At 36.8% G+C, this 72089-nt stretch overlaps 3 protein-coding genes across 3 annotated transcripts in view; 2 read left to right on the forward strand and 1 right to left on the reverse strand.

Annotated features, from left to right (window-relative positions):
• Window positions 1-959: 959 nt before the first annotated feature.
• Window positions 960-2468, reverse strand: LOC110440271 (zinc finger MYM-type protein 2-like). The gene has a single exon (XM_021483245.1). It carries the CDS (start codon window positions 2466-2468, stop codon window positions 960-962), a length of 1509 nt encoding a protein of 502 aa, XP_021338920.1.
• A 21260-nt stretch (window positions 2469-23728) lies between these two features.
• LOC110440273 (arylsulfatase B-like) lies at window positions 23729-49041 on the forward strand. Its single transcript, XM_021483246.1, has 14 exons — window positions 23729-23831; window positions 29655-29766; window positions 30496-30547; window positions 31532-31635; window positions 33328-33434; window positions 34582-34646; window positions 35926-36030; window positions 37919-37982; window positions 39174-39271; window positions 39937-40076; window positions 40861-40919; window positions 42923-43034; window positions 44976-45103; window positions 48845-49041. Exons 1-14 carry the CDS (start codon window positions 23729-23731, stop codon window positions 49012-49014), a joined length of 1419 nt encoding a protein of 472 aa, XP_021338921.1. The 3' UTR covers window positions 49015-49041.
• Window positions 49042-68530: 19489 nt separating this feature from the next.
• Window positions 68531-72089, forward strand: part of LOC110440289 (SCY1-like protein 2) — a 34131-nt gene continuing 30572 nt past the window's right edge. Inside the window, exons 1-3 of the mRNA XM_021483261.1 lie at window positions 68531-68600; window positions 70941-71122; window positions 71667-71824. Of these exons, the coding sequence (XP_021338936.1) occupies window positions 70970-71122; window positions 71667-71824 (311 nt within the window). The 5' untranslated portion in view covers window positions 68531-68600; window positions 70941-70969. The remainder of the gene's footprint in view (window positions 68601-70940; window positions 71123-71666; window positions 71825-72089) is intronic.

Genomic DNA, 72089 nt, shown 5'->3' on the forward strand with positions numbered 1-72089 from the left:
GAAACCTAATAACATCTATCAATTTATAGAATAACGCAAGCTGATAAATTAATCACATTATCAAAATATATGCATTAATACATTTTGTAGAAAACATTCACTAACAATCATGTTGCCAAACTATATTGAGTTGTTTTCACGGCTCTAGTAGTGCTTTGTGAACGGCGTATGTCTTTGTTATGTCGTTATTCAAATTCTTTATTTCATCTTGAGCATATACATCTCATCGATTCAAAGGAAAATTTCATAATGTACATTCAAAATCAGCACAGGCTGTAAGATACAATCAACATATGGAATTTATAATTTAAATACGGGTGTTTTTGTGAACTAAGAGCTTGCAAATCAAACTAGTTAGAAGCCAACAGAGTAGAACGTAGTAAACATGATATATGAACTTACACAGGTTAGTTAATTCTTTGATATTACCGGTTGATAATAATTTGATTAGTTTATAGACAGAGGGATTAACACTATAATATATAGAGGATCTAGCACGAGTGTTCATGTTATATTGAATTTATTGAACGAGTATATTAATTTCATATGAAATTAATATACGAGTTCAATAAATTCAATATAACATGAACACGAGTGTTAGATTCTATTTATTATATAATTCGAGAAACCTACCTACATAAGTGGTTTCAATACTAACGTCTCTATATGCAATGACGACGAGAAAGGACGCATCACATATACTAATTTGAGAGCATGTTCCGCTAACAAAAGTAGTCCGCAGAATTTTATCAGAATAATAAATGGCCAACAGTTTTACTTTTAACGATCATTTTAATTGTGATAACAATTGAAATAATAAAAGTTTACAAAATATGACTTCTTTTTTTTCGCTTCGGAAAAAAACTGTTTTTTTTCATCGGTGACGTCATGAACAGTGTAAGAGCGCGCGCACTGTGAAGGTCGTCGGAAACCGAAAACACATGTGTTGGATATTAGGCCTACTGAGAATCACTGTCACTTTCTATAACACGGGCGCGTTTTTTCAGAGGAGGTCCTTGGTAAACATGAACTTGTATGTTTCCTCCTGTGACAGCACCTGAAAAGATACTTTGGAAACCGCCCTGGACCCTGACAACAGAGGAAGTTGACTGGTTACACGCCATTGATTGTTGTGTCAGTGATGTTGTGTTGCATCCGGTCTCAGGTGCTGTTGGATTTCCGTGCAGTATTTTGGAGATTTCTTTGTGTTGATTCGTGTTGATGTGTGAATAATTATTAATAGAAGAAATGTTTCGGTGACCAGAAATTTGCATTATATGGTTAGCGGGGATGTTATTATCGTTCAATTTCTGGACAAGATATTTCCTCGCACTGTGATTTGACAAGTGTTTGTCAGTTTGGATTCCTGCTCCCTTTATGGCACGTTGCATCATGGATTTTAGCTTGTTGATACCAACGGGTTGGCGCTTGAACCAAGTCTCATGACTTCCAGGTGAGCTTTTTGTTGTAGTAGCTATATAAAATGGATCTGATCCTTTACAGTAAGTCGTAGGTCTCATATCTGCATAGCATTTGTAAACATGAACAGGACACCTTTCGGGATTTTCAGTGTTTGCCCACAATTTTGGTTTTACTTTGCGTACATCACGGGTGTTCTCCCCTGTCCTGGTTTTTGTTTGTCTTTCCGTAAACTCTAGATATTCATGTCCGTCAGTGTGGTTTTGTAGTGTAACGTCCCCCCAGCACATATCGCGATGCTCCGCTGATCCCCGTAAACCAAAATGTACTGTATTGAAAAACCAAAGTGTCTGTAAAATAGCGTCAGGGTTTTGAGTTCCAAATTGACCTTTTCTCCACAAAACGTCGATCTCCTCGTCGCTGATAGCATCACTACGGTTGTCAAGGTTACCTTTTCCATCGCGTTTTAACTGTTTTTGTTTACTTTTCAACACTTCTCTAACCTGGGCAAACAGGGGACTAGTAATAATAGCATGACCATAATTAAATCGGCGTAGCTGGCGATCAAAGCTTGACATCATAGATCTGAGACTGTTTGGTTCATATTCAGAACCGTCCACTTTTCGGACACTCATGAAAAATTGGGAAAGCAACGGAGATAATTCGGGAGGGGGTATGTTTTGAATACTTCGGGATTCGTTGATTTCTGGAGTTTCGAAAAAGGCTTTCAATACTTTCATGTCATTCCACGTTTTCAGTAGAGTGTTCTTATTTGATTGTTGTTCAATGAATGACCCAATTTCCGTTTGTTGGACCGGAACAAACCTTTGAGTTTGGTTGGGTGTCGTCTGCTTTTGTGGTAGCGAGGACGACTGAGTCATAGTCTGGGGTATTGGCTCTAACCGATCACCTGGCAAGTCAACCTCAATATCACTTCCCTCGATTAAAACTCTATAAAATGTTGCAAATCCCATTGGAACAAGTTCTTGTACTGTGCCCCTACCTTTGCCGTCAATTCGAACAGAATCCCCAATGTTTACGTCAGCCATGTTGTAGTAGGCCTATACTATAGAAGTAGTAGTAGTGCGTATGACTACGACCTAGTTCCCACGGTGTCGCGCGCTCATTTGCATCTTTATTGCACACGTTCAATATCAATTTTATTGCACCCCTTTATTGCACTGCAGAAGCCTTATATTATATAATAAAATGTGATATTTTTACTTCTTAGTTCGCTGAAGGAGTGGCATTTTATAATGAAGTGGAATTTGTCTTCTATATCATTTTTACAGAAAGGACAAAGTCTTAAATCATGAGGATTTTTTACTATGCCTTCCAGTTTCTAGTAAAAGATTGTGTGAAGACAGTCGTATTTTGACAATTGCTTTTTGGTACTTTACAGAAATAGGTTTCCTTAAGTAAGATTGAAGGCAGGCATGATCAATAATATGTTGATACACCCTGCACTTAGACGAGGTGTTTTAAAATATCTAAGAATCTAACAATTATGATGTGTATTGAAGCTACCCTGTGCTAGCCAGTACTCCGTCATACCAGTAGAACAGAGTTCTTGTTCAACAGAAGCCACCCAATTTTTACAATGTGAGTTCGATTCTCACTCACTGTACATATCTTGATAACATGCATTTAAAATACAGTTGCTAGAAGTCAATAGTTTACACCAATACTTCAAAATTCTTATTTTCCTCGAAATGATAAGAGGATATCTACCCAGTTCGAAATAGATCATTGAGTTTGAGTTATATAGAGCAATTGACATCAACCTTGGTTACGTAGTATAGAAAAAGGTGTTTTACCAAAGATAATAAATTATCACCCTTATTACCGTATATATGAACCGAAAATCTGACAGGATTTTTTTGTTCGCTCTGTCGCTATTGGTTATCTGCTAATAATGATAATATACTTTATTTAAATTTGATATAACAGTAAGTCAAGGACTCATCTGACTTATGGTCAACATAAAGGTTACAATATTTACAATACATATATATATCTAGTGTAAGTCTGATCCAGGATCTGTATTGGACCAAAATGTTGCACGTACTTATGAAACATACTCATATCACTTTCTAAATATAAACTGGTATTTATCGTTTGCAACATGACCAGTAAAAGAAATGCATTTCCCTGTTTTGAATAAACATATTCAATAAAGGGATATAAAACCTACAAAAGGCTCTTATTCACTTAAATCGTGTGACACGGTCAAAACGTCAGGTGTTAACATTGTCCGTTTTCTGTTTCTCAAATTCTTCTTCCTAATCACGGACAACAAAGTACTTTATCAACGGAAGAAAAAAATGGGCTAGAGCATAGAATCCAGGATTGAGCATGAGAACCATGTTTGTTGGTAGATAAACACTTTCAGTCAAATGCGCTATCGAAACATTACATCAAACTGTTATCGCGTCACGAAATTCGTACAAGCAACCCATGGCATGTTAGCGCTTTAGTACATGGATAAAGAGATACAATTATCATGACGATAAATATTTCAGTAATTATAATTGTAACATTTTCAGTGACTTGCGATTAATTCATTGTTATCAACACGGATGAATTTCATAGGTATTCCTAATGTGCAGTTTATTCGTATCATAGAAAATAGATGTGTTTTTTCTGTTTAAAAGGAAAAATGAAAAGAAAAAAACAACATTTTTTAAGTTGGTATATTGGAGAGGAGGACAATCCGTTTTTGAATGAATGATTAGCGAAATTTTAACTTCTTATCCAATTTAAATAAATCATAGGCCGTAATATATAAATCTTTTGTGTCGGTCCCCTATTTTACAATGGCGGTATAGTAGCAGCCTCAGATAATTAGGGACGATTAAACTGCTGATCAGTCACTTCTCATTTATTAAATAAAGCAACTGTACCATTGTGATTCCAGAAATTACAAAATACACCTAACCTAGGCCTGTCATATATATATTTCTAACTCTATTTAATTGTATATAGCTGCAAACTCAATGAATTAGAGATACTCACCAAAAGTCCGATCGTAATCGCATAGAATAATTCCGTATGTGTTTCGCTGGGAGATACCAACGTAGTTAGGTTCATGCCAACACTAGGATTATATTAGCGATTTTTCTTCGTTACATCACACGAGCAGTACAGACAATGTATTGACCTTTGAATGGTGGACCATGATTGGCCTTCTTGGTCTGTCATTCGATGTATTGATATTCATTTATAAATTCCTACCAAGTACAAGTGAAGCCAATTGGTTTCTCATCTCGCATACATACAAACAAACGTATATCACAGTGGAAGGGGGGGATTGGTTAAACACTTAGATTAGACAAAACACTGTAAAGCAAAATGCGATCAAAGATGAAATCATCAAAAATACAAAAACAAAACAAAACAAAACATATTAATTTTTTTTTTTTTTTAAAGAAATAAAATTAAAAACAAAGGCAAACACCTTTCGTGATTTCAACGATTATAAAAAATACAAAACCCCATGGGCAATAATCCTTGGGAGAAATAAATAAACACGGACTGTTATTTCGGCAAGTTCACACACTTTAATAATCAATTACTAGCTGTTAATGACACGAATCCCATTCCTAAACATTTACAGTTTGAGATGATCTTTTTAACATTTGTGGTGGTATGCAAAACAATTCCTTTCAAACATATTTCATGATGCGTGGTATAATGTGTTAAAAAGATACATTTATATCCTTTTATTTACGTTAAAAACAGCAAAGTCGATATTAGTTATCGTCCCTTGTTGGATCTTTACTTTTTAATGGACACTTTAATGGACACTTTCATCAGGAATAACACGATTTTTAATAAATTCATTACCTACGTATCCACTAAAGAGAAATATATATCGTGTGTGTTTACTTATATGGCAATTAAATGATTCAGCTTCGCGAATAAGTGTGTCTTTTCAAACAAATATAAAACCAAGCCAATACAAAGTTTATTTTCGTCGTACAGAGGACAGAAATGTGTGTGCTTACGATTAATCATCAGAAAATGCGTTCTTATAAGTTTTTTTTTATCTAGTACCTCGAGGGTAACCAACGAGTGAAGGCTGGTCATCATGATTATCTAATTCGAGTTATGGATCACGATGTCACAATGGAAGCAATGTTACGTGACGTCATTATTCAAAGATGGACAAATTATTTCATTTCCAGGGTGTTATCCGTTAGTGGGTGATTACCAAGTCCTGGCAGGTGATGCAATGAGTCGTGAGTGAAGAAAACTTACACTGATACATGTATTTAGAACGATGCAAAGTCTGTAAAACTTCAGCAGGCCTCATCTCCATGAAGAGAATTAGAGTTGTTGTCTTCATGATCCGTGTCATTTTAAATATACATGTACCTGCGCGTGCTTGCATATGTATTTGGAATCTAGACTGATCATCAAAGACAGGCGCTAGTATTTAAGTGTGCATAAAACTGGTAGATATTCATCAATTTTCGTCAAAATATATCTATAAAGCTGTAACATAGGAAAATAGGCATTTTATACCGTATATGGTTTAAGATATAAGTGTGCATAGACCTTCTCCTACGAGTGATGGATGGTTTCCTGATGTTGTATGTGTAAGTGTATTAACCAAATGTCTTTTTGTTTAATTTCAATATCTAAATAAATTTAGATAAGCATACTAAGAAGCCATCTCGAGTTTCGTTTCTTCCAAAGTGTTTTATCAAACATTGAAAACAAATATTTCTCTTTGAATACACGATTACGTCATTCGATTGGGTGAACAATTGACATAGAGCATGACGTCATTAGAAGTATTTATACGTAACGTTATAATAAAAAAATTGGCCAATGATATGACATCCACTCCAAATTTTTCCTCACACGTGGGGTTGAAATAAAACGAAAGTGACGATATCTATTTGAATACGATATCGACGAATTCCACGGAAGTGACGACATTACCGTTGACAATAGCCATTGTTATGTGTGTCGACGTCATAGCATCCAATCTGTTAGTGCTGCGTGTCTTATTCTACAAGCCACAGATATGACAGAACCATATAATCGAGTTTATTTTATTGGCTGTGCGAGAAAACTAGAAAAAACGAAGTACGTCAACGAGACTTTGGAGGATTGTGTTGGTTTTTTTGGCGTGTTTACTTTGATGTAATTGTTACTCTTAAAATGTCGCTAAAAACAAAACTTTTCAGAGAAAATATTGATAAATATCACGTTTGTTATACAGTCAGAAGAAAATATATAAATCAAACCAATAAGGGTAGCGTGACGTTACCATTTTCCGACCGTGTACCAATAAGGGAAGCGTGACGTTACCATTTTCCGACCGTGTACCAATAAGGGTAGCGTGACGTTACCATTTTCCGACCGTGTACCTATAAGGGTAGCGTGACGTTACCATCTCCCGACCGTGTACCTATAAGGGTAGCGTGACGTTACAATTTTCCGAACGTGTACCTATAAGGGTAGCGTGACGTTACCATTTCTCGACCGTGTACCAATAAGGGTAGCGTGACGTTACCATCTCCCGACCGTGTACCTATAAGGGTAGCTTGACGTTACCATTTCCCGACCGTGTACCTATAAGGGTAGCGTGACGTTACCATTTCACGACCGTGTACCAATAAGGGTAACGTGACCTTACCATTTTCCGACCGTGTACCAATAAGGGTAGCGTGACGTTACCATTTCGCGACCGTGTACCAATAAGTGTAGCGTGACGTTACCATTTCACGACCGTGTACCAATAAGGGTAGCGTGACGTTACAATTTCCCGACCGTGTACCTATAAGGGAAGCGTGACGTTCCCATTTCCCGACCGTGTACCAATGAAGGAAGCGAGACGTTAACATTTCACGACCGTGTACCTATAAGGGTAGCGTGACGTTACCATTTCCCGACCATTTCCCGACCGTGTACCTATAAGGGAAGTGTGACGTTACCATTTCCCGACCGTGTACCAATGAAGGTAGCGAGACGTTAACATTTCACGACCGTGTACCTATAAGGGTAGCGTGACGTTACCATTTCCCGACCGTGTACCAATAAGGGTAACGTGAGGTTACCATTTCCCGACCGTGTACCAATAAGGGTAGCGTGAGGTAACCATTTCCCGACCGTGTACCAATAAGGGTAACGTGACGTTACCATTTCTCGACCGTGTACCTATAAGGGTACCATTTACCGACCGTGTAGCAATTACTATTTCAATCTTTTTGTTTACCTATCTTATAATTTCCTGAAATAACAAATGTGTTATAAATTTAAAAAATAATGAATAATTACTAACGTGACGTAATCAATACCTTTACAAACAATCATTTACATTCATTCATATTTGTTTTATTGTTCATTCGTTCATTAATTCAACGTTTTTAAACAAGAATATATATATTAGTTGTCCAATCTACTCACATTTATTCTTGTTGAGAAAATTTCTAAATCACCATTTTCCCCATGTAAATGAACAAAAATCCGTCTAACGTAACATCGTTTATTAAACTTCTTAAACACGAATTCTTGGTGGAAGGAGGCTAACCACTTCTTTTTAAAGCATTTATTTAGAAAGAGTCTTTTATTCTAAACAAATGCTTTAAAATGAAGTGGTTAGCCTTCTTCAATGTAATCTATATACATTCTCACGAATATTCATGTGAAACATTGATCTTGAATTCATATCAATTGAATTTAGTTGAATATTGAATTCATTGTAATTTACTCGCGTACAAGCATAAGAAGGTAAGGTAAAGACAATTTAGTAAGCGGAATACATACATGTATACAGTGATCAATTGATGGGATTCCTCTTTTATCGCTTGATTAGATATTTTTCAACTGCAATTGTATTAACATGGAAAATATTTATTGAATTGAACCTAATTTAAAACATGTAAAATAGTTATTGAATTGAACTGAGTCTGCAGCGCGTTAATAATTATTGTTATGAATATTCTGGTCAATCTGTTGACTGCAACGATATCACCTCCAGCTAGAAATAAAACGACCATGATGAATGGCAAAAGCAACGTTTCCACAACCGGTTGGACCGATTTTGGAAGATAATCATAGTTGAAATGTATAAGCAGGGAATGATTATTAAAAGTGGAAGGTACAGGACATTGGCCCCAGCCAAAAAGCTGTTATGGTTGGGAAACGAGTCAAGAGAACAATAAGTGATATAATCCACGCGCATCCAAACAACCACCAGCGTTCCTACATATGCATGTATGAAATACCATGTTCCAAATATGACAATGTATCGGTATTACGTTGGGAAACATTTAATACCCATGTATCGATCATGGCAAATAAGGAAAGTGTGCGCGAGGGATTGTCCAATGCCGGATATGATGAAGTGATACATCAGGCTGTTTGTGAATATATTCTAAGTGGATTTTCAACTTTTTTTCTTTCTATTTTGTTTTTATTTATTTATTTTTAAAATTTAATCATAGGTCATTATGTAGGAATCTGCTCTATCGGTCCCTTATTTAACAACGGCGGTATAGTAGCAGCCTCAGATTATTAGGCACGATTCAACTGCTGATCAGTCACTTCTCATTTATGAAAATAAAGCAAACTGTACCATTTTGATTCCAGAAATTTCAAGATACATCTAGTCTGCAAATTTGAAGATAGACATATACATGTAAACAAATATAGGTAATGTTTGATTACTGCAAACTCATCGAATAAGAAATACTCACCAAAATTTCAAATCGTGATCGTCTTCGAATAATTCCGTATGTGTTTCGCTGGGAGATACCAAGGTTGTAAGCTTCACGTCAAGAATATAATTGTATTAGCGAATTCTCTGTGTTACATTACACAAACAGTATAACAATGTGCTCAATTAGAAAGGATGGACCGAGATTTGCCTTACGAGGTTGACACTTATTTGTCCGCCATTCGATTATCAATTATCATGAATCTACCAGGTACAGGTGTAGCATATTGTTTTGTCATCTCGCCTGCTGTCGTAATAACTTGGTTAGGGGACTGCTTTAGCAATTTTCAAGGATTAGGCAAAACTGACGCATTCAATAATCATTGTAGAAATTGCGACTAGATCAGTGAAATCATTGATAAAAATGACCCCCCCCCCTCCACCTTTTGTAGTGCGAATAACTATAAAAAATGCATAACACCATGGACAAAAACTTGGGTAGCAAACACGAGCATGGACCCTTATTTCGGTAAGTGTCCAAGTTCATAAAATTAAATAATCACGAACTAGTTGCAAATACAAATTTTAGTTTTGAAAAGTGTCCCTTGACATTTGTGATTGTACATGTATGCAAAACAGTTTCGTTCTAACAAAGTCCATGATACACGGTATCCTATGTCAAAAAAGATGCATTTAAATCATTGTATTTACTTCCAAAGACGTTATTATTTAATCGTTCTTTGTGAGCTCATTAAGCAATTTGTTATCTTTTTTTTTTTTTACCTAATGGCGAACAGACATTATTGCGGGAACAAAAACATACCAGATCCGTCAGCCGGTGACCTTCAACCGGAAAACTATTTAATTGTAATGCCATGTCACGTCATGATTGGTTCGCGATAATTGAATTAGTTTAATGCCAATTGTGTAATGAACCACAATTACGGTTATTAAAGGAAACACAACAATTTGGTGTTGTGAACCCTGAAAATTTAATTCCGGAATCAACAATGGATATCTCCCCTAGGGGCATATCCATCTGTTTCCGGTTGTGCAGAGGTGATCACATTAGAATCAACGCATCAAGATTGTCGCAGCATATAAGGTATCTGAAAATGCTTTTGAAGCAAAATATTCATAAACCCACCCATTCCCAACCCTTTATTGTGGTATACTGCTGGTGTGCTTTTTATTCTAAATTTCTGTTTCTGCGTCAACAAACTTAAGAGTGGACATGGGATTTGGGGTGATCTAGACAACGGCTGTTGTGACTTGTATGTTAAGCGAAAGAATGGAACAAGGACAATCAACTGTTTCCGATGAAAAATGTGTATTCGTGCTGCATATTTCGCAGATAGGTTATTTTAAGCAGGTTTCAAGCTATTTAGTGTAGCTGGTAAGTATTATTCTATACCTCAGTTATTGAACTTTTATCATAATTTACGGGAGAGCTGTTTTCCAGAATCCTGTAGGTTATAATTTAGTGTTAGGTGTCTATTTGACAGTATTATGGACATTTCATTTATAGTGATTTATATATGAACATTGATCTGTGTTATATTGAATACATGTGCAGCTTGATATTTAATAACTAATTTTGAATTTGCTTGATAATTAACAGGAAGCTGATACCCAGCAACTGTTAATTATTGATTAACGGGGACTTGGTCCCCCTTAAACCGTTAATCTATTGATTTGCACAATAATTAGCGGTGAGCTGATACCCAGAAACCGCTGATTAGTGATTATTGAATTGTTTGTTTGTTGATTGTGGTCTGTCAAATTACACCCATATTGACTGATTGGGTCGACGGCCGTTTAGAAAGTTGTGACCAATACATCCGATCAAACTTATGTTTGTTACGTGTGTATCTTTAATAACGGGAATAAACACAAAACGTCCTCCAGTTGGTAAAACTGAGTGTTTGCAAATTTATTTTGAACCAAATGCAAACACAAGGAATTGTCATTGTTTTTAATGTGATTTCATGGATTCAAAAAAATTACAATATTTAATGGTACATTTGTATGCAACAGCGTTCAAACATGTTTTCGTAGATGCGCTACCACGCATCAGCGAATATGATTGAATGAACTGAGTGACATACCTTTAAAAAGATTCCTTTCAATTTTTAATAACAACTTCATGTTTCAACAACTTTTGTGCATTTTCAATGAACCATAAAAAATGTACACGCGTTCTGTTTGAACTGCAGCTGTAATCTGTTTTAAAATGGATGGTATGTGCTAGAAACAATATACTCTTTAACTGTTGTTCAGATGCGTTTGAACATTATGTATCCTTCAAAACAAAATCAAATTAAGATATACATTGTAAGGGTACGTTTATTCACTCTTTCGGACAACAATTTTTATATCCAACGGAGAGTTGCTTATCGAATGCTCTGGGAAAGATTTTTGAAAACAATGCGTTAGACAAAAGTGATCTGACGCACAGGGTCATGAGTACGGGAGTAAAAGAATAAAAGCCAGACAAATAATACAAAAGTCACCAGCGGGAATTCTCAAGGAGTGACTGCTTCTATTTGACCAAAATGTTGCAATAAATTTTGAACAACATTTCGCGTTTCACGCTTGATATTTCGCCTAAAATGAAATTGAATTAAGATATAAGTGAATAAAAAACCCTTCTAAGGTGAACACAAATGTACAGTAGGTTTATCAGTATACACGACAAACCAGGATTAAGCCCTTTGTCTTGACAGATAGCACAAGTTGTTCTGCAAATAACACAATCGAAATAGTAAACCTAACTTAACACTGCCTTGAAGTACATGTGTGGGAAAAGGCAGAAAAGCAATAATAATGATAATTTGAATAAATTTTAAATATATAAAAGTAAATAAATATTTTGTATGGCTCAAATATCTCGAAACTGCACTCGACATGTGCAATTTTAAATGAGGTGCTACTTAAACGAAAAAACCAAAAGAATACCAAAGTTCCAACAACAAAACTGCAATTTAAAGTCTCGACCGGTGGAACTAGGGTCAAACGATCACGTTTTACTCAGAAAAAAGGACAAGGAAAATAAAACCAGGTGTCCAGGAAGAATAACTCCAAATAATGTCACGACCTCAATTCGAGAACCAAGTCAGTAATGAAGGAATAACAAAGTACACTAATGACAAACATCAACCTTCATACCACACAAAGAAATATCATACCTCCATGGAGATCATGGTGGCGGCATTGACACTTAACCATTGTATGAATCAACTTGTATTTCTAGAAAACTCTGTGTCATTTTTCCGTCAGCAGTCGACATCCATTACGGAAAGCTCCTGAATCAACCGCTGATGTGAAAGAGGATGATGTGTTTTCGAGTTAAAGTTCAGTTCATGGTCATGGATGTAAATATTAATAAAAATATTAATTGTAACATGGATATAGTGACATCGTCGATAAATCTGAAGTTGAAATTGAAACAAGTAAGAAAGGTTGTTGTTACCAGCCATGACATTCTCATCAATGAAATTAGTTTTTAAGCTCTGTATGGTTTTTCGAAATTAATTTGAAGATAATACGATTCCGCCAGTTTCATGTACCAGCAACCTCAATTATGATTTCATAGTCTAGTTCTAAATGTTTATTCGAGACAGAGATATCAATTTCGTTTTTAGATATCATTTGTTATATGCTTATTAAGGAGCCCTTTACCAATATTAAAAATTCAACTTTACCAAGTTTGTCCCGCATGACCTTAACATTGATGAATATTTCTGAAGAGAAAAACATTACATTACATTTTTTGTTTTCAACAAATATTTTTTTTTTATATATAATATTAACTCCATATAAAAGGATTCAAACTGACCATTGCAATGTTATTCTCACTGTCGACTGCACCGTCAGGGAAACGACAGTGCCCTGGACCATTCGTGCTACAGTTATATGAAAAAATGAAATTAAGGGGAAGTTGTACAGGGGGTCTCAAAACAAGATCTTAAGATGTCGACAAGCTTGATATTATTTATAATAGTGAGATTTTAATCCCCATCAATCTGTATCATAAGTCTCTTTCGAATGTTGGGTTGCATTCATTTCCGATCCTCGGATGATTTACGGTTTGTCCATACCGCAATACCTCTTAACGGTTATATATATATATTGTCTCTAGATACACTGGAGCAGGGTATATAAACGCTGTTCATGAGTAGGTTTCGAACGATTTTAACGGCAATATTGATCTTTGCAGTCGATGGATAATTTTCATCTCTAATAATATTATCACAGTTTTCTTCATTGCTGATGATTTAATCCGAACACGCGTATTTCTAAGTTTTACGCAACAAGGTGGTTGGCACACCTTCTGAACTATTAGTCCCCGATGTTGACTGTTGCCTAATCTATGGAATATTTTCTAGCACGGTCAAGAAGACAAAGGCCTATTTAAATAGCGGTTATATGTTTTAGCCAAAAAAAAATATTGGAAAATTGTGTGGTTTGACACATTTCATAAGCACCTTTCCATTTTTTCTGTATTTTACGAATGTTTCGGAACAATTTAGACAATTCGTTTTCGCTTTGTTTAATTATTTTGACCTTTACATTTAGTACCAATGAAGATGGGTGTTTGGGGGTACCAAAAGGGGTAGGGAAAATTAAAAAAATAATTCAATCGTTTGTTTATGTAAAATGGAGGATTAAGTCAGGGGGTTGGTTAAGGTAATTTTCAAACGAAAATTGTATATTATATATATCATATAATATTTGCTCAACAGCTATGGCTGAAGTGAGTTCCAAGTCTTAATTTGTTTTCTTACTTATCAAAGTTAACTTACAAATAGAAATGGCATTTGCCACCACAACTGCTGTAAATTGATTAATTGATATATGAATTTTGATTTGCTTGTAATTTTAAGTCTCCTAGCCTCAAGGAAAGTATCTGTTTTAATCATTACAGTTTACCCATTTCATTGTTTTATCAATTGTTCGGCCTATTTCCAATATCTATGCACTGATTGTACATAAAAGGCATTTTGGGATAAGCATGCAACTTGGCATAGATATTAGTTATTTGATAATATTTCATCTGTCATAAAGCATGAAGTCGGTGTTAATTATGTATCGTCTGTTGACCAGCTGGCGACTGAAAAACAAACGGCGACTGAGAAATGAATAATCATCCCCAAATATACCTAGGTTGAAACATAAAAAGGACAACTGCTCATAGGGTAAGAATCACATCTTGTTGTATAGCTACAGGCATCACGTGTTAAATATAAGGCAAAGGTTTTGTTTTGCTTTCGTTTTACGTCCTATTAACAGCTATGGTCATTTAAGGACGTGCCAGGTTTTGGTGGTGGAGGAAAGCCGGAGTTCAATGATAGAAAGAAAAAGGAAAAGTCCTGTATTAACAATGATATTATGTAGGTCGCTTGCTTATTATAGGCGTATGGACACTGAAGTTGACACGAAAATGACTTTCATAACATTTTATTATGTAGAATAGATAAAATCAACATATGTTTGTACATTATTCAAAGTTATCACCTCAGGCCGTAAAATAAAAAGTCTTATATGTTGGTATTTAGGACGAGCACGTTTAACTGTTTTAAGCATTATCATCGTTAAATTATTTCCCTTATTGCACATGTAATCATTTTCAGGCGAAATATTTTAAGTTTTTATTTCGTTCTTCTTTTTGGAAAGAAAATTGTTCAGTATCACACTGTAGCAATACAATCAATACAATCAATACAATACAATCAATACAAGCAATACAATACAATCAATACAATACAATCAATACAATCAATACAATACAATCAATACAATCAATACAATACAATCAATACAATCAATACAATACAATCAATACAATCAATACAATCAATACAATCAATATAATACAATCAATACAATACAATCAATACAATCTATACAAACTATACAAACAATACAATCACAATACAATCACAATCAATACAATCAATACAATCAATACAATCAATACAATCTATACAAATAATGCAATCACAATCAATACAATTTGCAATTGTATTTGCAGGCTTGATGTAATCAATGTAACTCCTTAAAAATGTAATGCATTTTTTTATTTGACATATTTATGTGTAAATCAGCAAAATTACTATGTTTTCAAAATATTCAAATCATTTTAGGGATTTGTGAACATGTAATACAATAAACATATCGGATTCAAATTTCTGAGCTCATAATCTTCGTCAGTTTCCCGTCATCAATATTAGTATGCTATAGAAAAAAAGATAAAAAAGAAAAATATCTGTATGTACGTTTATATTTAACTATAAGAAATGTTACAGATAGAAGTTCATCTTCCAAGTTGGAATGTCTTTTTTTAGGAGCCAGGTAATTTGAATCCGACAACTTATCTGCTAAAGGAAAAATAGTACTGTTTTATATACTATAGCTAATATACAGGTTTGATATTTACATTTCTGATTCTTAATTACAGATTAAAGACGTGTAGACCATTATTAGGAGTTAATGTGTGTTGCTATCCTTATTAACAGAAAGCTAATTATTTACATACCATCCTTGAAAGGAGTGAAGCTCACATGCATTTTCTGCACACCTGGAATACATCATGACAAAATCGAAAGCACGAATCAGTTTTGTATTAGTTTCAAGCGATATTAAAACTGACAAATTGCTGATACTTGTCCTCTGAAGATCACAAAGGAGCGACACCTGACTTATTAGCCGATCAATTTTACCTTTATGCTTGTGCGCGATTCTTTTGACGAACTTCAAGGGATGGCACTAGGGTGCTCTTTTCCCCCCACAAAGTAGCACGTATACAGCCTTCGATTTCGTCACGACATATTTCAGGGCGGCAAAGAACGCAAGTGAGCGTAACTCTTCGAATTTGGAGAATGTACTTATTTTGATAGAAATCTATATATTTGCTCTGATATAAATTCTGCCGATATTTATTCAAGAATGGAGTATTTGAAATTAAAATGATCAAATTAGTAATACCGTAAAAAAGGAAAAATGTAAATATTGAATCCAGTAAAGGAAAAAGGGAAGCTACGTCTACGCTAGGTTCTGTAGTCAATTAACCAAGCATTTTCATTAAAGATACATTGTTGTGGTCGAATTCACACGTTAACTACTATCTAGTTGGTAATTTTTGCGGGATATTTATTTTCGCTTTACTGATGGTCACCAAAGTAAGTGCAAATTAAATACTATGAATATAAATACCATGAATATACAGAGATAAAGAAAATACCACCTGTTAACACCTTTGCTGCGGAATAAAAGGGATAAATCACCAATACAATTTATTTTACATAACTGTGATAAAAACACATGCAAAATAAATCCAGTCACCAAATTCTTGAGCAGAATTCTGTTTACCTGGCAGTGTAACGCAAAATCTAATCCTCGAGAAATTGTTTTGATCGAAACGACCGCGAAATGTCAACCTTACAAAATAAAACAGCCGTACAGTGTTATCTATTGACTAGCTATTCATCAACAGTGACTTCGCATATGAATGGGATTAATATATCACAATCTGAGGATATGAGGCCAAGACTGTGATGTTTTGAGAGCATCAAACAGTCCAGCCTAGTCTCAGGAATGGTACCGACTGTTGAGGCGACCGGATTTGAAGGTAAAGAAACTGACATGTGTGTTCCATCAGAAAACTCATATACTCCATTAGAATACGAATCTCTTCCATCGATAAGAAGATTGTCCGACGTGAATTTTTCTATGTTATTTAACAACTTTTCTAGCTTTTTCACACTATTTATTTGCATCAAAGACCCGCCCTCATCGTAACAACTTTGTACCGCCCCAGTGTAGTTTTTCTCATATGGTGGCAGGAAGTAACAGAAGTCTGACTTGGCTATAGAGGTATAGTTCCTAGGACATTTGATACACCTTGACTCAGGCCACGATCCATTGGTAAGACATGTTATAGTTGAAGTATGAAACATCATAAAGCCTGTCTCACAAGCATACTTAATGACTGTGCCTACATAACGATGGGCCTTTGACGTCCCCAAAGCAACTATTTCATGCTCTAAGTCTGGACATTCGGATATCACGCAGACTTTTCTTCCACTAGAAAGTACAACACACCTCTCTCCTTCCTCACAAGTGTGGTTGACACATCTTCCAAGCAGCAACGATTCTTGTAAAAATATAAGGTCTGGTCTCTCTGACGAAACATATATCGGAGTCTCGTAATTCTTTAATGTATATTCGCTCAATTTGCAATCCAGTTCTGCTACCGTAAGCGACATCACGTTACACTTGGGTCTTAAGAGACACTCTCGGAAACATTGAAGGACTCCATAATGCATCAAAGGTATGAATGTTCCTGATTTTAACGACTTATATCCCTTGGTCGTAGAATGACACGTATAGTTCGCGACAGAACAATAAAAATGTATACATACCAGTACGAGGACAACAGCAATATAATCATACGCCATCATTGATAAAAAAAATGCAGGTCTGCTTCTGGATTCTGATATCAGAAACTTTCTTTTGGATATAACGCTGATTGCATATGTGCGGCATGTACATACGAAACAATGCAATATTCCATTTAAAATCAAAGGTAATGGTATCTGTACTTACGATGAAGTCCTTGTTTTCCTGGCGGTCTGTTATTACCAAAACCCTTCCATGCAAGTTATAACTTTGTAAAAGCACGGTTTTATTTTGCATTTATGTCCATGGAACATATAAATCGCTCTGCTAGTGGAGTACTCGAACTAAGGCGACGGATTCATACAGCTCACCAGTGACGCATATGTTTTTCAAACAAGCGAAATTCTGAATGTCTTTATCTTCTTTTCGCTAGAGTGAAACGGGACGTTGCAATACTCCATATTTCTACAAGCCCACAAAGCATCCTTTTATGACATAATGCCTTGCTTATAGAACGGAATGTTCTGTTTGTCACAATAAAGCAAAGAGTCATGCATACTAGTATTTTTACCTGCGTTAGTCATCATACTGCTTCTTGTTGCTGTCAAAGAAGATCCAGAAAATTAATAAAAATACCGTCGTCCAACGTCATGCCTTACCGCGAATATAACATCCGAACCAAATGGTCATTGATAGCTTAAAAGATTATAATAATATAAAAACCTCAAGGTATTGGTCACATATTGTAAACGCGTAAACAACAAAGCCATGTCAACGTGAACGAATAAGCTAAACGGCAGTTGAACAGAGCTTTGTTTAAAACAACATCCTTTTTTAAACATTCATTCTATTAATGGTACACGGGACGCCTAGCAAAGCAACGGCATTAATAAGTTATAAGTGTTGCCGTTTTAGTCTAGGTTAAAACGACCCTTTGGGGAATTCACGGATTTGTACTGGTACACATGTAATGCAGTAGACCTCAACATAACGTGGTAAACAGCAACTCAACTGACGCCATTGGTTACACCTAATTAGATAACTAAAACATGATTTATTTTCACGAATTGCAATCATTAGACATATGTGACTTTATATCGCTTAAAATGATCAAGTTTTAAACATGCATTTGCTTTTTTATCATCATTAGTAACCATGAGTAAACCGAGCCGGATACAACTAAATCCGGGAGCTGTGTTCAACACGAGATATATTGATTAAAGGTAGCAATAATGTATACGTCGAGGGTATTGCAGTATGCAGTCTTTCTAATTGACAATGTATGCCTCGGTCACATAAAGCTAATTCTGATCAAAGGATACCACATGTCAACTTTACATACCATATGAAACGAAATTACTGTTTAAGGTTTGACGTCATCGGAAATATAAGATCATATAATGACGGGCACTTAGTGGGATACAGAGAAAGAATAGACAAGAACAAACAGAGGAGGGAAGACAAAATTTAGATTAGATGTCACAGAGTTGAGGTAGCTGCAAATGGGTTTGCAATAGTAACCCTTGAGAAAGGCAAGGTTTAAGAAGAAGAGTTTTGGAAGAATAAACGTATTCAGTTTCATCGACCATACCCGCCGTGTAAATCTAGTTCAAGTCCAAGTGATGCCATGCCCACTGAGTGAGAACCGAGCTCAAGCATGGATTTGGTGCTCAAGCCTTATATCTTGTTCCGTTTATAAATTGTAATGAAATCTTATTTTCTCAATGTTTTGGGGGAAATGAGGAGACTGAAAGCGGAATACTGTTTTCAATGTTTACATTTGACTTTTCGGTCGTTTGACATGATTTAAATGAGTTACAAGAAAGTTGGCTTTGAGCACAAAAACCATGCTTAAGCATGAGAACGGATTTATGAATACGGAACCCGGAGTACTACCCTTACACTTACCAAGGATTTTCATCAGCCTGCCTCTTTAGAATCATTGTGTTGTAAGTTCGTCCATAAGTTGCGGTCTTGGTCACCATTAAGATATTACCATTTGCATATAATGATGATTTTTTCATAAAACCCTGATATACATCTATATATAGTATCAATCTCGCTAAAACTTTAAAAATCATACAGGTTAAATTTAATTCCCGAACTTATAGTAAAAATACCCTTTTCCAACTTACTCCCAATTGTTTTACTCCGACATTGCAAAAAAAATCAAAAAAATCAAGAGAGTCGTATCCACATTGAACTTATGACATTGTTTAAATAGTCTTTGTTTATTTGTGCATTTAAAGACGTGTCAGGATTTGGTGGTGAGGAAAAGCCGGAGTTCCCGGAGATAAACCACCGAACTACGGCCAGTACCTGCCCAACGTATGTCTCGAACCCGCGAACCAGTGGTTCTCTGGAGGGCTAGTGGTAGCAGAATGTCAGACATCTTGGCCGCTCGGCCACCACGGCCCCTTGTTCAAAAAATATCGAGACATACATGTGTAATGGTAAAGTAAAAATGAGGATTCTAACATACAAGGCAAAAATAACTATTGTTATCAACTTAGACCGCTTTCATTATCCGGACAACAGCCAAGGCAATATGAAGACGGATTTCTCTAAAAACACGAATGAAAAGGAAAATTGAGGGCAGTGAAAAAAGACAGATACCAAGTGTTGAAATGTAGGCAACAGAAAAGTTTGGTCTCTTCAACGACCTCTTAATAGAGAACGCAATAGAATTTTTATTTATGATATGAGTAAATTATTTTATTTTTAAAGTTGGGTTGTTCTTTTTCAAAATAATTGTCAAGTCGTGATACTTCGTTGTCATGTCAACAAACCGATGTCCAATGCAAGCTGATGCCATAATTTGCAGATGTTAAAGAAATGGTCCTCTTGTGCAGCTATATGAGGTATGTGGAGTCATTTAAATGAACGCGTGATCCCTAGCCGACAAAACAAATTGGTAAAACAAAAATAACACATTTGTTTACTTATTCAAGATTTGGATTTAAAAGAGCACTGCAGGAGCATGGTTTGTCCGTAATTCTACGGTAAATAACCGTGTATTAATGGACGATTTATAACAGAACAACACTCTTCCAAAAACCTCCCCCATGAATGAAAACAAGCGAGCCGCGGGAGTGGTTTCCGGTACCCGCATGTGTATGAAGAGTTGCCAGCGGACAAACAAAATCGTTTGTATTTGACTTCTAGATCTACTTTAAACCTGTTAAGCCCACGGTCAGAATGGTCTTCGGAAATTACTGCTTGAAGTCAGTGTTAACTGTTTATCCTCTGTCGAACAAATAGCGACTAAAAATGAAAAAAAAAGAAAATCCTCCCACTCTATATCAAGGTTTAGTAGCAAAAATAGGACAACGGTCCACAGGGTCATAACTTATTAAAACGAGCAGCTTTTTTATGAAATGAAGACATAGACATCACTTCAAAAAATCAGCGCGCGCACATGAACAGCCTAATTATCATAATTATAATATCTAGGTCACCTTTCTTATCATTCGCAAATGGGCAATGAGGTAGACACAAAAATACTTCCATTGCAATTTAATTGGTAAAATAAATATAATCAACACATGTTTGTATATTATGGTGGAAAATATAACTCGGAATTCGAAAAGGTACGAAAAATAATCACCTCAGACAGCAAGCCGCCTTCGTTAATTATGTTTTACAATATGTTTTCACCCCCGTAATATAGTCCACCACAATTCACGCACATACATTGACATTTTGTAAATCATACATCTGAGCGCACCTATTATTTTCCACTAATAAACCTAACCAACCAAAAGCGTCGTAGCGGTGCAGTCATGGTAGAATTTTAAGATATAACATAATGAGAATGGATCATGAAATGTTGATGTAGACTTTTGTATGTAAGCAATCGGAAATAGAGCAGAAGTTCAAATAGTGTTTCTCCTGAGAACGGCATGAAATGATAATCAATTATGTATGTGAATTTCTGAGATATAATTCAATTTGGGTTACCGTTAATTGTTGTTTTTTGTGTTCCTATTTACCGACATCGTATAGAATTAATTAGAAGTCATCCGCCAATATCATGAATCTATAACTTTTTTTTTGTCATGTATTATTCTCATTTTAGCATTTTTGAATTTTGATTTGCCAACTTTTGAAATTAAAATATTTTGCTGAAATGTTACAATAACATTATTCATTTTGTTGTTATTATTATGTCAATTTGATAATTTTTGTATAACATATTTAATAAAAAAAAATATCGTTCATACTTATTCTCTTTCCCATATCTTGTTTCCAATATGGTTTTAGTTTTAATTTTGTATTACCAGGTACTCTATTACATTTCGATCATAAGTTATATAGAGGTTCCCCAGAGAGTGATGGTTGGTTATCATGTTTATCTACCTCGAGTTAATTAATTTTCAAATTGTATAAAGACACAAGGTTTACCGGTTTACAATTTAAACATGATAACATACATGTACCATCACGTGTTTGGGATATTTTTTCTTCTATAACGTTCATATTTATCTGGAAAGCCATATGTTTCCCTGGAAAATACACTATGTAGGCTTCCGATGGGGGAAACAATTGCCGTGAGTATTGACATTACAACGGCAGATGACGTTGCAAAGCATTGTTACGTGACGTCATAAGTAAAAATTTGACCGATGAAATCACGTCCAGGGTGTTACCCACTATTGGGTACCCAAAAATAATTACCAACTCCTTTCATGTTTATCCAATGAATCGGGAGTGAGGAAACCTATAGGGGTTGTTGGAGAAATATTTGTATATATTTCCAATCATATTTGTCGATCCTGCTTCTGGTCCTGATTTTGGGCATAAGCCCAAGCGAGGGAGGTCATAGGTTCTCTGTCCTGACTAACACAAACTATAGTCCTTTGAATTTGTACTTGCTTGTAATCGCTCTCTGCTTGATGTTCCGCTTTCGGAAAGAAATACTAAGCCCGGTGTCAGAATGAAAATAATGTAACTGGGTTGGATTTATTGCATATCCGTGTCTAAATGTGGCTTTTCCAGTGTAATTCAACTTTAAAGTGAACCGCCCTAAGTAGCTCAACATATATTTTTCATATGACCACATGTGTTGCATATAATTCAACCTTAAGGATCCCGCCCCACTGCCAAAAAATGAAACTATGCATTCGACACATATCTTTCCAGCATAACGTTAGCTTTGATAAATCATTTTTGAAACGAAAGGTATATCTTGCAGGACTTTTATGAAATAAAATGGAGATGATATAAACAAAGAACGATCAGTAAACGTGTTCTGGTGTAAAATATTCTGCGGGGCCAGACTTGGGCTCGAATATTGGACTTGAGATTGTTATACCATCGCTAAAACCGATTTAGCTGTCTTGACAACGGAAGTGGACGAGCTAAAATGTGCTACTGAAATGTCCAAATGGAAGTTGAGGGGTGGGTTTTGTAAACATGAAAACGGCAGTGCGGTGGGACAGGGACCCTTAGAAACTTAAATGAAAAATCCGACTAATATATTTTCAGTTCTAAATAGTCATTGTACCAAATACACGAGTCGAACATGAATAAAACAAATGTAAGCAGAGTGTACAAAGTAGGACATTTTGACAAAAGATAGCGCATGTCACCTTTCCTCTTGAAAAAGATAATTGAAACTAATTAATGATATATCTTACAAACAGTTGAGATCAATCTTGTCATTCGAAATAAATGAAATAGTCCGTATGTCTTCTTTTAAGGCCCCCTCTACATGCACTATTATAAGAGATAACTTTTATCAAAATTAGAGAAATCTCTTTTTACATGAAGGTATATGTAAGACACCCACATTTAGTTGCACTTGTGACATCTGGTTGTTGATAAAGTTTGCCATAGAAAAGAATCACTTTAGCATAGAGCTGCTTCGTCCTTTTAGGACTCTCCAATATTACTAGGAGCTGAAATGATGGAAACACAAATTAGTTTAAAGTACTACTGAAACAAGTGGGAAATTGCGATAAAACCCCCTTAAATCTACATATCTTTTACTTTATAACAGCCTCTTTCGGAATCATACGTTGAGTTGGCTTCACAATTGGGAAACACATGTCGTCTTTCAACCCCGCAATACGTTGCCTGACACATAACGAACCTTTTATTATAAACTGGGAAATTTAAACTAACAAAAGAATGACGCTATAAGTTATACCGTCCTTATCTTTCATTGGGTCATGCTTCTCTCTAGTCAATCGTTAGCGACAAGGGTCACATATCCAGTGTTGTTAATCAAGCGACATGAAGGAGATTCTAGGAATCTGTGTAATCCTGTTGGCCTTAGTCTTATGTATCCATGCAGCCTCGCGTCCACATATAGTATTTGTGGTGTCAGACGATTTAGGTAAGCTTCATTTTAAATGTCTCTTTCTACTGTTTTTACAGAAAACGTAGGGGCCGAGGTGGCAAAGTGGTTAAGGCGTCTGACATTCTGCTACCACTAGCCCTCCACCACTGGGTCGTGGTTCGAGACCTACGTGGGGCAGTCAGCAGAGACTGGCCGTTCGTCGGTGTTTTTTCCCCGGGGATTCCGGTTTTCCTCCACCAAGCATGTCCTTTAACGCAAACAAACAAACTATAGAACACGTAACACAATTAATATATCCAGACACTCTAGATCTTAATGTTAGGGCTTAGTCCTTCAGAGCAGAAAACGTCTGATAATTTATGTGACACGAGGGTGAGATCCATTCAATCCTCGATGAAGGACGAAGCTTGAAAGTTTGGTTCTAGATTGGGTGTTGATATTTGTTATATAACATTCATTCAATTTTAGAGGAATGTGTCTCAGTCTTTCAGGTTTATGTATTCCTCGTATATTCCTCATTTATATGATCCCCGTACAGTACCACTGCAAAACAATGTAAATACGCCTAGGAAACTGTTCACCAGCAGGACTAAAGCTTTGATATTTTATTTCATGTAAAGAATATCATACAATGCGGGTCTGTTATGAGTGTAAACACGTCAGCGGGGCGAGACAGGAATTCAAACCAAGGACCTCAGATTGTAATACTTCGCTCTAACTGACTGAGCTAACTGTTCAAAGGAAGTGTTCTGGCCAAACTATCCACAGCTACATACACAACGAAATAAGGGGTAGGTTACTGTGTATACAAAAACCAGAGTGCAGTGGGACTGGGATACTTCAGTCAATTTTATGAAGTCAACAAAAAACATGTACAGACTGATTGAGAGAGAAGACCAGAACCTTTCCCCAAAGTCAAAACAAAGATATCAACAAGAATTACAGTAACGGTAAATTAAAAACTATAGTGGTACAAACGAAAAGAACAGACATTATGTTTTCTGCACCACATGTGATTCTCCACATAATGTCTCTAAAAATCCATGATAAGTTATAGGTCAACATCGAATTGGTCTTGGTAATCTTGGTAAACACATAATTATTACTTAAAATTTAGATCATGAGCACAAGTTAGAATTACGTGCATTCTCCACTATAATCTATGATAAGAAATGTTATTAATATCATTGTAACAGGATTGGACTGTCCAAGTCCCACTGTCAACCCTGGTTTGATTTGGTTACCCCTACGTTCCTCTGGTCAATACAGTACTCTTTACAAAACTCTCAAAATACCACGTGAACACTGAATGTAAATCTGACAACTCCAATGTTAGTACCAGAAGACCGTCTCAAAGATTCCATGATATACAGCCAAATGTTTAACCTAACGGGAGCGAGCAAATCAATGCTATCGTTTCTCGGGGTCAAATCCGAAATGTTATCCAATAAGTAAATGGTGTATCGGTAATTTGCATTTTTAACAATAAGAAGTAATAAGTTTATCTTATTCTTTATTCTCTATTACATTACAGTTTTATATAAATTTATAACATAATCTAGATATGTTTCATCTCGCTGAATGCAAAACAATCATTATATACATAGTGTACAAGAAACAGGAGAAACAACTCTGAATCACCCCTGTTACATCATTTGTATCTTTATCCTACTCTAGGTCTTATACCACGACTGCTACATATATGTATAAGTATCACTGTAGATATGGGATCATTACATATATAAATATTTTAACTGCAAGCCCCTATATTATATAACTAGCAGAGGAAATTGCTTTTGTAATACTATGACTGCAGTCTGATCTGTGTCATTTGAAGCTTTCCTTCCGCCTCTAACTACCCGAGACAGTCGTTAGATATAAACATGCAAGTGACCTTCGGGTGTCTCTAGTGCTTCGTTTGCATTAACGATATACACACTTCATTCCTTCCTATTCCGAAATAATTAGGGCATCATTTTTATCTACATTTGTAATAAATTTTGGGTTATAGCTTAAATATGTGTATTGAACGGAGTATTTTTTATACATTCAAGCCGGTAATGTTGGATATCGATTTAAGTGAACGCTATTGCCAAATCCTGTTACTACCAGATCAGGAACATCGGCTGTATTCGGCAGTTTCTAACTGCAGATGTATGCAAGATTTTGGTTCATTCACTTGTTACCTCTCGGTTGGATTATGGTAACACCCTGCTCTGTGGGATATCTGACAAACTAACTAGTCGTCTGCAGAGGGTCCAGAACACTGCAGCACGGCTAGTTACTCGTACTCGAAAGAGAGAGCACATCACCCCTGCGCTTTATTCGTTGCACTGGTTACCTGTACGATACAGGTCGCAGTACAAAATTCTGGTATACACATACAAGGCACTGAATGGAACAGCTCCTCCGTACTTACAGGAACTTGTTACCCTGTATCAGCCGACAAGGTCACTGCGGTCGGAGTCAGAATCTTTGTTGTGTGTCCCAAAATCTCGTACTGTGACCTACGGAAACAGATGCTTTGGGAGGGTTTCAGCTACGTTGTGGAATACCATCTGCAATTAGGAAGTCAAATACCCTGGCAAAGTTCAAGAGGGATATAAAAACTCACCTCTTCACGTCTGCATTTTAGAATCTTTGCAAAGACGTCATGTAAATACCACCCTTTTATTAGTTCAATTATGTGCACATTGCTTGTTAAATGTATGAAAGTGATTGGAAACCTTTGTTGTTTGTTTTCACAATTATAACCATTACTATTATCCATATGTTGTAAAGTGCCTTCGAGTATTTTTACAAATTATCCTGGGCGCTATATAAATGCTGTATATTATTATTATTATTATAATGCATATTTACTTTAATGCATATTTACTTGGATCATTCGAAATCAACATGAATGTAAAAAGTCCGTTTGATGCCTTCGTGTAAGTATTTCTATGTACCTACAATTAGCACTGAAATGAAGAACAAAATCAGGACAATACCGAAGTGTAACCGAAATTGATAAAAATAGGGCAACACATGAACAGAACGATATTATCATGCAGACCCTTGCGATCGTACAAAGAAAATAAAACAGGTCTTGAAGAAAGATCAGCGTCCTCTGTTTCATCGACAATATCAGCCATTTAAATCTTGGTGATGTCCTAGTAATGCCACGCCCGCAAAGTGGGAGCCAGGTAAATGACAACGAAACCACAACCTATACTGATGAGAATGATATAAAATCGTCGATTTATAAACCGTACAAGAAAATGTTTTTATAAATGAAATGATGACTGCCATCATAACATTTGTCCAACTGTTTTCATCATGCAGTAACCTGCATCACTCAACCTTTTTTGTAAGTTTCTCCTTCAACATTTGACATCTATCACCGTAATCCTCATATTTCGACCAAACACGTGTGTTTTGAATCAACTATGACCTCACCGTGGTGGGCAAAACCGTAAGTTGTAAACAAGCAAGAGAAAGTTGATGAAAAGAAATTTGTCCTTGTTATCATATTTCTAAATGTAACATTCACTACATTAAACTACTATAATACATGTTTTATGTATTGTTAGTTGTAGCTAATGTAACAGCATGTTACATTGTCTTATAGTCAAAACTAAAACAAGAAGTTTGCACTAATGCTTTCATTTCTATTTATATGGGTTTTTAGGTAGTAACAACGTAAGTGATTATGACGTAATAGTTCTCTGAGTAGTTTTTTTTATTGCACATAGTGTGAGTGCGCTAATTCATCACAATGCTCTTCTGTTCATATTCCATAAATCACTAAATGTTTTTTCCGCTAAAATTAGAACTTTAACAGTAATATGCAGTGAAATAATGTAGGTATGTCCAGAGTTGTCCGGCGTCAACCACAAAGAACATATAGATGAAAACCATCTATGCTGTAGGGGCGGATAGGTAGTTTGAAAAACAATCACGAAAATATGTAAGCGTGAAAATAAATTGCTTAACAGTTGGCTGATGTGGGACACTTGCCATGTGGTGTCTTATCTTTGTTTCACATGTTGTTCATTCCCATGACTCCTGATACTAATATAGGGCCAACAGTGTCATGTGGAATCTCAGTGATAACACTATTGGAATCAAAACGTTGGTCTTTAATGAATTGCTAAATATAGATACACTCAGTCCCTCTTAAACACACACCCTATACATACAAATTGATACATCTACATCCAAATCTTAACACGTACCTCCCCCACTACAATACACACATCTGTTTTGTCTTTTCTACAGTTTAAACAATCATAACCTATGACATTGAACAATTTACACGATACAAAAGGTTATAATTCAATCTCAATACAGAAAAAGGCAATACAACACCATACTTGATATTGATTTCATTATATTGATACACCTGTATTTTGGATGCATTTTATATTTTCTGTAAAACCCTTTCTTGTTACAACCCCTGAATTAATATTAATTTTGCTTCACGAAATGTGAACAGCAATGACTGACAAATGACGGTTTCCCGGGACGAAACAACGACGTAGGGTTACCATATATCGTGCAATGGCGCTAAAATATTCTAAATTCATTCTTGTTTAACTTTATTCATTTGATCAATGGATACCTGCTGAACTAGAGTTTGGTTGCTGTGGAAATACAATATGTGCATTACCAAAGTACACACAGTACCTTGAATTACAACACCTGGATACTGTCTGTATCACTATATAGTAAGGTTCATTAGATAATGTAGTAAATAACAATAGAAGCTAAATAGTCGTAAGTTATTAGTGAAATACTGTAGAAATGGGCTTTTCTTTCCTATATACTCACTCGAACATCAACACGTAAGTATGAGTCTTAAACCTTTACCTACAGAGCGACGCTACTGTGCAATGTTAATCCCAACGCTATTTAAATACAACACACCTTGAAAATTTGGGTCTCTTCACAAACTTGTTATCACGAATACGATACTAATGTGATCGTTCATATCGCAGCTATACCATAGACTATCAGTCTGACAATGGTGTTATGTTACCCAACTTCCAAAAGTTCAACGGAAGTATAACCGTCGGCAATGATTACCTCACAGCTAAACTATAGACCTCCATTCTTGCAATGGTGTAATGTTACCACATATCCAATTGTATGACGGAAATGTGATTGTAATTTCAAATCTTATTCTGATAGAAACAGAATGGCAATGATCACCTCACAAGTGAACCAAAGCGTTACAGTATACTACGTTGCTGGTGAAATATCACCTCATAGCCAAACGCATTTCCAGCGGTGTGACAATACATACTATCACGATCGTTAATATTCCTTTCACCATTTTTAATGTAGTTATCAGCCATCTCCTCCTGGTGAAGGTTAATTGTAACATGCTGCTACTGAACAATTTACAACACAAGGTTTCGAGAGATAAATGATAGTGAAGAATATGACAAAATGTAGGGTCGTCACCATGTTCTCATTAGAACATATGCTAATTGTGTGATATGAAGCTATAGGGAATGGTGTTGGTTATGTTCACTAGTGTGCCTTGCTTCGTTGATATTTGCCCCGTTCCTGCTTTGTGGACGTTGATTTACTAGAATTTGCCACAAATTGTCACGGCAGATGGCTTCGATGCAGAAAAAGACGAAAGACATATGGTCCTTTTAATCTTGTACATTTTATGGCTTCCGTGTAAATCTTCCTTAGTTAATTTGTTTGTCATAGTTTTATCTATTTTGAAATAAAAATACGGTTATGTGGACAGTGTGGTAGTATGCTGTTTTTTTGTTAGAGTTCACCTGTACGAATATACATTCCATCAACTCTCATCAGTGTATTACGATGTTCAGAACGTTTTTTTTTGTACTTTGATTACAGGTTGGAATGACGTTGGTTGGCACAATCAACACATAGGTAGCTACTATTTGTCCAAATTTGCACACGAGGGCGTCATATTAGACAATTCTTATATGCAGCCAGTCTGCTCACCGTACGTATGTCCGAATCTATAATGAAACAAATCAATGCGTGTTTTAACTCTCATCTTACATTAACGTCTAGCATAATCTAGATATGAATATAACTAATATAAAACCCCATTTATGTAACTAGTTAAAATCTGTCTTTACGTAAGAAATTTCAATTTCAATTTACGAGTGTTTTTGACAGCTTATTATTGTTTTCGTTTGCACATTTTGTATTTGAGACCCCAGAGTTAAGATAATATGAAATCAGTCTCTTACGGCAGGATATTCTAGATGTAAAATGGAACATAACATAACATTAACAATTATCTCATTGACTGACACTAAACGAATATTTAATACTATGATCAGTACGGTAATGGCACTGTTTATTCTTCATGCACAGCCAGTATCGACAAAAAATGAAAGAGACGAGTTTTGAATGCTCGAAAATCAGTAGTCTCAAACTTCCATTATGTAATTATGATATTTCTTAATGAAGCAACGAAGATTCTTTTTTTATCCATTTTCTAGTTTTAAATCCCAATCACAATAATAACTTAGCGGTCTTCAATAATGTGTTTGTTTCAACTTGGTAATAAGATTTCCTCATCAGATGTAATGTCTAGAAATAATTAATAGAAATGCACGTCAGGAGGCATCTATCAAAATCATGTGTTTGCATACTCCATAACAAAGTAAATATGTTAATGGCTGAATTGATTGCGTAAGTATCCTGTTACGTTATGTTGCAGATCAAGAGGGAGTGTTCTGAGTGGATATTATCCCTTCCATACTGGATTACAGGTAGGTCTGGACAAATCTGTCAAAAGTCTGGTTAGCATACATCATTTACAAATTGAAAGTTAAAATACTACATCGGTCAGGACTTTACCTTTAACATAAACCATCATCTTTTATATCATATATTAAAAAAATGATGCGGAACGTATCTCAAAGAATTTTTACTAGCAAATGGCGACCAATTTTGAAACACCAGACCACTTTTTATCAATCAAGTGACGATTTGGAAAGAATTAAAAAATACTTTTCTTCTCACTTTACAGAATAGATTAATGAAGTTGAGATTCTCCGATACTGCTGTTTATAACATTTTATTACATACTTACTAATAAATACGGGTGTTTTGTATATGCGATACTACACAATTGCTCTAACCCATATCAGCCCTCGTATCAGCCCGCAAAACCCATATCACACCCCTTTTGGGAAAAAATCGCTTTTTAATATTTCAAAAATGAAATAAATCATAAATTAGTAGTTTTTATTAGTAAGTATGTAATAAACAGAATAAAACACGCCCTTTTCCATATCACACCCAGTATCAACCCTCGACCAATATCAGCCCTCGGGCCTTCGGCCCTTGGGCTGATATTGCAGTCTCGGGTTGATACTGGGTGTGATATGGAAAAAGGCATGTATTTTTATTCTCTATATATCATACCATAATGTCAGAAACATATTACACAATAAATAGAGAACAACCAACATCAATTACTAGTGTATTAACGATATAACCAAATTGTTAGAAGAATTTCGGAGAGTTGTCTTCTTTTTCTGCTACAATTATTTGCAATTTAAAAACTACATTAAACTCAAATTTACATAATTATGAAAAGATACCTCTTTCTTTGTTCAGTAACACATGCTTTGGATTTTTCACAACATTACAGTTAATGTAATTTGACATTTGGGCTTATATATTGCTGACAAACAAATTGTTACCAAACCTTATACAAAAATCTTACTCATTTATATTTTTCATTTTAGCACGGTATAATTATGGATTCACAGCCCAAGTTTTTGCCTTCCAACTTCACTCTACTTCCGGAAAAGCTGCAGGAGCTTGGATATGCAACACACATGGTTGGGAAGTAAGTAACAGAATGTTATTCACGTCATTCACATGATCATATAATATGTAAACAGTTCACACATATATCACCGACATGATCCAAATCGAATATGGTCGGTAAATAAACATCTAGATCACATTTGTCTCTCACGTAATTTACAAGAAAGACCCTGGAGCACATCGGCCACTATGTAAGTAACAGGTCAGATATTTTATAGCTTATATGTAAGTAACTGGTCAGATATTGTATTGTTTATATGTAAGTAACTGATAAGATATTTTTATAGTTTATATGTAAGTAATTGGTCAGGTATTGTATAGTTTATATGTTAGTAACTGGTAAGATATTGTATAGTTTATATGTAAGTAACTGGTCAGATATTGTATAGTTTATATGTAAGTAACTGGTCAGATATTGTATTGTTTATATGTAAGTAACTGATAAGATATTTTTATAGTTTATATGTAAGTAATTGGTCAGGTATTGTATAGTTTATATGTAAGTAACTGGTCAGATATTGTATAGTTTATATGTAAGTAACTGGTAATATATTTTATAGTTTATATGTAAGTAACTGGTAAGATATTTGTTCTGCACAAGGATCACATATGCCACTCTCGGAGTTAGAAATGAAGCACCCGCATCTTACATTTTACTCACTACCTGAGAGATTGATATTCGTTGTACGAGTGTTCATTCATTTCCTTTAGAGATTGACACATTTTAATAAGTAATAAGTATATAAGTAACCTTACTTAATTGTGAGACTGATAGTTTTGTTTAAGTCTAAATATCTTGCAAGAAAGTGTGTGTGTGTTAGGGTGTGTTCTTGTGTAAGGTTCATATCGTGGTTGAGAGGTTGACAGCTTGTGTTAGTTCTAAATATAAACCCCTGCTGGGGATATTGGCATATTGCTTTAAATGTTAATGCATTGTTAGAGAGATTGACAGTTGTGTGTTCTTTAACATCCCTTTCATTAGCACTGTATGCCATTTGTGAAACTGCATGGTTTAAGGTCAATGCCACACTCATTTTAATTTGACGTCAAAGTTCTGACGAATACACCAGAGAGTGTCTTTACGACACAAATGGATGTATATATTGCAATGAATGACTACTTTATGTGATATCAAATACAGGAATAAATGTGGTATTTCTTTTGTTACATACTTACAATTTCTCTTTATAAGTATATTTATTTCAAAATGTTTCTCATAACATTCCTGCATCAATTCTTAATTGGCTTCCTCAAATTGTGTTCTTAACAGCAACTGTGGACAAAACGACTTCGACAACGACAAAAGGCCCATAGACAATGTGATCAGTAGATTAAAACCGATTAATTATGTAGATCCAGATACACGGAATTCGCGCTATTCCGTCTTTGCGTATTGCAGAGTTATCTTCTCTTGGGAGCAGCTATTGATTGTTACGTCATTGGTGTGTGGGAGAAAATTACGTCGTTTTCCCGAAAATTGATGACGTTACTCTCACAAACGACTGACGTAACAATCAATACCTGCTCCCAAGAGAAGATAACTCTGCAATACGCAAAGACGGAATATGGTACTGCAACCTCATACCACTTTGTATGCGTTGGTATTAAAACTGACTGTTTTACTGATGTAATCTTCCACAGGTATGCAAAAAAATACAAGGTTGATTTCGTATTAATATCATATCAGATTCTATCGATTTGACTATCACAGATGGCATTTGGGATTCTGTAACTGGAAGTACACACCAAACCACAGAGGATTCGACAGTTTTATGGGATACTATAGTGGCGCTGAGGATTATTACACCCACCAAGCAGGTATATTAAGAAATGTGTCTGCGATTGGTGTCACGCCGTCGTGGTTGAATGTACTGTATACCGGGAAAATGTCCCCCAGTCAAATGTTCGCCCTCCGTCTATGAAACCAATCTTCGCCAAGTGTTAATTTCGCCCTTCAAATTTTACTTCTATGTAGATATATATTATGCTGTTAAATTATATATTCGCTGTAAATTCACTCTCATGACGGAGGGCTAAAAAGACGAAAATTAAATTACAGCGAAAATTTCCCGGTATACAGTATTTAATTACGACATGTCATATGAGACGTATGCAGAATGAATGCCTAATTATATTAAACCACATGAATTCAGCATGATTGTAGTATTTGATCACATATATTGCTTGTATTCATCAATATTATATGTAGTATTATACAACAAGTATTCATCATATTTGTCTGCAGTATTATACAACATGTATTTATCATGAATTGTTTTATCACATGTATTGCGATCTTTATTAACATAAAAAACCGTAACCTGTTTATAACTCTTTAACTTGAAATGTTTAAGCAACCTTAGAGCTTATTCATTTGTGCTTACTCACATAATCATAGAGCAAATACAAATGTTTGGTTTGGTTGTATAGGATTAAACGACCTATCAATAGCTGAGGTCATTTAAAGATGGGCCGCCATGTGCTCTATGAATGTTTGTATGATTGTATTTATAATGGAGGCAGGGTGTGCTAGTGTATATGCCTCCTTGTGATAGCGCTGATCTTATGCTGACTTAAGAGTGTTCTACGGGACATCGTGTCATTAGATGTGTTATTTAAGATACAATATGTGCTAGTATATATTCTTATTTCATGGTCGTGATGTCTTCCCTAAAGGTTTTGTTTGACGTGTAGAAATGCGAAGATGTGAAAATTCAGATCAGTGTGATAAATATTTTGATTAGCGTATACAAATGCTACATTTTTTTAATATATAGGTTAAGTCGGTTTATGTATTTGTATATATCGACTTATCTGTAATTCCGGAGTGTGATGGTTATGTATTTGTATATATAGACTTATCTGTAATTCCGGAGTTTGATGGTTATGTATTTGTATATATCGACTTATCTGTAATTCCGGAGTGTGATGGTTCCTTACACAAACACAAAGCTTGCTGTTACAGGGCGAGCTTACGACTTCCGTCTGAACGACGAGATCCATCACCCACCAACCGGAGAATATTCAACAGTACGTTACAAAGATGGCTTTTATTAGAATGAGAGAATAAAAGGAAATAATTTCGCTCTGTTGTGATGAAAAACAGAAACGAGCAACTCCCGTACCAACACTTTTTCTTCTTTTTATAAGAATTGTTTGCACTATAGTCTTGCATTTTTTTTACGAATATCTTCTATCGTTAACTTGGTTTGAGAGTTAAAGTACAATGTAAAAATAAGACAGAGAAATTGAAGCACAGAGAAAAAGTGAGTGATAGTAAAGTAATATAATGTTCATTTATCTTGAGTGTGTGACAGATTGAGAAACCTGTTGAGAGTTGGGGATTTTTCTGTGTCACCCTCAATGTAGGGGATGATTGTTTTTCCCTCACCCTTCACATGTGTGTCTCCCGTTTAAGCAAGGGAAAGATCAGCTTGTCACCCCCTAGGAGGAGATAGCCTCGTGCCGATTAGCACGTGCTCAATTGTAACATCATTAAAATGTGTCACCGGTAATTGTGACGTCATCAGAAGTGAATGACGATATTCATACCCCACATGTGTTTTTGTTTATAAACATGGCAGACTACTGTCGGTCGAGGTTTGACTGATATATTAGGATGGGAGAAAAATAATACAACTGACAGTAGTCAGCGCGTGCTATTGTCTGATCGAAGCTATCTCCCCCTAGGAGTTATAATGCTGATTATCCCCTGCTAAAACGGGAGAAACACTTGCTTCGGTTCGAAGAAAGAATAATGAAAAATACAGAAGAAAACAGTGTAACAAACCAACCTGTATACAAAGACCACATTCGGGAAGTAAAAAGGTGTCTCTTAACGCAGGTAGTCTCTAATACAGGTTCAAACTACTATGAAACCACTGCAAACGGAAATATCAAAAGTGACCTCTTAATACAGGTGGTCTCTTAATACAGATTCAGTTGATAAAAAAATGAAATGGAGAACATTTGAAATGAACTCCTAACACAGACGGTCTCTTAAGGGACGTGATCGCATAAACAGGTATGACTTAATAATTACCGTACAACAATAAACTGAAATATATCGTCGTTTGAGAGATATGGGTGACATCTGTTTAATTGTACATCAAATCAACAAGCGTCTCAGATAACCTCCCTTGGTAAGTTTTATCACCATGATCAATATTATATAGTTATTTGTGTACTTTTTTGTGAGCACAAGTCATGCTGTTGCCATGGTTTTACACCTTGAAATGACGATAAAAACCTGATGAATTGTGTAGTGAAGCTAATTAGAATTCGGAACACGTGTTGTTTGTGTTGCTAGGAGACGTACACAAAACGGGTAATGGACATAATACACCATCATGATCCTCAACACCAGCCTCTCTTCCTGTATGTTGCCTATCAAAGCGTCCATTCACCCTTACAGGTAACGTTTGTATCTATCTAACATACGAATGGCTTACCATCACAAGTTACGAATAAATAAGGCATCTGTGTTAATTTTTTTTTTTTTTGTATACAGCATTTCTAAAGCGCCATATGGAATATCACCTTAATGACGCTAAGCCGCTGAATCCCTTGTGAGAGGAGACATATATCCAATCACCTTTAGCATAATTCGACCCAAATAGATAATAGTAAAGCACACCAGTAAACAAATGAAATAGTGTACTGATAGGTAGAAAATATGTGTAAATAATTCATAATCGTTAAGAAAATAATAGTTCAGTTCGTAAGCATGTTTTCACTATTATAATGTTATAGATTTATTTTCTATGTTTTTGGTGAGATAAATTCTAGAATATGATAAAAACGTATAGCTATAGAGGGTAATTGGTACTAGAATGTCATCGATAATGGGCAATTCTAAAAGCTAACACACTTTTTCTTAGAAAGTGTAATAATATACTCGTTTAGGGTGCTACTGTACTTACCAATTAAAAAGATCTTTGCCTAGCTTAGAGGTAGGACAAAAGAAGGTCTTCCTGATGTGGACGATCTTGACCGTCTTACCCGAGGTTTCTTAAATGTAAGGTTCGACATGTAATACTCTCCTCTGTTCATATAGATTCTTCCCCTTTCAATAGGGACATTCTGGCTCGTATTTAATGAAATCATGTGTAATGCAAGGAGTGCGTCTAATTATTATAAACTGGCTTGTATTTCAATGTATTACATGTACATACTTACTAACAAATACGTTTTTTTTGTATATGCGATATGACACAATAGCTCTAACCCATATCAGCCCTCGCCGTATCACACCCCAAAACCCGTATCAGCCCCCGCCGTATCACACCCCAAAACCCGTATCAGCCCGGAAAACCCGTATCACACCCATTTTGGAGATTTTTCGTTTTTCAATAATTCAAAAGAAAAATAGATCATAATATAATAGTTTTTATTAGTAAGTATGTAATAAACAGAATAAAACACGTCTTTTTCCATATCACACCCAGTATCAACCCTCGACCAATATCAGCCATCGGGCCGTCGACCCTCGGGCTGATATTGCAGTCTCGGGTTGATACTGGATGTGATATGGAAAAAGCCATGCATTATTATCTATGTATTCTAGAGTTTTAGCAATGTTTTGTATTACCTTATATTCAATAATAGTATCTTGTTACAAATGGCGTTTTTTTCTGTACTCAATAAAGTTACCAAATGGTTTTGCTCTACATTTGATTAGGTTTTAGAGAGTGTGTTTTGTCTATATTTGTTAATTAAAACAATGATGTGTGTATTTCTTTATGGATGTAAAGTGATACCGATTATACGTAATGCTTTATCCTGAAATGTTATCAATATTTAATATTCTTAACTATAACAAACAGTATATATTTCTATATTTTAAATTGCTACCAGTAATATCTATTTTTATTCTGAAACGCGTTCCAATAGTTCGCTTACTTTATACAAGAATGTAAACAGTGTTTGGTTGTAAATTCAATTACGCTTCAATAAATGTGAATCTCTTTATTGTTGCAAAAAAACGTTATTTCTATATAAGTTAGAACCATTTATTTCCTTCAACGTGTTGAGAGAATACGTGTGTACTTCTATATTACAATGCATCAACAGATATTGTTTCTTCATAAAGTATTCACAATCGTGTTATTTCTTTATTCTATACAAAGTTATCTGTTTATTACAGTGAACATTTCTTTTTTATCTTTTAGCATTTTGTTCTGCATACTCTAAGAATTCTACAATTATGGGGTTTGCATAAATTACCCCACAATACTACTGTATCCATATTGGGTATTTCAATATTCTTTGCTAAGGAAGTGAGGTTATGTTTTACATTGCAGGTTCCACAACACTACTCGGACCTACACCCGCATATTCCGAATGAAAACCGACGAACGTTTACAGGTAAAATTGATATGTTAGTCATTTGTAATATACTTAAATGTCTTCGTGAACTTCAGTAATCAGCATTTGGTATTCAAAGAAAAATATCCAAGTGTGTCTGCGTGCTTAATTGACTGTGCATGAGCTAATGAGTGGACAAAAACCAACTTTTTTATAAGAAATGACCGTATATTAGTATAAATTTCGAAGAGCCAATTTACATAAAAACTGGTTATTAAAATCTCTATGTTGTTGTTTGAATGTGATTAAATTTGAGACGTATTTTTCTTAATACCAGTTCTAGTCACTTTTCTGTGTGTTCTTTATTATAAATAATATTTACCAAATCTGCCACTAAATATATGTTAGCATTATAAAGGGGTTTGACGAAGAAAAATAAAAGAACAAATTGGAAGCGACTTTGAATTATGTACGTGGGGACCGAATCGGATACAAAGGATATTATATCTGCACATGTAACATTTCATCGAATTTTTATGTCATTGAACACCGGAAATAAAAACGTCGTATATTGTTGTGTGGGAATCAAATCCGACCTGGAGAGTACCGTATGGAAGGATATTTCGCGGGGATGATATTTTCGCAATTTCGAGGGTCATTAACGTGATCGCGAAAAAAGGATCTGCAAATTAATAAGACAAACGTTAAATTGAGCAACATACTTCACTTCATAACCGTAATGACGTCATGAGTAATAGCGAGCACGCGGTTTTGACGATTCATAAAAATAAACAGTTGGTTATATCACACATCTAATCGTTTTGTTGATGATTTGTTTAACAAGATACACTCACTTGTAATATGTAATAGGCTGTAATATTTGACCATTTGACACTGTATATGCCGAGTGTTCCGTCTCTGAGCTAAAACACATTGAACATTTAGTTCCTCCAATTGTCAAGATCGCGAAATTCTATTCTGTGTTCATTGAATTTTCTAACTTAGGGTCAAAAACGCGAAAATGGAAGCTGTTTATTGGCAACTGAAATTGACACATAAATACATGTATTAAAAAAAACAAGCGGCAGGAAGGCAGTGTATGCAGTGAACATCTTCCACTAGGCAGCAATTAAGCGAACAGTAAATAATGAACAGTATGCTATATGATGTTATTTAACAGAAATCAATAAGATGATGTGCATTGAGGTCTAAACATATATACACGTACATATCTCCTTTTTTATGAGATAGGCATGGTCAATGCAATGGATGAATCATTTGGCAATATCACGAATGCCCTGAAAACAGGAGGATATTGGGACAACCTGCTGATCATCTTCACCTCAGACGTAATTGCATGCTGTTTCTATCACTTCAATATTTGTTCCTGGAAAGTCAATTTACCAAATATGTATCATGCCTAATACACATTCACAACTTTGGTTACAGTAAAATATTATTAAATATTGTAATTCATTATGTATCACTATGTTTTTGCATTATTCAATTAGATTTAAAATATCACACCTCAAAGTATTGGTGTAGTATTTGTTCCAAATGTTAAAGAAAGTTCACATGAGCTTTTCTTCTAAAGAGAGACCGTTAGACAATGGGGCCGCGTCATCAAACGTCATCACTAAATGCAGAATTAAATATATCACAATAAGATCACGTCATCAAGTTTGTGACACATTTCATGAGCAATCAATGATGGCGAGAAGCATTGAGATCATTACTTCATTTATTAAGTATGGTAAAAAAATATGAGAGACTTAACATCTTAATTTCCTGCAAAATGAAGAGAATATATAGGGATAATATTTTTTAAGGTTACGTGCTTAACCTTATAATCTTAACCTTGGATTGAACTTTCTCTGCAAAACCTCTTACTGAACCTGTAAAAAACTCACTATCAATTAAGCAAATATCTATCTTCATTACACAGGAGTGGTGTTGATTTCTATTTTATGGGAATTCACGTAAACGATGATGTTTCCTCACTGTTATTTTTCAGAATGGAGGCTCAGTAACAGATGGCGGTAATAACTGGCCCCTTCGTGGCAATAAAGGAACTCTATGGGAGGGAGGCACTCGAGTACCGGGATTCGTATATAGTCCTTCTCTCCTTTCTAAGACTGGCTATACCATCTCCGAGTAAGTAAAGTTCATTGTGAGTCATAGTAGGGCGGAGAGTAAATAACTACTATAACTACTATAACTACTATAACTACTATAACTACTATCGACATAGACTTGTCGTATTGAGTTAATGACCACAGACCGAATATAATCTCAAGTTAATTGTCATAACATCAATGATAATATTCAGAAAATTGCACCCACAATTACATCATTGAGTCGATTGCCACAACCCAAACTACAATAGTATGTTAATTGACATAACCTTAATAATGGTATTGATTCAATTGACATAACTTTAATAATTATATTGGTTCAATTGACATAACTTTAATAATGATATTGGTTCAATCGAAATAACCTTCATAATGATATTGGTTAAATTGACATAACTTTAATAATTATATTGGTTCAATTGAAATAACTTTAATAATGATATTGGTTCAATTGACATAACTTTAATAATTATATTGATTCAATTGACAAAACCTTAGTAATGTTATTGATATAATATTGAGGCAATTGACATATATACATTATAATTATGATGAGTTATGTCTTGTACACCTAATAATCCATCTTGGTTAATTTTAAATAGATATAATAGTACTATTCCGTTGTTAAGTTGTATACTAATAATTCTGCTCAATCGATACACAACGAGGTTTTCAGACATCCAAAAAGGCTGACACATTTGACTTCACAGATAATGTGATGACTTAATATCAGGTTTGAATCTTTTGTGACTGAGGAAAGAAAAGTTAGCACTTTACCCTATAGGTTGATATTATCTTTGTAGGATGATCCATGCCGTTGACTGGTTCCCGACTATGCTAAAGGCTGCAGGCGGCATTACCGGTAAATATTTAAATTATGTCATTGAGAGGCTAGATTAGCTTAATCTGTATAAGATAACTGCAATGTTACCTCTACATATTATCTGTGATAGATTGTTTTTCCTGTAATGATGATATTTCAAGGATGGCTTATTAACCTGTTGATAATTATTAGTGATACCTTATTTGTTTAAGATTTTTCTGATCAGGGTATATCAAGCAACTTTCTAAAACTGGAAAATGAATAAAAACAAGAGGCCCAATGGGCCTGAATCGCTCACCTCTTATTAATCTCACAATTGTAATTTTAAAAGTGGAATAAAATACAGCTACGGACAAAATGTCAGTGTTTGATTCATAAGAACCTATTAAAAGATTAACACATATGATGCATGTGACCTTGAATGTCGAACAAGGACATTAGGTTGAACAGAGTTTATAGTCTTCCAACCTTTTGGTTATACAAAACAAGTCATTTAAAGATTAAAACATATATTGACCACTGTGACCTTGAATACGGGCGAAGGTCATTCATTTGAACAAAATTGGTAGTTCATCCCAGCATGATAATGGCCAAATATCATCACCCTTGGCCTTTTGCTAATTGAGAAGAAGTCGTTGAAAGGTTTTAAACATATTTGACCCCTGTGACCTTGAACATATGTCAAGGTCATGTATTTGAAGAACTCTGGTAGCCCTTCATCCAAGCATGTTACTGGCCAAATATCATTATCCGAGGCCTCTTGGTTATTCAGGAGAAGTTGTTTAAAGGTTTTAAACATATCTGACCCATGTGACCTTGAATATAGGTTAAGGTCATTAAATTAAACAAACTTGGTACAAATGTAGCCCTATATCCTAGGACGCTACTGGCTAATTATCATCATTCTAGGACTTTCGGTTATTGAGAAGAAATTGTTTAAGGGTTTTAAACATATTTTACCATTGTGACCTTGAATATTTGTCAAGGACTTTCATTTTACGTAACTTGGTAGCCCTTCATCCCAGCATGCTACTGGACAAATATCATAACCCTAGGCCTCTTGGTTTTTTAGAAGAAGGTTTTAAACACATTTGACCCCTGTGACCTTGACTATAAATCATAGTAATTCATTTGAACAAACGTGGAAGCCCTTAATCACAGCATACTACTGGCCAAAAAACATCACCCTTGGCCTCTTGGTTATTCAGAAGAAGTTGTTTAAAGATTTTTGTAAGACAATTGACCCATGTGACCTTGAAAATGGGTGACGGTCATTTATTTGAACAAACGTAGTAGCCCTTTATCCCAGCATGCTACTGGCCAAAATATCATAACCATGGGAATTTGGGTTATTCAAAAGAAGTTGTTTAAAGGTTTTAAACATATGTGACCATTGTGACCTAGACTATTTGTCAATGTCATTCATTTGAACAAACTGGTTAGCGCTTCATCACAGGTTGCTGCTGGCCAAATAGCATCATTCTAGGCCTTTTGGTTATTCAGAAGAAGTTGTTTAAAGGTTTTTAATATATTTGATCCCTGTGATCTTGAATATTTGTCAAGGTCATTCATTTTATTAAACTTTGTAGTCCTTTATCCTAGCATGTTACTGGCCAAATAACATCATCATAGACTTCATAGTTATTCAAAAGAAGTTGTTTAAAACATTTTAAAGACAATTGTCCCCTGTGACCTTGTAAACAAATGAAGGCCATTCATTTGAACAAAGTTGGTAGTCCTTTATCTCAGCATGCTACTTGCCAAATATCATCACCATGGACATTTTGGTTATTCAGAAAAGGTTATTTCAAGGTGTGTTTTTTTTTTTTAATTTGACCCCTGTGACTTTGAAATAGATGAAGGTCATTGAATATGAACAAACTTGGTAGCCCTTTATTCCTGTTTGTTTCCGGCCAAATATCATCACTCTAGGCCTCTTGGTTATTAAGAAGAAGTTGTTTAAAATAAAATATTGACGCCGGACGTCGCACCTTAAGGCCAGGTGAGCTAATGATATTATTATTATTATTTTTTTATGAAAGATCCCCACATGGATGGTGTTAGTCAATGGGAAATGCTGCAGAACGGAACGAGTTCGGCCAGAACCGAGTTCGTCTACAATATTGATGACATCAAAGGCAATGCAGCCATCAGGTAAGCAGACGACACAAACAAGTACCTTTATGTTAGCTTTATTGGTTATGAAACTTTGAATAATAATTTTGGTCAAAATGTTAAACTAAATCATGTCGTACAACAACAACAACAACAACAAAAACCGAAACGAAACGGTTTTTTTTTAGGCAACAACAACGCATATCATGTAATCAATATATCATGGAGTCATAATTTTCTGTATTATACTGTTGTCCTGTCAGCAATGATGTTTCAAACTAAACATATCTTCTGATGAAGTATACAATCGTGTAGACAGACAACAAATGACTGTCTTGGTGATCTTCTCAAGTTACTTTATTGATTATAGGCGAGTTACAATCCATATATACGGAGTACTGGTACAGTGTAGGCCAATTTATCAATTGAAGTGATCAGCCAACTTACAGGTAAAGTCTCCAGGCGTGTATTATGTACTCGATATATTTGATCTCTGAACAGGTTGCGTTCACTTACTTCAAAAGATGCAATTGCCTGAAATGGTTATTCCACGTAAGTTTAACAAGGCAGGCTAGTTTGATCTTTTTTACTTTTAAGCGACACGCATCTTAAAAATTTGGTCGTCAAGAAATAGTTAAAAATATTTAAAGCAACGCTATTTTTAAGCATTAAAGTTTATATATGGAGCTGTGATTGAGAGAACGTTATGATTTTGTTGGGGTGGGGTGTCTCTGTAAGTGGTATTCCTTCACGCAAATCTTGTATCTGTTTGCATTCACTGGTGTTGAGGGATCCCGAAGATCTAGTCACAAATTGGTTGAAAAATGTCATCTTACGGTGAATGTTAGTTAGTACTCTTCATGCTGGGTTTCACATAAGGCCCTCACTAGAGATTTCCATTTATGTCTGTCTTTGGACCACTGTTGTATTTGTCCCCATGTCCAGTCTTTCTCTTTTAGTTCTTTTTCAACAGACCGTCTCTAGGTTTCATTTGGTGTTCTTCTCTTTCTTTTTCCTGGTGGTGTCCATCTTATTGCTACCCTAAGGATGGAATCTGGTTGCATTCTAAAGACATGTCCAATCCACCTCCATCTCGTTCGCTTGACTTCTTGTGAAAGAGGAATGGTGTTTGTCCTCTGATACAGGTTCTCATTTGAGATGGTCTGCGGCCAGAAGATGCGCAAAATTCTGCTGATGCATCGAGTTTGGGAGACATTCGGTGAATGTTGGGCAATACATATTAGTATATGTAGCTCACGAGTCATCAGAAAGTTTATCATACAATGTGTCATTCTGAACTATACACGCGATAATTATAGATTACCACACTGTCACGTCATTTTTTGTCGCTCGATACGTTCGCACGTGGATAAAATCTACGTTGGTATCTCACTACCGCGGTAAACTATGGAAAGACAATTGTCAATTATCAAACATACATGTGTATATTGTTCAGAATGATAAATGGGGTCGAACGTTTTAGAGGTGTTAAATATAGAAACGAAAGGATTATGGTAGAGTTGGCCTGTAAGAGGTGGTGAATTTATACCATACTGATGACAAAGACTCCAAACCAATATTTCCAGTTTGCTTGATTGATATGGCGAGTACAACTGTACGTATTGTGATATCACACGGGTTTTCCACCAGAACACCATTAGATGTGTTTCAGAAGTGTTGAATATCACATTAGTTATGACGGGGCCTCCACGACAATACATTGTACTTCCACTTGTGTATTAAAGTTGTTGAATACATATAAGTCACGGCTGGACCTCCACCCAAATACCTACAGTGTAATAAAGTTGTTGAGCATGTATTTTTGTGATGATGGGTAGTTTTCTCTAATATTTCCACTCACTTGTCCGTAAGAGTTGTTGAATATCTCCAGTACTTCTACTTGTGTTTAAGAGTTGATGAGTCTGTATAGTTTTAATAATGGGCCCATTCCTACAGGACAATCTCGTAATTACATTACAGGGTTGGTGATTACAAACTTATCACCGGAGATGCCGGCAGGAAAGACGATTGGTACACACCAAACCACGCGCATTTGCATCATCACAGTACAACAACCTCCACGTCGCCTCAGCTTTTTAACTTGAGAAGTAAGCTTACATGTTAAACCTTTCTTATATAGGTAGCAATCATGTAAACATACGTCGATAGGTATGTACCTTTTAAAGGCATTTAGACATTTAGAGTATATGCCATTTTCTTTGACAAACTCGTAAGTTACATGTATCTAAATACTACAATCGCTTTAAATTTGGGTTATGGCCACTTTTCTTCAAATTCCGATCTAAAGATTGTAGCAGAAACTTTAGTAGGAGTTGTTTTGGTTTGGTTTGTGTGTGTTTTACGTCCTATTAACAGCTATGGTCATTTAAGGACGTGCCAGATTTTAGTGGGGGAGGAAAGTCGGAGTTCCCGGGGAAAAACCACCGACCTACAGCCAGTACCTGGCGACTGCCTCACGTAGGCCTCGAACCCGCGACCCAGTGGTGGAGGGTTAGTGGTACATTTAGCAGTACTTGCCCACCGCGGCCCCAGTAGGGGTTGGATTCAATGTGTCTGTTATAATAAGGCTTGAGAAATCGATACTTTGGGCATTTTAGTCGCATATGTATATGTGTGATTAAAATTAAACATGTGCAAGTTAAGCTAAAAATCCTATTTGTGGCGTATAGTTTGAAACATATTTGTTTTCTATTCTCTCTCGTAATGCTTGAGACATGTGGATATATTTAAGCTTTCCTAGTGTTTTGCCTTCTTAATGTTTTTGTTAAAGCCCGACGTTTCTCTTTTCTTGTAATGTACGCTCGTAAATTATGAAATATACCGCTAATGTAAAGAAATATAATAATAAACACGTTTGAATTTAACGCTTTAAATCAAGGTTTAACGCAAACACGTTGAAATATCATTTACTACATAGCTCTGTCGCGGTAGATTATTAGTTACACGGGTTTTTGGCAGGGTATACCCTGCCAAAAATCCGTGTAACGAATTTATTACCCCTTTGAGTCTTTTATAATAAAAGCAAAGAAAAATAACAGGCACAGTACCTCATTTAGTTTCGTTTTATCAAATTCCTCGAACTGTTCTTCCTGATTCTTTTCTTTTAAATACGTCCTCAGCATGTTTGCCGCTCGTCTGTCCGACTTTTGTGTGTTATGTGGCACATAGTTAGCCCTTTTGGCGAGTATTTCCTCATCAGTATGCGAAGCGAACCATTTTGCCAGTTTGTAAACAGCGAAGCAGACGACGAATGCGAGTTGTCTCCCGATGCCCGGTTGCAAGATACAAAGACACGTGACCCGTATCCCCCTTGTAAAATCACGTGATTCCACCGTATTACTGCTGAGAATCACGTGACATGACCGTATACCCCCTGAGTTTTTCGTATACCCCCTGAGATTTACGAATGCGGTTTGGTACACTAGTTTTTAACCAATCAGATTCCTAGATTTTTCTCAAAGGGGTAATAAAGTACATTCTAACACGATTCGTTTGCAACACGTGTTTTGATTGGATACGGAACATGTTCTAATCTGCGATAGTATCATGATCAATCGTGTTAAGCTCCTCCCATCGCACTTCAGCCACGCCCCGTTTCTAATCAAAACAATATGGCGTCCAGCTCGCCTCTTAGCGAAATCCCGCTGATACAGGCTAGTAGGCAACAGAACAGAAACGACCGATGAAATGTATTTGTTGAATGAATTAAAAAGTAAAAAGTACACATTCCTTGTTCTTACCTCCATTTATTACTGAAACATTAGTTCCATCCGTGTGAAGGCATCTAGTTAGATCCGAAATCAAATGAAACATTTCACATGTGTCATATGAATTTACACAAAACTCTTCACAAATCTATACAAATAATCACCGATTTTGTCGGTAAGCACATATTGGTATGCATACTGACATGGAAATGTAAGAATTTGGTCAATATTAATCCAAATGTGTCATATAAACTTTGGTATCAGGACGTTTACGAACAATCCAAATATTCCGCCTCGTCAACATACAGATCCAGCGCTCGCCATTATGGGCGGGGCCAAATGACCGAGTTTGAAAGCTTCTTGCCGATTGGTCAGTCCGCTGCAGAATGACACGTTGCCAGTTCAGGTCACAAAGTACTTTACTACGTACTTTTGTACAAGGAAATACAATGTTTCTAAACATATTAGCGTAGTATATTTGTGAAGATATGTTAGAATGGGGATAGTACGTTGTTTTTTGTGTCTATACTGGCGATTAGAACATGAAACTTGGTTTAAACTCTCGACCTATCGGTCTCGAGTTCAAACCCAAATTTCATGTTCTAATCGCCAGTATAGCCACTCAAAACAACGTACTATCCCCTAATTCTAACGCGATTCGTTTGCAACGCGAGTTTTGATTGGATACGGACCATGTTCTAATCTGCGATAGAATTATGATCAAACATGTTTAGCTCCTCCCATCGCACTTCAGCCACGCCCCGTTTCTAATCAAAACAATATGGCGTCCAGCTCGCCTCTTAGCGAAATCCCGCTGATACAGGCTAGTAGGCAACAGAACAGAAACGACCGATGAAATGTATTTGTTGAATGAATTAAAAAGTAAAAAGTACACATTCCTTGTTCTTACCTCCATTTATTACTGAAACGTTTGTTCCATCCGTGTGAAGGCATCTAGTTAGATCCGAAATCCAATGGAACATTTCACTTGTGTCGTATGCATTTACACAAAACTCTTCACAAATCTATACAAATAATCACCGATTTTGTAGATAAGCACAGATTGATATGCATACTGACATGGAAATGTTAGAACTTGGTCAATATTAATCCAAATGTGTCGAATAAACTTTGGTAACAGGACGCTCACGAACGATCCAAATTTTCCGCTTCGTCAACATGACCGAGCGCTCGCCAGTATGGGCAGGGCCAAATAACCGACTTTTGAAAGCTTCTTTCCGATTGGTCAGTTCGCTGCAGAATGACACGTCGCTAGTTTAGGTCACAAAGTATTTTACTACCTACTTTTGTACAAGGAAATACAATGTTTCTAAACATATTAGCGTAGTATATGTGTTAAGGGGTGTTAGAATGGGGATAGTACGTTGTTTTTCGTGTCTATACTGGCGATTAGAACATGAAATTTGGTTTCAACTCTCGACCTATCGATCTCGAGTTCAAACCCAAATTACATGTTCTAATCGCCAGTATAGCCACTCAAAACAACGTACTATCCCCTAAATCACGTTCAATATACGCATTTACCGCGTTTATCTTTACACAGAAGTTAATTAATGTGTTGAAGCTTATTTACGAGTAAAATTAATTATCTGATTTACAGTTTTTGTTTAACACATTAAAACAAACTTAAACTTGTTGAAGCAGTACCTTAACACTTTAGTATTTAAAGTGTACAATAGTATGTTTGAACGTGTTATGTATTAAACGCATGAGCAGCTAAGTGTTGAAATAAAACTTAAACGAGTTAAACATACTTTAACAAGTTAAATGCAAAGGCTGTAAAATCATCTTGTTTTAGTAATGAACAACATTCCATGATAAATAAATGAGATTTGTTCTTTTATTTTTCCGTTGATTCAAAAATTGAAGTAATTTTTTCTCCCTGTTCTGGCTGCTTTCTTCAGTGTTGTCGTTATTCCTCTCACGTGTTCCCTCGTGTTGATCAGCAGCGAAGTTGCTTTTGAATGCTTTTTTCTTGATCAGGTGTTAACTTAGGTAGAACAAAAGAATTATTTAATTGAAATGTGAGTATAGATAATCATTCAGTGTAAAAGTTAATTTACACCCAAATGTCTTCACGCCTGTTTTGTTCATTGTCAGATGATCCCACCGAGCACCACGATATCTCCAGTCAACACCCTAACATCGTCAGTAACCTTCAGGACAAATTAGCCAACTACAGGAAAACACAGATGTCAGCACAAAATCCGGATCAGGTCCAACATGCTCTACAAGACTACAATGGCGTCTGGACCCCGGGATGGTGTTGAATGTTTCACAATAAATGTGTATTGAGACTTTTTCTTAATCATTTTAAATTTGTTACAATTGTATTTGCACGACTGCATAATTCGGGTATCACCTTTTCTGTCCGAAGCCTCCTGGGAGACGACTTGTAATGGGGAAGTTACCATTCGCAGTTGACCTGTGTATTTTGTTTTCAAAGAGCCAGAAAGTCATTGTACACCAAACAGACAAAAACGTTTTGCCGATTCGACTGTTATCTCTTCTAAAGAACAAGTTACTGAAAGGAGCTAGTATTAAATTAATTTTAACTTAGTTTATTCTGAAAGCAGGCATATCTACCTCTATATTAAGATCATAGTCCATATAGATATATGCGATAAGATACTGCAGTATCCACAATACCTAAAAAGGAATTCAAAGTTCATCTCAACTATGACTAACAGCAGACTAACTGCGAAAGTTGTTTGCACATATTCAGGTTTTATGTTTATTTGCTATGTGCGTGCCTCAGGTCACCTCCCCTCTATGCGTGCTTCAGGTCACCTCCCCTTCTATGCTCTGTGCGTGCCTCGGGTCACCTCCCCCTCTATGCTCTGTGCGTGCCTACCTCATGTCACCTCCCTCTTTATGTTCTGTGCCCACCTCAGGCCACATACCCCCACTATGTTTTGGGCATACCTTATGACACATATCCCCTTTATGTTCTACGCCTACCTTATGTCACCTCACTCCTCTTTGCTCTGTGCCCACCTTAGGTCACATTTTACTCTATGTTCTGCGCCCACCTTATGTCATCTACCTCCTCTATGTTCTGCGCTCACCTCAGGTCACCTTTCTCTCTATGTTCCGTGCCCACGTCATGTCACCTTTCACTCTATGTTTTGTGCCCGCCTCAGGTCACCATTCTATGTTCTGTGACCACCTCAGATCACCTACCCCCTCTTTGTTCTGCGCTCACCTCAGGTCACCTTTCACTCTATGTTCTGTGCCCATCTCAGCTCACCTTTCATTTTATGTTCTGTATCCACGTCAGGTCACCTTTCACTCTATGTTCTGTGCCCACCTCAGGTCAACTTACTCTCTATGCTCTGAGCCCACCTCAGGTCAACTTTTACTCTATGTTCTGTGCCCATCTCAGCTCACCTTTCACTCTGTGTTCTGTGCCCACATCAGGTCACCTTTCACTCGATGTTCTGTGTCCACCTCAGGTCCCCTTACTCTCTATATTCTGTGCCCACCTCAGGTCACCTTTCACTCTATGTTCTGTGTCCACCTCAGATCCCCTTTCACTCAATGTTCTGTGTCCAATTCAGGTCACCTTTCACTAAATGTTCTGAGCCCACTTCAGGTCACCTTTCACTCTATGTTCTGAGCCCACCTCAGGTCACCATTCTATGTTCTGTGCCCACCTCATGACACCTTTCACTCTATGGTCTGTGCCCACCTCAGGTCATCTTTCACTCTATGTTCTGAGCCCACCTCAGGTCACCTTTCATGCTATGTTCTGTGCCCACTTCAGGTCATATTTTACTCTATGTTCTGTGCCCACCTCAGGTCATCATTCATTCTATGTTCTGTGTCCACCTCAGATCCCCTTTCACTCAATGTTCTGTGTCCAATTCAGGTCACCTTTCACTAAATGTTCTGAGCCCACTTCAGGTCACCTTTCACTCTATGTTCTGAGCCCACCTCAGGTCACCATTCTATGTTCTGTGCCCACCTCATGACACCTTTCACTCTATGGTCTGTGCCCACCTCAGGTCATCTTTCACTCTATGTTCTGAGCCCACCTCAGGTCACCTTTCATGCTATGTTCTGTGCCCACTTCAGGTCATATTTTACTCTATGTTCTGTGCCCACCTCAGGTCATCATTCATTCTATGTTCTGTGTCCACCTCAGATCCCCTTTCACTCAATGTTCTGTGTCCAATTCAGGTCACCTTTCACTAAATGTTCTGAGCCCACTTCAGGTCACCTTTCACTCTATGTTCTGAGCCCACCTCAGGTCACCTTTCATGCTATGTTCTGTGCCCACTTCAGGTCATATTTTACTCTATGTTCTGTGTCCACCTCAGGTCACCTTTCATGCTATGTTCTATGCCAACGTCAGGTCACCTTTTACTCTATGTTCTGTGCCCAACCCCTGGTGCCCTTTCACTCAATGTACTATGCCCACTTCAGGTCACCTTTCACTCTATATTCTGTGCCCACTTGAGGTCCCCATTCACGCTATGGTCTGTGCCCTCCTCAGTTCACCTTTCACTTTATGTTCTTTGCCCACCTCAGGTCACCTTTAACTCTATGCTCTGTACCCGCGTCAGGTCATCTTTCATTCTATGTTCTGTGTCCACCTCAGTTCACACCTTTCACTCTTTGTTCTGTATCCACCTCAGGTCACCAATCTATGTTTTGTGCCCACCTCAGGTCACCTTTCACTCTATGTTCTGTGCCCACCTCAGGTCACCTTTCACTCTATGTTCTGTGCCCATCTCAGCTCACCTTTCATTTTATGTTCTGTGCCAACCTCAGGTCACCTTTCACTCTATGTTCTGTGCCAACCTCAGGTCACCTTTCACTCTATGTTTTGTGCCCACCTCAGGTCACCTTTCACTCTATGTTCTGTGCCCACCTCAGGTCACCTTTCACTCTATGTTCTGTGCCCATCTCAGCTCACCTTTCATTTTATGTTCTGTGCCAACCTCAGGTCACCTTTCACTCTATGTTCTGTGTCCACCTCAGTTCACACCTTTCACTCTTTGTTCTGTATCCACCTCAGGTCACCAATCTATGTTTTGTGCTCACCTCAGGTCACCTTTCACTCTACTATGTTCTGTGTCCACCTCAGGTTCCCTTTTACTCTATGTTCTGTGTCCTCCTCAGGTCACCTTTTACTCTATGTTCTGTGTCCACCTCAGGTCATCTTTCACTCTATGTTCTGTGCCCACATCAGGTCATCTTTCAGTCTATGTTCTGTGGCCACCTCAGGTCACCTTTTACTCTATGTTCTGTGTCCACCTCAGGTCACCTTCCACTCTATTTGCTGTGCCCAAATAGGTCATCTTTCACTCTATGTTCTGTGCCCATCTTAGGTCCCCATTCACGCTATGTTCTGAGCTCTCCTCAGGTCATCATTCATTCTATGTTCTGTGCCAATCTCAGATCCCCTTTCACTCTATGTTCTGTGTCCACTTCAGGTCACCTTTCACTCTATGTTCTGAGCCCACTTCAGGTCACCTTTCACTCTATGCCCTGTACCCACCTCAGGTCTACTTTCACTCTATGTTCTGAGCCCACCTCAGGTCACCATTCTATGTTCTGTGCCCACCTCATGACACCTTTCACTCTATGGTCTGTGCCCACCTCAGGTCACCTTTTACTCTATGTTCTGTGTCCCCCTCAGGTCACCTTTCATGCTATGTTCTATGCCAACGTCAGGTCACCTTTTACTCTATGTTCTGTGCCCAACCCCTGGTGCCCTTTCACTCAATGTTCTATGCCCACTTCAGGTCACCTTTCACTCTATATTTTGTGCCCACTTTAGGTCCCCATTCACGCTATGGTCTGTGCCCTCCTCAGTTCACCTTTCACTTTATGTTCTTTGCCCACCTCAGGTCACCTTTAACTCTATGCTCTGTACCCACGTCAGGTCATCTTTCATTCTATGTTCTGTGTCCACCTCAGTTCACACCTTTCACTCTTTGTTCTGTATCAACCTCAGGTCACCAATCTATGTTTTGTGCCCACCTCAGGTCACCTTTCATTCTATGTTCTGTGCCCATCTCAGCTCACCTTTCATTCTATGTTCTGTGCCAACCTCAGGTCACCTTTCACTCTATGTTCTGTGCCCACCTCAGGTCACCTTTCACTCTATGTTCTGTGCCCAACTCAGGTCACCTTTCACTCTATGTTCTATGCCCACCTCAGGTCACCTTTTACTCTATGTTCTGTGTCCACCTCAGGTCACCTTTCACTCTATGTTCTGTGCCCACCTCAGGTCACCTTTCACTCTATGTTCTGTGTCCACCTAAGGTCACCTTTCACTCTATGTTCTGTGCCCACCTCAGGTCACCTTCCACTCTATTTGCTGTGCCCACATAGGTCATCTTTCACTCTATGTTCTGTGCCCACGTCAGGTCACCTTTCACTCTATGGTCTGTGCCCACCTCAGGTCACCTTTCACTCTATGTTCTGTGTCCACCTCAGGTCACCTTTCATTCTGTGTTCTGTGCCCACATCAGGCCACCTTTCACTCTATGTTCTGTGCCCACCTCAGTCCACCTTTCACTCCATGTTCTGTGTCCACCTCAGGTCACCTTTCACTCCATGTTCTGTGTCCACGTCAGGTCACCTTTCACTCTATGGTCTGTGCCCACCTCAGGTCACCTTTCATTCTGTGTTCTGTGCCCACCTCAATCGTCCACCTTTCACTCTATGTTCTGTGTCCACCTCAGTCCACCTTTCACTCCATGTTCTGTGTCCACCTCAGGTCACCTTTCACTCTATGTTCTGTGTCCACCTCAGTCCACCTTTCTCTCTGTGTTCTGTGCCAACCTCAGTCCACCTTTCACTCTATGTTCTGTGCCCACCTCAGGTCACCTTTCACTCTATGTTTTGTGCCCACCTCAGTCCACCTTTCACTCTGTGTTCTGTGCCCACCTCAGGTCACCGTTCATTTTATGCGCTGTGCCCATTTCGGGTCAGCTTTCCACTCTTATTTTCTGAGGCTTTCTCATACACCTACATTGTATGATTCCCCTAATGACTAAAAACAGTGAGTTCATTTAATTACGGTTTCGGGCGCCGTAGGATAGTCCAAAATTCTACCAGTGAGACAACTCACTGGTTGTAGTTTAAATAACTAGTTAAAGCCACAGCACACGTAGTTGTAACTATCTACGATTTGAAGCTGTGTTTGGTCTTTTCAATATATGACCTGCAAGCGTTGTTACATTATTACTTTTTAACCTCAACATTCGCCCCTTACCTTTATAAATCCTAGTTAAAGCAGTAGTAAGGATCTTGTCAATTTACCAGAAACGCAAGGAGGCATGATCACCGCTTTTAAATTATTCATTTAAAAAAAACTAGTTATTTAGAACCCTTTTTGCGATATTGTCTACTGGTGTGCATCGTCAGACCATTCATGCATACAGGTAGAGTAAAATTACAACAAGGGTCTGATTAGCCCATTGGGATTACCCTGCTAGATTTGATATAAACTGACAGCTAGCTTGTGTTTTTAATTAGTGCAGTGTATGTAGTTATGATTTGCCATTACCCGGTGACATTGTAATATTACACGATTTACGATTTTTGCACTATCTACGGACGATAAAAAATGAACAATATTTAGCAGGGAATAACAATAACAATCTTTGGTATTTTTTGTTATTCTCGGCCTATAGACAGAGCCGGTGGCATATACAATTTTCATCCCTCATAAAATACTCATCCGGATGAGTATTTAATGCATTAAATAATCATCCCCCCCATAAAATATTCATCCCCCCTAAAATTTATCAAAACTTTTTACATAAATACAAAATGTATAGCATTATTACATCATGTTACCTGTAATACATGGTTCCTATATGTCTATCAAGGTAATTATAATACACAGGGTGTCACCTGTGGGAGTTTGGGCCCTGGATCAGCTGTCAATAAGTGGTATAGTGACAAATCATTGAAACAGGGATATATTTATATAATTATAGTGTCCATCAGGTTTAAAAAAACAGAGAAGACTGTCATTTACATATGATATCATAAAACTAATTTCTTTAACTATTATTTCAATTTTTATGAATTATTTTTTACACAGCAATCCAAACATATAATGAAAAGCAGTATATTAATTGTTATGTTTATAGATATAAAAATTGAATTTTTCAATTAATAATAATATCCATGCATGCATGGCAGAAAAACTGCTTTTACATTTTAGGAAAAAAATCTTTCTTAAGTCAGCTTATAGGTGGTGCATGGAATCTCAAGTAATTAAAGTGGTGCAAATGTTTATTTAATCAAGCAATATTGGTAAACAGTATTATGAGATGAAATCATATTTTATGACTACAGTAGAGAGTAGATAGGTACATTATAGGATATAGGTATTGTTGGGGGTAAATAAGCAATTGATGGGAATGGACAGGTGTTTATGGACAAGTAGATGGGTATTAAGTGGGTATAGAAAAGTATTTTATGACTGCAGTATAACCTAGATGGTTATACTGCAGTCATAAAATACCTATCTACACCCATAAAATAACCATCTAGGTTTATACTGCAGTCATAAAATCCCCATCTACCCCCATAAAATAACCATCTAGGTTATACTGCATTCATAAAATACCCATCTACCCCCATAAAATAGCCAGCTAGGTTATACAGCAGTCATAAAATACCTATCTACACCCATAAAATAACCATCTAGGTTATTTTATGGGGGTAGATAGGTATTTTATGACTGCAGTATAAACCTAGATGGANTTTTATGACTGCAGTATAACCTAGATGGATATTTTATGGGGGTAGATAGGTATTTTATGACTGCAGTATAACCTAGATGGTTATTTTATGGGGGTAGATGGGTATTTTATGACTGCAGTATAACCTAGATGGATATTTTATGGGGGTAGATAGGTATTTTATGACTGCAGTATAACCTAGATGGTTATTTTATGGGGGTAGATGGGTATTTTATGACTGCAGTATAACCTAGATGGATATTTTATGGGGGTAGATAGGTATTTTATGACTGCAGTATAACCTAGATGGTTATTTTATGGGGGTAGATAGGTATTTTATGATTACGCTATAGGGTAGATGGTTATTTTATGGGAGTAGATGAGTATTAAATGGCTACAGTATATGGTAGATGAGTATTTTATGGCTACAGTATGTGGTAATAATTGCACAATTGGATGAGACAACAGGCTTAGCCTATATAAGTCTGGGTACAGTATAGGGTAAATGAGTATTTGATGGCTACAGTATGTAGGGGAATGTCAGAACTCAACTATATTATCAAGAAAAATACAAAAAAACATTCTCTTTTCCAATAACACTTAAAATACTGTACTGTATAAATCAAGTTCCTTAGCCAATTGTATAACTGAACTGTGTTTATTTACTTCTTTTTTTGTTGGGGAAAAGGTCATTCATTCATTCATATATAAACACTCATTCTTCCAAGATTGAATAAGGAGAAAAGCAGGTGTAGTATTTCTGGTGGTCCCGATTTTTTTTATCATCATGTTCACGAATCGATTATCTATGTCGGTGTCTATTCTATCCAATAGATTGAACATATGGTCTAGACAAACTCCCAGACGCTCTTCAAAATGTTCTCTGCCTGCAGGTACCAGGAGGTTAGACCCGTTCCTGACAGTTTAAAAGTAATTGAAATGCTGTTTATCGTGCATTCAAAGATAGGATATAATGTAAAATTTGATCGTACCTCATTCCTCTGTTTAGTATCGGCAAACGTCGGGGGTTAAGAATTCAACCACCCGAGTCTACCACCTTGTGTACGTAACACACACATATGATTGTACCTTTAAAACCTGTTAATAGATATACATTGTATAGGATACCAAAAATAAATTACACTTGCATCATGCAGACAGATCAGTTTTATTTTCCTATAACCCATCGGTGATGCTAGATGCTAAAAAGGAGGGAAATGATAAGATTGAACACTAACGGGAGTTACTTATGAACAATACGGTATAACTCGTCAACTTGTTAGTTCATATTGTTTTTTTTCGAGTTATGCAGAGTAAAATATCGTCCATATGAGTTAAGAATGACTGCTATTTAGAGTAACGGTATAATATTTTCACTATGGGATACACAAATTGCAAGTATTAGTAAATGTCACCCAGGTAGAGTACTAGCCGCTTCCTACCGACTCGGGCAGAGAGAATGTCTCTTTATCTCATTCGGTAGAGCATATAAGACTAGTAAGCAAGAGGTCCCGGGTTCGACTCCTAGCGAAGGCATGGGGAAAATAAAGACCGCTTAATCATTTCTGGTGGGTGTTTGGTAAATATTGACCAATACCAGGGTATTGATTGTTGTCATCAAATGAGCTGATGCTTGTTATGGATATAGTCTTAGTTGTCTATATGAAAAACAATCATTTTGTGTATGCTATAGTCTAAAGAAAACGGTATCTATAACGTCTTTATATTCAATTAATCATGAGGTGCCTTTTTGGATTGTTAACCGCAATCGTTCGAAAAGAAAAACGTAACCATACATCTTACATGTATATGCAAGTCGTACTTTTGTTAAGAATAATGTAAAGTTTCATCTCCCAATCACTGAACAACAAGCGAATCGGTACATAATCTAACAGGGACAGTGTAATCTGACGAGTTTACACATGTGCAAGTTCTTCTCACAAAAAGAGTACACCTGTACTGATAAAGGTTTTGATAAATAAATATAGGGTTTTATATCAACCAGGAATTAACCCTTCAAAAGAAATTGAGACATATTCCATTTGTTGATGGATGATAAGAAATGTAAATGTAAATATAATGATTTAGGTTATAACTGGTATACAACCAAAATTTAAAAAAAACCCATCTAAAGTATTCAGATAGCGAACATGAAATGCATTTTGGTAAAACGCTTTCTGTAATTGCATTCTGGTCAATTTTATTTAGGCTGTGTCATTCTTATAACTATTTAATAAGAACTAAACCCGTGTTATCAGAATCACATCATATGGAAAACGTGCTAAATAAAAATAAATGTATTGACCAAGGTCAAATATCCTCCTTAAGCAGAGGTCAAGAACACTACAGACTCTTATACGTCATACCAGGCCCATTCCTGACCGTTTACCTACAATACGACTGTACGACATACTTACGACTGTACGACATACTTACGACTGTACGACATACTTACGACTGTACGCCGACATACTTACGACTGTACGACAAACTTACGTCTGTACGACAGACTTAGGTCTGTACGACATACTTATGACTGTACGACATACTTAGGTCTGTACGACATACTTACGACTGTACGACATACTTACGACTGTATGACATACTTACGTCTGTACGACATACTTAGGTCTGTTCGACATACTTATGACTGTACGACATACTTAGGTCTGTACGACATACTTACGACTGTACGCGGACATACTTACGACTATACGACATACTTATGACTGTACGACATACTTAGATCTGTACGACATACTTATGACTGCACGACATACTTAGGTCTGTACGACATACTTACGACCGTACGACATACTTACGACTGTATGACATACTTACGACTGTACGACATACTTACCCCTGTACGACATACTTACCACTGTACGACATACACTGTACGACATACTGACGACTGACATACTTACGACTGTATGACATAAGTACGTCTGTACGACATACTTAGGTCTGTTCGACATACTTATGACTGTACGACATACTTAGGTCTGTATGACATACTTACGACTGTACGACATACACTGTACGACAAACGTACGACTGTACGACATACACTGTACGACAAACTTACGACTGTACGACATACACTGTACGACATAATTATGACTGTACGACATACTTACCACTGTACGACATACTTATGACTGTACGACATACACTGTACGACATACTTACGACTGACATACTTACGACTGTATGACATACTCACGTCTGTACGACATACTTAGGTCTGTTCGACATACTTATGACTGTACGACATACTTAGGACTGTACGACATACTTACGACTGTACGACATACTTCCGACTGTATGACATACTTACGTCTGTACGACATACTTATGTCTGTTCGACATACTTATGACTGTACGACATACTTAGGTCTGTACGACATTCTTATGACTGTACGACATACTTAGGTCTGTACGACATACTTATGACTGTACGACATACTTAGATCTGTACGACATACTTATGACTGCACGACATACTTAGGTCTGTACGACATACTTACGACCGTACGACATACTTACGACTGTATGACATACTTACGACTGTACGACATACTTACCCCTGTACGACATACTTACCACTGTACGACATACTTACGACTGTACGCGGACATACTTACGACTATACGACATACTTATGACTGTACGACATACTTAGGTCTGTATGACATACTTACGACTGTACGACATACACTGTACGACATACTTACAATTGTACGACATACTTACGACTGTACGACATACACTGTACGACATAATTATGACTGTACGACATACTTACCACTGTACGACATACTTACGACTGTACGCGGACATACTTACGACTATACGACATACTTATGACTGTACGACATACTTATGACTGTACGACATACACTGTACGCCATACTTACGACTGTACGACATACTTATGACTGTACGACATACTTACGACTGTACGACATACTTACGACTGTACGACATACTTACGTCTCTACGACATACACTGTACGACATACTTATGTCTGTATGACATACACTGTACGACATGCTTATGACTGTAGGACATACTTACGACTGTACGACATAGTTATGACTGTACTTATGTCTGTACGACATACTTACGACTGTACGCGGACATTCTTACGACTATACGACATACTTATGACTGTCCGACATACTTATGACTGTACGACATACTTACGTCTGTACGACATACTTACGACTGTACGCGTACATACTTACGACTATACGACATACTTATGACTGTACGACATGCTTATGACTGTAAGACATACACTGTACGACATACTTACCTCGGTACGACATACACTGTACGACATACTTATGTCTGTATGACATACACTGTACGACATGCTTATGACTGTACGACGTACTTACGACTGTACGACATACTTAGGTCTGTACGACATACTTACCACTGTACGACATCCTTACGACTGTACGCGGACATACTTACGACTGTACGACAAACTTACGTCTGTACGACATACTTACGACTTTACGACATACTTACCACTGTACGACATGCTTATGACTGTAAGACATACACTGTACGACATACTTACCACTGTACGACATACACTGTACCACATACTTAGGTCTGTACGACATACTTATGACTGTACGACATGCACTGTACGACATGCTTATGACTGTACGAAATACTTACGACTGTACGACATACTGTACGACATACTTAGGTCTGTACGACATACTTACCACTGTACGACATACCTACGACTGTACGACATACACTGTACTACAAACTTACGTCTGTACGACATACTTACGACTTTACGACATACTTACCACTGTACGACATACTTACCACTGTACGACATACACTGTACCACATACTTAGGTCTGTACGACATACTTATGACTGTACGACATACACTGTACGACATGCTTATGACTGTACGACATACACTGTACGACATACTTACCACTGTACGACATACACTGTACGACATACTTATGACTGTACGACATGCTTATGACTGTACGACATACTTACGACTGTACGACATACTTACGACTGTACGACATACTTACGACTGTACGACATGCGTGACGATTCCAATTTTCCTCTCGTGAGTTTTCTCTTTGTTGATAGTAAAGTCCCAGATTCTACTTTAGCGTTATTTAGTTTGTTTTTGGCATGTATATTTACACGGTTGGTGTCGTCGGTGAAGCAGAAGACGCTTACCCTTTTGGAACACATTATCTTTTAAATTCTCCCTGTGCTTTCCTTTGTGAATATTTAACCTATTTGTTGGAATCGCAGTTAACATGTCATTTATTATTTAATTTCCTGGATCATAAGTTAGTTACACAAAATGTAAGTTAAGTTAAGTGTTTTAACCGATACAGGATCGTCATGTCGTCATTGAACAGCACTTCGTCGTGACCAGTTTCTGTGCCGGAATATATCTATTGCACAGTTATACTACTGTGGTTTCTTTACGGTCCAAAAATACGGAAATATATCAGTGTAAATGTTTACAAAATAACTTAAACTTTGGTGTTTGCTGTTTTTAAATGTCAATATTTTTAGTATCACCGTTTATTGACAAATCGACGACATTGTGTCTTTCTGATGTTAGGTCAACATTTCAAACATTTGATTGTATAAAAAACAGTACCTATGTATGCGATGCTTAATTAGATTACAGACTTTTATAATCTTATTCTGTGATTACATTTATCTCGAAAATATAATTGAACTATGTGATTCAAACTTTTTGTGTGTCTCCCTATACATACAAGTTATAATTTAACATATTGGTTAAATAATGAAAATCATCTCGATCCACTCCCTTAGCATACTTGGGTATGAAATTTGTGTACAGTTAAATAACACTAAACACCTGTGTCCAGTGCTGACAGTAGGAGGCCCAAAACACCTATATATGTGTACAGGTATGACATTAATCAAAGGGATGTCAGCAGGTGGGCATGGGGGTTCCTGAAGTTAGTATGTAGATCGGTGCAGATTATGTGTCTTCCAATTTTCAATTTAACAACAATGTCCGCAGGTGAGGGAAATGTATAAGCAGAGACGTATATATTACGTCTCTGGTAAAAGGATCAATTTCAAGAAAAATATAAATAAATGAAATGCGTAAGTGCTGTCACAGAGTCACATTATATGCAAACCACAATAAGTACAACTGCATCACTCGACAGATGAAAGTCAGAAACGAACCAATTAATGCTGGACCATGCTATGCACAATATATATCTGATCAGGTGCATGGTTCATTGATAAATTACTAATCTTTGTGAGACTTGACTTGAGCCGACAGGTTCTCCCTCTCCCGAGTTGCTGTTCATATTAATTAGAGTACCGGTGCATTTCTTGTCAATTCCAATCGTATATCTACATATTGTAATGAAAGGGGTGCGGTGCGCCAGAGACGTATGCATAAACTAATTTATAAGTAGTTAAAAAGCTCACATATCGAACGCACGACCGAAGCTTCCCGGTATATTCCTATATGGCTGTTTTGACAGCGTCACAGATGTGGGCTTCCCATATATCGAGGCGATCGCCTAAATCAAAATATCTCGGAAACGGAGTTAACTTTTATTGTATAACATGAAGTATTTTCATAGCTTGATATAGCAAAACGTTCAGGGTACACTTTAAAAATATGAACTCGGACATAACACGGAATTAGATTTACTATCTTAGTCTGTGGACAAAGGTACATGTAACAAACCAAACTGTAACAGACTATCGTCGCTACGATATAAAGAATCACTTTTAGTCAACTGACAAGTTTGTTTTTCATTACTAGTATTGCAAATAAAAAAGCAACATATTTAGCTAATTTTAGTAACACACTGAAGATGTTTCATAGTAAAGCTTCCAGATCTCTTAGGGTGATATACATTTTAATCATAGATACGGTACAAACCTAGCTGCAGGTCTATAATTCACCGAGATCGATTACATCATCCTACATGCGCATTTATGTATATACGTCTAGCCGTAGATAAATGAATAAAGCTTAGGAGATTGTAAATAAATTAAGCCGCCGTATAATTCAGCGATTTAACATTTTATAACAAAACCATGGATTACACCAGAGACGTATATATGTAATGATAGGTTCCGTTTTAAACGTTTTGATGCAAAATATGATATATTTCCTAAAACGATGATTTGTTTCTTTTTGTTAAAGTATGTGTAAACTAACGTCACGCTACCACAATTGGTACACTACCCAAATTGGTAACACGGTCAGAAAATGGTTCGAATAGTACTTTAAAATTAAATTTGAGCATTTTCCTTTGACAGTGTAACAAAAGAGATATTTATCAGCATTCCACCGAGTGGTTTTGTTTTCAGGAACATTTTAAGAGTACACGATGTCTTCAAAGTAAACATATAAAAAAACCAGTAAAAACGCCGTACGTCGACGAAATTTTGGAGCATTTTGAATAAGCATGTTTACAATCAAAATCGCCACAGCGTCAACAAGCTGTGTTCAAAAAGAACACGCCCTCAAACCGAACGGTTGTTTCAGCGTGTCACTCACTGCATCTGGTTCGTCGATTGGTTGATAGAACGTTTGGGGTCGGTGTCGTCCTTGATTTCAGAAGCAGTGTACACAACATTGTATCTTTTTCGGAGACTTGTTGTTTGCGCGCATTGTCAACTTAAGATTACGCATACACGCATATGGAAATGTAAAATTTACATTGCATGTACATGTTTCAAACCATGTGACTTGAATGTTTCATTGAATCTGTACTTATCCACATTTTCGTTAACTATAATGGTATTTATGATTACAAGAGGGCAAAATGAAGAACATTACAAATGCTTGAAAGCTGTCCATACCGGCCGCTGCACTGAAAAGTAATATCATAGAACGGTGCAAGATTCGACAACTCATTCGCTTGACTTTTGTAACGTTTACATGCAAATATATACGTGTTAAATATATTTGTAAATGTTTCAAGCCACATACATGTATATCTATATCAATTAATTGCCATATTAGACTGTTTCGTTGAGCATATCCACATGCTTTGTGTACACAGGGACTTGACACGTTCCTATGACCCAGAATGATAAAAAAATACCTTTCATTCTGGGTCATAGGGACGTGTCAAGTCCCTTTGAGTGCGTATATGTATTCACAACATATGCAAAAATGGCATGATTTTTTTTTATACCGGTAGCATATATTTGCCAGTATAAGTATTTCCTGTCTTGATAAAAACTAAACAGTTTCAATTGTAATTGCAATATTTATTCAATATTGAACAAAAACTTAATAAAAACGAAAACAATTAGGTATCATTTTCCGGGGAATTATCTCCATGGATACGCTCCATCGAGAGTAATACTGCAGCTGACATTCGTGGGTACACAATGTACTATCGGCACACAGGTTATCTAACGTCAGTCACTACACCCAAATCGGGACACTTTTTAGATAAATATCAATGTTCTTTATACAATACTATACTATCAGTTCCAAAAATGTTTGTTCAATTTTCATAAAAAGATACTATCCACTTTACATTTTTATCACAATTCGATATTAAGGGCGCGTGGTTCTATAAAAAGAACGCGAAATACCATCAGAGTTACGTAGGCCGTTGCACCGGTGTTAAATGTACTATACCCTGGAATATTTGGGGATAAACGATCAATATCGACAGAAAATATGCATAGTTGAAATATGTTAGAGTCAACGGTTTCTGATTAAATTTCTTCTCCAAACTCTCAGTTGTTTTGATAAAATAGACTTTTGAAAATGATATCCAAATAAGGAAAGTCTTGTGTTGGTAATAATCTTACCTTTAAAGTGTTCATGTAACGATGATCATCAGCCATACAGCTAATACAGTTAAATTGTCATGGAAAGTATTCTCAAATAAAACTGTATACATAAAAGTACTACTTTGCATTGAATGACAGTTTCTTGGGCCGATTGTACACTTACTTTAATTATAAAATAAAATGTTATCGTTTTCGTGCACATCATTCTTATTATATAATTTACAAATATATTTAAGCAGGTATGTAAGTTATTTAAAAATGTGTTGTCGAATCTTGCACCGTTCTATGATACATTGTAAATGCTGATTTCTTGTCCTTATAACCGGATAATATAAAAGTGTATACAATTGTAGTTCTGTATGGTATTTATAAAAGCAATATGTTTTCTTGCAATCGGCACATTAACTATTAGAAATATGGTGTACCAATTTTGGGTACTAATCATGGCCGAAAAACGGACGAAATCTCACTGCGAGTTTAGCGTTCTATTTTCCAAAACAAATAGCGTAGAATTTAAACTTTTTCTGAAAATAAACTATCACAGGTAGTCTTTGTCAAGAACCAAGAAACATTCCAGGTACAAGATCAAGAATTTTTGAATATCACTTGTACCAATTGTGCTAGCGTGACGTTAGGGTATACTTATTACACGTCTACTGTACCTTTTAGACTTTCTTTTCAGCACAGGTCAAGGGAGTGGAAAACTTCTCGGCAACCTGTCAGCAACCAAAGCCAGTGGCCCAGATGGAATACCTAACCGCGTTTTGAAAGAGTGTTGTAGTGCACTAGCACCAGGCTTATCCGTCATATTCGACAAATCACTCTGCACTGGTTGCCTACCATCAGACTGGAGGAAGGCTAACATCACGCCAATCTACAAAAAGGGTAACCGCCACCTTGACAGCAGTTACCGTCCTGTCTCACTTACCTGCGTCTGTTCAAAACTTCTCGAACACTTCTTTGTAAACACCTCCTCACGCACTTATAAAATAACAACATTCTGACGGAAGTACAACATGGATTTCGAACAAAACATTCTTGTGAAACCCAACTCCTTGTCACAACCCAGGACCTTCTTTCCCGACTCGTCCAAAAGAAACAAATTGACATAGCTATTTTAGACTTCAGCAAAGCCTTTGACACGGTCCCGCACCGACACCTTTTGTATAAACTTGACCACTATGGCGTTCATCCCGACATCATTCGCTGGATTTCATCATTCCTGCAGGACAGAACCCAATGGGTACTAGCGGAGGTTGAACATTCAGCATCAGTGCAAGTTGAGTCCGGAGTCCCCCAAGGGACAGTACTCGGACCGCTCCTCTTCCTCTGCCACATCAATGACCTTCCACTAGCAGTGAAATCCACCGTCAGGTTATTTGCAGATGACTGTCTCCTTTATAGGACGATAAGAACTGTCCAGGATCACTTTGACTTTCAAGAAGATTTAAAATCATTGGAACGATGGGCATCAGCGTGGGACATGTCCTTTAACACCAGCAAATGTTACATCATGAGGATCTATCGCTCAAAATCGCCATCAGCCTTTCGCTACACTCTCGGTGATACCACACTAGAAGGGGTAACTGACAACCCATACCTTGGTATCATCTTCAGCAACACCATGAAATGGTCATCACAAATCATCAACCGTGCCAACTCCACACTGGGATTCCTTCGGGGAAATCTGAAGAAATGTCCGACGGATCTGAAATTGTGTGCGTTCAAGTCCCTAATTCGATCTGTATTGGAGTATAGTTCCACCATCTGGGACCCTTACACGGACAAGGACATATATATACCATAGAGAAAGTACAAAGGCTTGCAGCAAGATTCATTCTGTCAGATTACCAAAGAGAAAGCAGTGTAACATCCATGCTAAACAGACTAGAACTCGAACCACTGAAAGACAGACGTCGTGACCACAGACTAATACAATTGTTTAAGATCATCAATGGGCTAAGTCACACGAGTATTTGTGTTGGTTTCTTCTTGTGCGACTATATAGATGCAATAACCCAAATACATATACACACACAGATGACAGTTTATTTAAACATTCACACCATGAACGGAGACAGTTCCCTTGCACTGTGGCGGTAACGCACACAGGCAATTCCCATACGTCTTATCCAAGCCAAGGGTTGGAATAGAGTCAATTAACTCACCTGGGTAGAGCCCAGGGTGAGGCTTTTCACGTGCATGGACAGGGTCATAGGTCAAAGTGTCACTCTCAGCCACCTCTCATACGTCACAATTATAACACAGGTACATTACCTGACACAGACATATATACCATTACACACGATACACAGCGCAAGTATTAACATGTACTCAATTTACATCGTATTTAAAATTCATCTTTTTAAATACTAAATTACTGGACAAACTCTTAATAAGATTGGCCACCGTGACATTCTCCCCTGCAAAGGGAAATGACTTCTGGCATTAATTAAATTACAAATTATAACCCTTAAAGCTTAAAGTAAAATATCCATCTCGCCACCTTGGCCAGTATCCCAAGGTAACATAAACATGTACGTTATCCACTTAAAAGAATCTCCCCACTGCCAGTGGAAACAATGCATTCCTGATATGAATATCAATCTTTCTTTTTTTTTAAATAATTGAATGTGAATTACAATTAAGCTACATAACTACATAATATGATGGTAAACAATAAGGTTAATACCCACCAGTAGCTGTAGAGATTGACCAATAGTTTCAAAATCAGTAGTAAGCTTTGTTCACCGTGACAGCTAGTAGCCATACCCGCTGACGACTACATCACAGCCAGCCGTACCAACACACGACGAAACAACAGTCAGAAACTACAACAGATATCGTGCAACACTGAAAACTACAGACAATCCTTCTTCCCACGTACACTAACCGAATGGAACGCTCTAAAAGAATCCTCCATCAGCGCAACTACGTACGGTCAACCAATTCCGTAGTAGCCTCAAAAACTTACTTTTACTCCACTCCTCCTCCCCGGATGTGATATTCAATTTATGAATTTTATCCGGAACCTTACAGATACAGATACAGACAGATACAGGTAATATTGGGTCAGCGTAAGTGAAGCTTATATTATCTGTACCGGTCACCAAAGAACTCGATGGCATACAACCTAGATGGAACGCGGAGGTCGATCCTCCGCGGATTTTCGTGACCCGATTACGTGACATGAGACGTGAAGGTCCCTGATGTGATAAATCATCGCGTTTGACCACTTAAACGAAATACTTGACGCGATGGCTGGGTGAAAAGTTACACCGACTATCCTCTACATCGGTCTCAAAATCACAACACTGAAATATTTAACAGTGGATGAATGTAACGTTACTTGGATCATACTTACCCGGGAATAAACATATGGGGTCAGTTCTGTTCTGTTGTTTTAAAACTGGATTTTTGTCACTCATATAAAGTGTATGTTTAGAAAAGGAAAACTTAAACATTTTGTGACAGGTCCGGTATATTTTGAACGACGGAAGTGCCCCACGGTGCATCTTAACTTCATCTGAGCCGTTTTCGTTTAAACGATTGTTCCGGTCGGACCACAGTTGTTCGTTTATTAAATAAGGTCGGGCAGTGAATCTGCTGCTCCTTTCAGGCGACGGCCTTGCAAGGCCTGCATAAACATTTGCAGGTCTTCTAGGATTAACGGACAATCCGGTTGTTTCAGGCCCCTGGACGTTTCAGACTAGTTAAATTTATTCCAATTAAAAGAACGTATCGTAACGTACTGATGTGTCTGTGCGATACCAAAGGGTACATTCGCGTTACCGGTTGAAACGGTTGAACCGGTTGAACCTGTAACGAAAACGACAGGTACAGATTTGGACCGAGGCTGACCTCAGGAAAATTTGGTACGTGTAGATTGAGGGGTCCAGACGTACCTGGCCGAAACTAAACTGCTGAATATTGCTAGTTTGCGTTATTTCTTTCTAAAACAATGTCAAGCCACATGTATTTTTTAAGATACGTTATGTAATTTAGTGGACGCGTGAGAGAAGGGCATAATATTCTTGATACATTGTTTATTATTCTCCGAAACTGTGGATTTTTAGCTCTGCTTATAGAACGGTCCAAGTATGTTCGTTTATCGTGGAAAATTTCTGCGCCACACGTACCGTTTCAACCGGTAACGCGAATGTAGCCCTACAGTTTAAATTTCCGGAAAAATGCACCGTGTCTAACTCGAAGTATAGATCCTATCTTATACTTCCGGTTCGTTACTTCCTCTGTAGAAACAGTCTGTCAACGTGAACGAGTGAAGTCTACAAACAAAATAGGGAAAGAAGTACGTTTTGAAAGACGGCTATATATATCGTTATTTGTATTTGGTAAATTTATACTGCTGTTAGTGTGTTTTATCTCCATGATTGTTCTGAATATTGTGTTATGTGATGTAATCTGGATTCGACATCAATACAATATAGACCAGATCTGAAGTGAAAGTTAAAAAATTACTGCATAAGATAAACATGTGAACGGGCTATTTGTTAACATTTTTCATAAAAACGTATAGTCATAAATGACTTTATAGCAAAATCTGCTTATATAACTAGATTAACCAGTGCGCTGTACCTGTTTATGGTAGGGTATGTACAAAATGTATACTGCAGCACCAAAGCCTTAAAGGTGTCTGAAATTCTTGACTGTAAATTGAGATAAAAATCATATATAAAAAAAGGTATATCAAACAATACCCTTATTTTTTAAATGACATTTATCCTAATTTACAGTCAGAATTTCAAACAAACACCTTTGGCAGCACTCGGTGGCACTGTCAAATCAGGAATATGTACAATGACAAATGTAAACAAACAAGTTGATAGGTTAGTGTTCAATTCCATCATCCCTTGATATACTCCAACAATGTTAGAGGTTTTACACGGCGAAAATATCTTTTGTCGCAGTCGACAAAATCATATCCGATAGAAAAAAGGCCGACCAGCGGCCTCTCATGTTGAAGGACCTACCCTTGATACAGGTACTGCAGCACCGGCAAATCTGGCTATATAACTAGATTTGGCTATATAGTCAAATATGTATATAGGGCAAATGTAAACAAACACGCCAGTACTGGTTGTAATTATCTTGTGCACCTCGATTGAAATGTTGACCAAACAGGTGAGTCAGTGAAATGAAATATTTTTATCTGAAAACTCAATTTCCTGTGCCTTTTTTGTTGCAATTGTAGGTACTTTTATTTTTATCCTATCCATCTGATGGTCAGACAGGAATAATAAGGATTTCTGTACCAAAACATGAAACATTTCACTCCCTCCCAACACATGAACAACTTTCAATATGCGTGTTATCATTCTCTTCCAAAAGCACACATCACCTGGGGCCAAATTTGCATCATCAGGATGCATAGCGCCATATTGAATAGACATGCTATAGTTTGTTACTAATAAGTGATGTATGTTGACAGGAATCATTTCACTGATTCACATGAATGGTCAACACTTCAATCGAGGTGCACCAGATGATAACGACCAGTACTGGTGTGTTTGTTTACATTCACCCTATATACGTATAGTCATATGTATAGCCAAATCTAGCTGAGCATTGGTAAATCTAGCTATATAGCTAGAATTGACACTATAATGAATAAACACACACTAATATTTAAAATGTTAGTGTGTGTTTATTCATTATAGTGTAAATACTTTTGTAAAGATCCATTTTAAACTTGCAGGTTACGCAGATTAGGGCACCAGGGCCAATATTTATTAAACCATTCGATCTTCTCAAGCTGAAGCATGGATTCTGTGCTCCAACCAGCTAATATCTTGTTACTCACTTAAATCCTGTCAAATGATCAAAAAATCAATTGTTAACATTGAAACAGTGCTCCACTTTTAGTTCGTTCAAAATACTTCCATATCATCTTTAAAAAAATATTATTTTTCAATCACTTATAACAGGAAGAAGAAATTAGGCTTGAGCACAAAAATCCAGGCTTGAGCATGAGAGCAGTTTCATAAATACAGGCCCTGGTTGTTCATGTGTTGCGATGTCTAGGAGTGTGATATATATGCAGTGTTTTGTTAAATATAATCAATATTTCCATCTTACCACCAGAGAGAGGGAATTAGGCTTACTGTAGCTGGTTAGCTAGCCTAATTTGTTAGAATGTCTGTCTAGAGTTAGGAAGTCCAGGATTCAAATCCTGGTCTAGCCATGTATTATTCCTCTCCTTTTACATTTAATAGAGTGGAACTGGACTGGGTTGATAGCCAGGGGCCAAGTAACTTGTTTGGTAATGGTTACAGTGTCCATCTAGAGTTTTAGAGGTCCCGGGTTCAAATCCCCACTGTTGGATATTTTCCTTTTCTTTTCATCACATATGTATACATTATTACAGAGGTTTCAGGCCACTGTCACACTGTTCATGTGTCATTTCCCAAGTTTTACAAATTGTTTGGTTACCAAATTTCAGAGATTACCGGTAATGGACTTTTCAGTTTTGGCCTTGATAATTAGTTGTTTTACTCTAAGACTAATAGATTTTTTTCCAGCTCTGTACTTCTACACCTAAGCTGAATTTTCCATAATATTTATTCACTTGTACCAGTAATGTCACACCCTAATTACCAATATGACATTACTTGACCTATTTTACTTCCAGAGTGTAAATGTTGACAAAACTATGACGTGATGGATATGTTTAACAAAATCCGAAGTGCTGTTAGCAGTGCTTTACCGGGAAACCCGCTGTCAAAGGACTTTGATGTATTAAACCAGGTAGCTAGTGGTGGTTCAGGCTTGTCCTGGAAAATCTACAATGGGATAAAACGAACATCAAAACAGGTACGGTTGCAATTGTAATGGAATTGATTGTGATATGCCACCTTGTTTATCTCCAACATTTTTCAACAATTTCTTTAGCTGTCTTCATTACTATACTAAAAGTATCACAAAATCCCTTTATTATGCCAAAAGTGTAATAATGGTGGCAGTATTACAAAGTTATACTGAACACTTGATACTTTGTTCCTTTGTAAATTTAGGACAATTATAAAACATTTTTGATCAACCTATGTAAATCACTCTTGTTTGCCGGGTGGGAGTGGGCTAAGGATCTCCGTGTGGGAGGAAACCAGAGTACAGGGAATTGAACCCTCTGGCATTCTTGAACAATGGCACATGCACTCCACTGTGTCCTCAGACCACCCATCTGTATCAAGTTCTAAAAACTCTACTCTGGTACACTGCTTTCATTATATATATAAAATTGTGTGTATGTATCTTTTCTCTGAACATCAGTGAGGAATTTCCACAAAAAAAATCTTATATAATATATTCTGTGTTAATTTTTTTTTTTTTTTTTTTTACTTCTCATTCATTTACACAGGAAGCTGCTGTGTTTGTCTTTGACAAGAAGACACTTGAGAAGTATTCCAGACGAGATAAGGAGATAATTATAGAATGTTTGAAGAAGGGCGTGTCCCAGTTGACCCGACTGCGTCACCCTAAAGTGCTGTCTATCCTTCACCCCCTGGAGGAATCACGGTATAAATCATATATAATTATATGTAATTTATGTACCTCATTATATACAACAACTTTCTTTCGTAGCCTTAATGGCATCCCTCTTACCTATAAGATAATTAGAATACAATACACATCTATATACTGGTATTTATAGTTTTTTCTATATACTGGTAAAATGTAGATATATACATATTCCTTTTGTATAAGGTAGCAGTATACAGTAGAAATGGCCCGACTCTTATAAACAAGGCACATGTCGAGGAAATGTAAACACAGCGGATTT

This window comes from Mizuhopecten yessoensis, unplaced genomic scaffold (assembly GCF_002113885.1).
Source record: "Mizuhopecten yessoensis strain PY_sf001 unplaced genomic scaffold, ASM211388v2 scaffold11177, whole genome shotgun sequence".
Taxonomy (NCBI): Eukaryota; Metazoa; Mollusca; class Bivalvia; order Pectinida; family Pectinidae; genus Mizuhopecten; species Mizuhopecten yessoensis.

Bases quoted from the DNA above. Each gene is read 5' to 3' on its own strand.
- LOC110440271 (XM_021483245.1), bottom strand. From the start codon at position 2,468: ATGGCTGACGTAAACATTGGGGATTCTGTTCGAATTGACGGCAAAGGT.
- LOC110440273 (XM_021483246.1), top strand. From the start codon at position 23,729: ATGAAGGAGATTCTAGGAATCTGTGTAATCCTGTTGGCCTTAGTCTTA. The intron at 43,035-44,975 runs GTAAGCAGACGA...ATTACATTACAG, and splicing joins AAAGGCAATGCAGCCATCAG to GGTTGGTGATTACAAACTTA. The intron at 45,104-48,844 runs GTAAGCTTACAT...GTTCATTGTCAG, and splicing joins TCAGCTTTTTAACTTGAGAA to ATGATCCCACCGAGCACCAC.